The sequence below is a fragment of the Nicotiana sylvestris genome, chromosome 10 (genome assembly GCF_000393655.2).
Source record: "Nicotiana sylvestris chromosome 10, ASM39365v2, whole genome shotgun sequence".
In the NCBI taxonomy this organism is placed as follows: Eukaryota; Viridiplantae; Streptophyta; class Magnoliopsida; order Solanales; family Solanaceae; genus Nicotiana; species Nicotiana sylvestris.
Genome location: NC_091066.1, coordinates 72405620 through 72477708, shown reverse-complemented (window position 1 = coordinate 72477708; position 72089 = coordinate 72405620). Strand labels below are relative to the sequence as shown.

The 72089-nt window shown below is 39.1% G+C and overlaps 2 protein-coding genes across 10 annotated transcripts; both read right to left on the bottom strand.

The window, feature by feature from the left end:
• Window positions 1-7557: 7557 nt before the first annotated feature.
• Window positions 7558-8898, bottom strand: LOC104218141 (transcription factor HEC2-like). The gene has a single exon (XM_009768549.2). The coding sequence runs from the start codon at window positions 8669-8671 to the stop codon at window positions 7937-7939; it is 735 nt and encodes a 244-aa protein (XP_009766851.1). The 5' UTR covers window positions 8672-8898; the 3' UTR covers window positions 7558-7936.
• Window positions 8899-38737: 29839 nt separating this feature from the next.
• On the bottom strand, window positions 38738-60387 carry LOC104240121 (ABC transporter B family member 27-like). 9 transcript variants are annotated; one of them, XM_070160454.1, is made up of 16 exons: window positions 60328-60387; window positions 60068-60153; window positions 58988-59059; window positions 58862-58897; window positions 58716-58790; window positions 58315-58439; window positions 57555-57654; window positions 57208-57379; window positions 57012-57118; window positions 56810-56920; window positions 56668-56714; window positions 45752-45827; window positions 45380-45445; window positions 45178-45285; window positions 44566-44969; window positions 39037-39149 (listed from the first exon to the last, which is right to left on the bottom strand). In XM_070160454.1, the coding sequence occupies exons 2-16, from the start codon at window positions 60149-60151 to the stop codon at window positions 39131-39133; spliced, it is 1602 nt and encodes a 533-aa protein (XP_070016555.1). In that variant the 5' UTR covers window positions 60152-60153; window positions 60328-60387; the 3' UTR covers window positions 39037-39130. The 9 variants fall into 9 exon arrangements, with proteins under 9 accessions (XP_070016560.1, XP_070016555.1, XP_070016556.1 ...); XM_070160455.1 differs by having other exon boundaries at window positions 60348-60366; XM_070160457.1 differs by lacking the exon at window positions 60328-60387 and having other exon boundaries at window positions 44566-44762; window positions 44862-44969; window positions 60068-60321.
• Window positions 60388-72089: the final 11702 nt, after the last annotated feature.

Genomic DNA, 72089 nt, shown 5'->3' with positions numbered 1-72089 from the left:
ATGAATCACCATAGCATGCCTTTGACATCCGTCACATTTCGTACGAACTCTTTCGCATCCTTTTCAATGTCGACCTAGTGGTATCAAACTCTAATTATTTTTCGAACCAATGATTCGGGCCCGAATGATTTCCGTAGGTGCCTTCATGTACTTTCCTCAAAACATACTCGGTATCTCCTGGTCCTAGACATATTGCGAGTGGATCATCGAACATTCTCCAGAATAGGGTACCATCTTCGAACAAGCTGAACCGAGCTGCCTTCGTACGTAGAGTCCTCGATTTCGTAGGATCCGATGGCAATTTTTCGGTCTTCAGATACTCTATATACTTGTTTCTCCAGTCCCAAGTTAGGCTTGTTAAGTTTATCTCGGTGTGACCTTCTTCTACTACCGATCTCATGAGTTGTACGATCGCCACCGAGTTGAACTCATCCTCATCGTCCAATGATCCCAAGTTAGCGAGAGCATCGGCCTCATTGTTTTGATCCCGAGGCACATGTTGTAGGGTCCACTCCCTAAATCGATGTAACGTTACATGCACTTTATCCAAGTATCTCTACATTTGTTCCTCCCTGACTTCGAGCGTCCCATTAACTTGGTTCACCACAAGGAGGGAGTCGCACTTAGCTTCGATCACCTATGCCCCCAAGGTTTTGGCTAGTTTGAGACCTGCAATTATGGCCTCATACTCGTCCTCGTTGTTAGTCAATTTTACAGGCCTAACAGATTGTCTAACTACACTACCCATTGGTGGCTTCAATACTATGCCATGTCCGGACCCCTTTGCGTTTGAGGTACCATCCATAAAAAGGGTCCAGATTCCAGAGGAATTCCCCGAGTTCAATAAAAATTCTCTTTCGACCTCGGGTATTAGGGCCGGCGTAAAGTCGGCAATGAAGCCTACCAAAATTTGAGATTTGATGGTGGTCCGAGGTCGATATTCAATATCGTACCCGATGATTTCCACAGCCCATTTGGCCAGTTGTCCCGAGAGTTCAGGTTTTGCATTATGTTCCTCAATTGGTAAGTAGTTACAACACATATGGAGTGGTACTGAAAGTATGGTTTTAGCTTCCTAGAGGCACTTAGTAAAGTGAGCGCCAATTTTTCTTGGTGAGGATACCTAGTTTCGGCCTCGTCTAGAGTTCTGCTAACATAATAGATAGGAAATTACGTACCTTCTTCTTTCCGAACCAAGACTCCCCTTATCGCCACCTCGGATACTGCTAAGTACAAGCACAGTTGTTCGTCTGTCTTTGGAGTATGAAGCAGAGGTGGGCTCAAGAGATACCGCTTGAGTTCCTCCAAGGCTTGGTGGGGTTAATCTCAATCCCCGGTTGGATACCATGAATCCGAGAAATTTCCCAGACTCGACTCCGAACGCACATTTCTCCGGATTCAGCTTCATATTGTACTTCTCAATATGTCGAAGGTTTCCTACAAATGTTTTAAATGGTCCTCTGCTTGCAGGGACTTAACTAACATATCGTCAATGTAAACCTCCATTAATTTTCCTGTTTGTTCTTCGAACATCCAATTTACTAGGCGTTGGTAAATGGCACCGGCAGTTTTTAGTCCGAATGGCATTATGTTAAAGAAGTAGGCACCGTATTTAGTGATGGAGGACATTTTTTCCTGATCACTCGGGTCCATCCAAATTTGGTTGTACCTGGAATAAGTATCGAGAAAATTGAGGATTTCGTAGTTGGCCGTCGCATCGATCATGCGATCGATGTTGGGCAAAAGGAAAGAGTCCTTGAGGCATGCCTTATTCAAATATTTATAGTCCACACATATTCTTAATTTATTCCCTTTTTTAGGTACTACCACTACGTTTGCTAACCAATCCGGGTATTTAACCTCCCGAATCGACCCTATTTTAAGGAGTTCAGATACCTCGTCTTTGATGAATGCATGCTTGACTTCGGACTGAGGTCTCCTTTTCTGTTTGACCAGATGGAACTTCGGGTCCAGGCTGATCTTGTGAGTGGTTAATTTTGGGGGAATCTCTATCATATCAAGGTGGGACCAAGCGAAACATTCTATGTTAGCTATAAGGAATTTAACGAGTTTTTTCCTAAGCTTGGGACTTAACCTTGTGCTCAGGTATACCTTTCGATCAAGCGAATGCTCCATCAGTGTGACCTATTCCAGTTGTTCAATCGTCGATTTAGTGGCGTCGAAGACATCGGGGGCTATAAAGGATCTAGGAACCCCGTAGTCATCGTCTTTATCGGTCCCCTGCTTCTCCGGTTGGGTCGGGGCTAGCTTTTGTAATTGCTATTTGGCTTCTTTCTTGGCGATCGAATCCGGACATTTTATCATTTTAAGCGTGAATTCCGGGATCACCTCTTGGCGATCGACCGCGAACATTTCCTTTACAGCTGGTTGTCCTCCGTAAATTGTTTTAATCCCTCATGGAATTGGGAATTTCAACACTTGGTGCAGAGTCGAGGATACAACCCTTATGTTGCATTGTATCTCATATCTCCTTTGATTACATAGAACTTGGCTTCCTCGATGTTCTCGTCGGCATTCACCGGTAATGTTATTTCCCCTTTAGTGATCTCACATTCAATATTGAATCAGTTTAGAACTTGGACTGCAAACACGATTTGATCGTGTAAACCGAACTGTTCTACGACCTTTGATCTGATGATGTTGGCCGAGCTACCTGGATAAATTAACACATGCGTAACTCAAGATTTATTTATGAGCACAGATATTACCAATGCATTGTTGTGGGGTTTTATGATCCCTTGTACGTCCTCATCATTAAATACATGGTTCCTTCTGGCACATAATCCCGAGTCTATTTTTCCCTTGTGATGGATACTTTAGTGCGCTTTAACATCAGTCCTTGAGGAATGTCGACCCCACCGATGATCATGTTAATGGCGTGCTGAGGTATTTCCTGCTCGATTTGTTTATTAGCTTCTCTATTCCTGAAATGATTCTTGGCTCGATCGCTGAGGAACTCTCGGAGATATCCATTGTTGAATAGCTGGGCTACCTCATCTCTTAATTATTGCCAATCCTCTGTTCTATTGCTGTGAGTGCCATGATATTTTCACATTAGATTGGGATCCCTTTGGGCTGGATCGAACTGTAGAGGTCAAGGCTATTTGGTGTCTTTGATGAGTCCGATGGCAGATACGATGGAGACGACGGCGATGTTAAAGTTGTACTCCGATAATCTTGGTGCTTCCTTAGGCCCGATGGGTCTGTCGAAACTATTTTTGCTCATGATTCCCCAGTTTTTTTTACCTCAATAACTCCTCCTCTAACTTCTCATAGGGTTTCGCCCAGACTCATTACCTCTTCGGTCCTCGTTGTACGGTTGATATTATCCCTGCTTGATCTTGGTTCACGATTAATGTCTCTCTTGACTATGTTGATGGCTCCGACGGGATAAACGGTCCCGGAAGGGGTCCCAAGTTGATCATCTTCGACCCTAATTTTCGATTGATACCAGTTATGCAGGCCAGCCCAAGTAACAACCGGATATTCTACTAGATTTTATTTCAACTGCCGTGAATCCAACGAGCTTCGAACATTGAGTCCCTAGGTGAAGGCCTGAATGGCTCAATCGTCCACGATCTAAGGTAGGTCCATCCGTTCCATTTGAAACTGGGACACGAATTCTCTGAGCATCTCATTGTCCCTTTGTTTCACTTTGAAAAGGTCTGACTTTCTGGCCTCAACCTTGATAGCCCCGACATGTGCTTTCACGAAGGAATATGCATGCACAACAAACGAGTTAATAGAATTAGGAGGTAGGTTGTGATACCATATCATAGCTCCTTTTGACAGAGTTTCCCCGAACGTTTTCAGCAGGACAGAGTCGATCTCATCATCCTCCAAGTCGTTCCATTTGATGGTGCATGTATAGGAGGTCACGTGCTCATTTGGGTCGGCCATTCCGTTGTACTTAGGAATCTCGGGCATACCAAACTTTTTAGGGATCAGCTTCGGAGATGCGCTCAGAGGGAAAGGTTTCTGAACAAACTTTTTGAAATCCAGGCCTTTTAATATCGGCGGTGCTCCTGGCATTTGATCGACCCTGGAATTGTAGGTTTCTACTTTTTTGTCATTGGCTTCAATTTTCTTCTCTCCCGACTCTACCCGTTTTTTCAGTTCCTCGAGTATTTTTAAGATCTCAAGGTTGGTTCGCGATTCATTTTAATTCGGCCTCTCCGCGACCAATTCATTTATGCGGTGACTTCCCGGGACGGCTCGGACTCAATTCTGCTCGGGGCGCGACTTTGGTTCTAGAGCTGGGCTATTGTTGCCTATTGAGCCTGTAACATTTTGAAGATCACCCACAAGCTGATCCCATCATCTTCGCCTCCGTGCGTATTTTGTGCAACTGATCGGACTTCCCTGCGAATACTGTTCTCAGGATCGGTATTGAAATTTGCATTGATGGCCACATGCGAGCTAGCATCGATCTGGTCCGCAACTGAAACTCCGTTGTAGTCGACGGGGGGCACCTCGTTAACAGGCGCTACATTGTTGTTCCTTCCATGGTGGCCGGATTCAGCATCCACATTTAGAGGGGTAGACTGGGAGTTTGACATTTCAAACTTTAACCTGAAATCAAAGGCACTCCAAAGAACAAGTGTAAAATAGGGTGTGTTATAGAAGTTTGTATCAAATAACCACTATTATTCTTAGCCCCACGGCTGACGCCAAACTGTATACCCTTAAAATCAGATAACAATTGAATTTGTAAGTGATTTTAAGGATACGCGAATTAATTTGGCATAAAGTAATAAACTGAATTATATTGAACAAGTAAAGCTAAAATGAATTCAAACCACGCTAAAAGGATGGCTTTAGCCTTAGTGAAATATTCACTCTCGATCCGGGCTTGCAATGACTAGCAGTGATGAACAAGAAAAAAGAGCTAATAACAGAGAAAATTAATAATATATTGCCTTGGACTGCGTGTTACAACATGTATTATGAATCATCAGACCCCCTTTATATAGTAGGAGAGTCTCACTCTAGGTACAATTCTTATAAAAGGTAAAAATCTTCTAATTAACTGATTGCTGGCTCTCTATCAATACGTGCCGATCCCCACCGTGATATCCTGGTCACGGATATCACAACCTTCTATTGGTCGTGCTTGATTACCTGACAATGTTCTTCGAAGTTATTCAAGCCTAGGACCGATCCCGAACCAACCTCGATATTCTCGAGGGTGGGCGTCATGGTCCCCGACTCCGAATCGATGAGACCTTTGCCTCGGTTTCAACCTCTTGTTATCATGTCTCAAGCTTGGCTTATTATATCGGGGCACATCTCATAAGTTTACTTTTCAAGTTAAGTTGAAGATTTATTTTCTTAACATATGATTGCGTTCCAATTAATCTAACTAATTCACACCAACTACATGCTTTAGGATCCATAAAAAAAATGAAGAACCTAATAACTCATAACTGAACGTAAAAAATGGTTAAAAGTTATGATATATATTCGCGACACCTCTTCACATGAAAAAATAACCCTACCTTTTCCTTTTTACTTTATTTTAAATTTCCCAATACTTGCATCTTGATTTTTTTTATAGATATTTTCAAATTATAATTTGTTTTTACCCATTGATAATTTAAATAAATTTTACATTATTAATATGTTTTAACTTGAGCTAATAGGTATGACGTAGATATCCACGAAGGATCAAACATTGATTAAGTAAATTCTATTCACTTGGCAAGGCACTGATAAAACGACGACTTCCTTTCGTCATGATTCATAAACGCCTAAATACATTATCGTAAATAGACGCCAATTGTCAGTCATTCACGTGGACTTCTTGTGCATTTATATATGACAGTTCTTCACTTGGTTCTTAGCTAAATTTTCATTTGTCGAATATTGCAATTTAATTTCAAGGAAATAAAACATATAGTCGTGCCTTCTAATTATAATTCCTTAAAATAAAGATATTATCTTATATTCCCTCTTTTATGTATTACTGTCTCGCTATTATACATAAATTTGCAATGCATAATTAAAGGGAACATTTTCTTCTGAATGTTAATTTTTCTCACTGTACTTAAAGATTATATATGGGAATTTCCTTGGATTTATTCATCAAATAGCATTGGTGGTCTGTCCAATCATCCATACTAATATATGTTAAAATTTTCCAAGTTTCTTTTATTGTCACATGTTATGGACTACCTTTATAAGAATAATATCGAAGATGTTAGCTATCCATATACTAGATGGTGCAACTGTGAGTTTCCTCACATAAATGTGGGGCCATAATTAGCTAATGAAGTTTTTAGTTAATTGGATAAATTACATCACTTTGAGTTCCAGTAAACAAGTGGAAATTGTTAGTTGCGTTATAAGTGTCTATAGTCTCGATATATATATATCTGACAATGGTCCTAGAAGAACGGGGGTTTTCTTTTTTTAAAAATTCTAGCACTAATAATGGGCTATAACGAAACCCTACCTTTAATTTGTATCCAAAATGTAAAACATGAATTATGGGAACATATGACTATCTACCATAATATCTTGATAGAGAGTGAAAAAACCCACCCCTTTAATTCAGAGACTGCAGTGAAAAGTTATACAGTCAGACCTTTATATAACATCCTTATATAATAACCATTCACTATGAATCGAGTAATTTTTGGAATCGAATATTATATTATGTTATAATATATGCCCTCTATAATAGCACTTCACTATAACAACCAAAATATTTCGAAGCAGACAAGGTTGTTATAGAAATGTTTGACTGTTATCGTTTTTCTTCAATTCTTTTCTTTAATTACATCAGGAGAGGAAGCCGGGGAAGGGTAAGTAATGCTATACTATTGATGGGAAAAAATCTTCCACATCAACTATAGAAGGCAGTACATTCACCAAGTGAGCTAGAGGCAATCTTTTGAACTCAACTATGGAAAAAGTTTAGTTGCAGTAGTGTTTACGTAGATATTAAATTACACCATCTATTCTAATGCATGTGACAATATTTTGTTCCAAAAAGAATATCAGCCTTCTAAATTTAGAAAGAATTTAATTTAAATTCTCATTTTACCATTAATGATAAGTTTTTATACCACAAATTTAAAAAATTCTTTCTATTTTGTGTCAATTCAAACTTTGCCACGTTAAGTAAAAAGGAGGGAGTATAATTTAACTAAGTATAAGCTAATAAAAGTTTGTATAAACATAAAATGCAAGTAATCATTTTTCCTTTGAGTCAAAATTCAAAAGGAATAATCCTACTTCAACTTAAGGAAAGAGGATAAAACTCAAGCAGGGCCTGTGTATGTGTTAATTTTCCAATGTGCACGATTGGCGTTTGACCATGAGAAGCTGGTAATTTTCCCCGACCAATCCCTAAATGGTCCCTGTTCCGATCTTTTTATAGGCAAACCTAATTCGACCAAAACCTACAAATAGACAAAAAAAAGAAGACAATATATACACTATACTATATTAAATAGCCTCATCAACATCTTGCATTTAAGATATTTCTTAGAGTTGCTGCAAAGATAACTTGCACATGGTTTCCGATAACAACATGAAAACTGTAAGCTAATCAACTACCCACTTCATTTTGGTTGTCATTTACCATGAATTCTGCATAGGTCAGATAAGTTTCTGTTTGAATCATTACACTTACAGCATGACAGAAAGAAGAGCGAGAGAGAGAGAGAGAGAGAGAGGAGAGGAGAGAAAGAACTTTTAACACCTCGGTTCTTGTCTATATACCATGATTATGAACTTTTAGTCCTTTAATAGTACAACATGCATGGTAAACCTAATTAAGAGATCATAAGAAGTGACTAACTGATAGTTTTGTCCAATAATCTTCTTTCTAATTTACAACCCCACAATTTATATTAAAAAAGAAGAACTTGTTATTCCATATTTTTACTATGAGAATGAGTCAAACTAGCTAGGGTTGAACACTTTGATGATAAGGGTAATAAGTTTTAGAACCCATAGGTAAATAATTCCCACTTAAAGACGACATTGGCACAGGGAATCCTAGGCATCCTGAAGCAGCAGCAACTGGCCTAGTGGCTTCTACCTTTTCAAGGGATTGCACTTGCTTTTTCAAGAATTTCATGTAATGAATAGCTTCATCTAACATAGATGCAGTGTCCATTTTGGTTCCACCTGGTACTAATCTCTGAAGAATCCTTATCCTTTCACTTATCCTTTCTCTCCTATGGCGTGCCGCTACGCTTTGAGGATCGTTCGATATCTTCACGTTCTTTCTCTTTGGTGGTTTTACAGATTCTGGGTCGATTTGAATTGGCTGCATTGCTGCTATTTTAAATATCATCTCTCTCATCGCTGCCATAGAGTTTCGCTTCACTGTATGGGAAGGATATGCACCAACAGTGTTCCTCAAAGTTTCTTGATGTTGAATTACTGAGGGAGAGCCAGTGAATGAAATGGTAGAAGCTGGTACGTTCAAGAATGTGTGTGAATTATGGTAATCAATCATTTGAGATAAATTAGCATGAGTATTGTTGCTAATGTTGCTACTTCCTTGTGGACTACAATCCAACATTGGCATTTCATTCATATCAGAATAACCTTTGGAGAAATCCTGCATCTGCATTAGAAGCATCATTTCCATCTGATCTTCAGGAGCTGCAGATTTGAGCAAGTCAATATCCATGACTTTCTCTTTTATAGAGTAAAGAAAATAAAATAAAGAAAAAGATGATGATGTTATTGGGAAGAGAAGAGTGTGAAGAGATTGGTTTACAGAGGGATGGGTGAGGTGAAGGAAAGAGTGAGAAGACTGAGAGTTTGATCAGAATGTTGCAGTGGGAAGGCAAATTAAGCTCAACTACTATAGCTGAGTATTAGGTTTTGGAGAAGAAATGAAAGGGGAATACTATAAAATAGTGATATCGGGAACAGACTACCACATTGGGAAGGCTATATATAACAAGTGGTTACATTATTACATACTCCTACTACATAAATTTATATGCTGTTTCAATTATTATAATATATATATATATATATACACTCATATCTCTACTTTCATTATGTCACCAAAGTTGGTAAACCTTTTTCCTTGTCCTTTTTTCTTTTCCTTTCCTTCTTTAGTTTTCTTTTTCAATTTGATAAATATATTCCACCTGAAAGAGATACAGTCCTCTCTTGCAGGCTGCAGATATCTAGCTGGGCTTGGAAAAACTAATATTCCTATTTGACTGGGTGGAAATGAAATTTAAGAAAAGAGAGAAGGGCTTTTGAACTTGTGGGGTAAAATGAAGCACATATAATTTATGTAGCTATAAATTATTGCATAAAGGTAAATTATTTTCAAATATGAAAAGAGATCATTCTTTTTTGCATGAACTAAAAAGGAAATATATCCACATAAATTGAAACAGAGGTGAGTACTTAGTTCTTTTCTGATCATTGCTAACTTTTCATAATTTTCAATGACAGTGAAGTCACGAGAAGTTTTATTTTGTGTCTCATACAACTGACACTAGTTGTATGAGGCTTCTTTTTGTCTCACAAATTTATGGACTCCAATCTTACACTTCTGGATGCACAAAACTGTGAGACAAAAAAGTTGCCTCATACAACTAGTATCAGTTGTATGAGACACAAAATAAAATTTTCCGTGAAGTCACACTTTACGAATCGGAAACGAAGAATCACTGCATCGGCGTGTATTTACTTGGTATTTATACTAACGAGAGAGAGTAATATGTGTCCGATGGAATATTCGAGTTGGTTTTCTTTTTCTCTGTTTTTTTAGAGTCAATCCTTTATATAACAGCATTCCTATATAACAGTCATTCACTATAAAAGCCATATTTTTCTTAGAACTAATTTTTAAGCTATATTTTACCTCTCTAAATAGCTTTTTACCGATAACAACCACAACAACCATATTTATAGTAGAACACTCTTTGTAAAATTATCCCACTATAACAGCTATATAGAATCTTTAAGATTACTAACAACAATTCTAAAAATATGCACACAATCTTTTCCATTGAACAAAGTTTGTATTTTGCATAAGACATAAGATTTGAAGATCTGCACATGATATATTTTTCATTTGATAGCTTTTTGCGAAAATTTGGACACAAATCTTCGTCAATTCAAGTGTTATATCAGTAGTAATTATATAAGAGAATGAAATCTACGAAACAGCTACAATTATAAAGTTCTTCCATCAATCTTGAAAGAATATATTTTCCTAGTATCTTTAAAATGTGTGCCTTAAATCTTTATACGTTTAATTAGTTAATGAATTTATTAATGATGTATTATATATACTTAGTGAAATATGCATATCTTCTGAGATTTTAAATTTGAAGAATTTTTTTATTTTTATATGTAATATTAAAAAAGAAAAATAATTGAGCTTTGGATAAGTTTTATCTATAAAAGCCTAAAAATATTTAAACGTCAAATATTGTTATAGGTGTATAACAACCATTCACTATAAAATCAAAAAATCTCAAAATAAACGACGATGTTATAGAGAGGTTTGACGGTACATATATATATATATATATATATATATAAGTCATATCACACCTTTCTTATAACATGTATAGAGCATCTTTGACTAATAAAAAGTACTGTAATTATGATCTATTTTAAGAGTATTTCCCGAAAAGAAAAGTTAAGAATACCTAAATAGGGAAAGAGTAAAGATGAAAGGATTTTTTTTTCCTCATAAAAATGAACAAGTATGAGCCCACCATTTGGATGGTTCAGATCTACCAATTACTATTGGCAAGGGATGCCATAAGTGCTTTTGGTGGTGCATGAACGGTAGAAATACTATAAATACAAATTAATGTATATTGACTGGAACAATATATCAGTCTATATACTACTATTTTCTTTATATAAGTTTGCCCTTTAAGTTTTACTACTATTTTCTTTTAAAGAACCCTAGCTATAGCCCCACTCACATGACAGATGTCAGAGATCTCATGCTCACCCCATGAATTATACCCCCATTTAAATGAGTCAACTTGCCGGCGACGATATGTCGGCGATGATAGATCTGTTACCGGAGTTTCTTTCGTACACCTGTCAATCATCATGTGGGAATGAGGCCTAAGGGGTAAGTTCTAGCCTCTAGGGTTACTGGCAAACAAGCTGGTCGGATCGGATATGGGCAGACTGAAAACATACAATGCAAAAAAGAATATAATATCTAACTCGGCTCATATTTAATATCGCAAATGGATTAACCAGCGGATAATATGGATATCCCTATCATCCGTGACTTTTTGAATATGATGACTTTTGGGAGAATTTCTACTCTTCCAAACTTGAGGAACTCCCAATTAAATCTTGCAAATATAAAAGTTAAACTCATTGCTTGATTACCCATTGGTTATATATTTTTTAAGTGGATAATATGAATCTTATTCATATTTAACCCATTTTTAAAAAGTTTATTATTCAACTCAATTTTAAGTGGATAATATGGATAAATAACTATTTTTATTATTATTATTTTACCATCACCAATTAGTTCTATTATTTAATGTGTATTCAATTTTTATCATGATAGCTGCAGCTTATAGTTTTGTTAATTTTGACTTTTTGGAGCAGGGGTGGGTGGGTGGGGGAACGCATTTCGAGGTGGATCAAATTCTGCCATGTCTACTACATCTTCATGTGTTGTTTTATTAATAACCCACTAGCGGCGAAGGGATAAAATTCACAAATTAAAATAGTCATGTTGCAGCTAAAGTAAACTTCCATGACATTATTATGAAACTTCACCTATCGAATTTTAAAATTCATAATAATAATTAGTTTTAAATTACATGACCGAAAAATAGCTAAATACAGGTGAATGCACCCTAGGCCACGTTGCGTCAGTCATACCGAAAATTTCTACTTGAACATACATGCATAAACTCATAAGAAATAGACTTTGGGTCTAACTCAATATCAAAAGCTAGTTCATGATGTAAGAATATATTGTTCAAACAATATAAAGGGACCAAGTCACTCATTTCTTAGCCGGTATGGATGACTCAACATAAATATTATATGCAAAAATAAATAGTATATATAATTGCTATTTAAGTATAATCAGCGTTACCTACAAGTGTCATCGCAGTTGGCTTGTAGTTTGAAATAAAAAGTTGGGCGTTATATGTGGTTTGGTGAATGGACCATTTGGTAGGGGCTGCGGATAGAAGTCACCCTTATCTTTATCAGTTATTTACTTCTAATTTCTTTCAATGAAGTTTCTAAGATATACTACTACATATTGAAACCACAATGCTAATTTCTCGGAAAGGTGAGGGTAATTAGAAAAGAATTTAAGTTATATACGTTCTCAAGTAAATAATTTTCTACATTACTAGCTCATTCAAAGGATATTTATATATAAGCCTTCCTTAAATTCCGTATTACTTGGAATTTACAGTCTTAAAAATAAGTGCCACGCCCCAAACCTAGGGAGGCGTGGCAGGCACTTGATGTCTTACTCGGCCCAACAGTACCAAACTGTAACTGTAAACTCTGGAGGGGCAGCCCTCAACTTAGGCCGACGAGGCCTACCTGCAAGCTGACAATACCAATAAAACTTAGTCGATTTTGTCAAATCTTATGCACCTCACTTTCCATCTTGATTTTGAAACAACAACTTTCACTCATACTCATCCCGATAGGATTTCTTATGTCTAAAATATCTAACTAATACCCATTTAACACATCCACACCTAGTCCGAATGTACAGGGTGTTACAGTCATGGTAAAAGGGGATTATATGGACCCTTGAAAGGTTATTAGCCTAGTACGGTACGGTCAAAGGCCGACGAAGCCATATTCTGAATCATCTGAAAATAACGTCTATCTCATCTGAGGGGTAAACATACCCATAAACTCATATACATAGCTGTGAAGGCCGACGAGGCTACCATGAACGTCTACAACCAGCAATACTAAACTGCACATGTACACAGGGCTAACAAGGCCACAATTCTGACATACAAAATATATAGGACTCGTCTACAAGACTCTAGAGATAATAGAACTGTATCATGGTTAGACAGGGTCCCAACCTACCCATCAAGTATATATATACAAAATAAACTCCAACGTCTAGACCTGGTAACTCTAGGGGAGTAGAGCTTACCAATCAAGTTGATGTCTGGATCTGTCTACCGGGAAGGTTTATCCGGTTGTCTATAAGGCGTGAAATGCAGCGTCCTCGATAAAAGGGACGTCACTACGAAATAATGTAGCGAGTATATAAGGCAATATAATAATTAAAAGCTGAAGTTGAACTGATAATATAATAACTGAAAGTAATTGGGAGCCAAAGATGATTTGAAGATAAGCTTACCAACTAATACTGACTCAACTCTCTCAACATAGTAAGTGAAATAGCTATCCAACCATATAAGGCTCGGTAGGGGTAACTGCTCGGTCATAGTAGGCTCGTTGCGCTCAGCCATTCTAGACTCGATATCTAAATCACTACTCGGCCATTCTGGGTTCGCTCATTGGTGCTCGACAATAATAGGCTCGGTATATAACTTACCATTTAATCAGAAGCTGCCCAATAAGGACCTGCCCACTGATTATAGCTCGATGATGGTAAAAATAAGATAGGCTATCTGTTGCTATAGATAACTATGATTTGATGGTGTAAAAAGTCCTTACATTAACAGTGTATATCACTTAAATTCATTAGGAGAACTTGAAAGTACTTTCGGAAGAAGAAATATAGTTCGCAATGGAAAAAATCATCATTCAATACCGCCATAATTGAATTACATAATGCTGATAACCTACTACTATACTAGGTTCATAATGTAGGAGTTCTAAATTGTTCTTGGCTCATTGTTTTCCTTATCACTTCTCACGACCCTAAACCCAGATCCGGTCGTGATGACACCTCTCGTGAAGACAAGGTCAGCCGGCATAACACCCAATTCATTTTAAGCAATTAAAATAACACAATTTAAGGCTTTAACATGATTAAATCTCAAATAAACAGTGAAATAGTACAATTTGCGAAAAAACTAACACAGCCCGACATCGGAGTGTCACTAGTCATGAACATCTAACACAAGTCTAGGAATATGGGAAAGGGACTACACCATCTATTACAAAATCCAGTACAAGAGAGAGAAATAATGATAAAAGGGAGAGACACTGGCTGCGAACGCCGAGCAACTACCTAGTGGACTCCGAAAATCTACTGGAAGCTATCAACCCTCGTTAGCAGGACCTGAAGCGCCTGAATCTGCACACAGAGTGCAGGGAGTAAAGTGAGTACTCCAACTCCGTGAGTAATAACAGTAAATGAAGACTGAACAATAAGAAATCACGTAAAAAAAATACAACAACATCCTATACAGAGGTAGAGTAAAACCAGTAAAGTGCAAGAAAATAGTGACATCTCATAAAAACACCTTAGTTCAATTTAAGCTTCTTTAAAATGCCTTTTTAACAATTAAATAAGTAAATGGCAGGCAGCTAGAAGAGATAAACACATAAAAACCGCCTCTCGGGCACAATACCAACAGAATCAGCCCCTCGGGTAACAACATGGAACAACACCAGCCCCTCGGGAAACAACATGGAACAATACCAGCCCCTCGAGCTATATCTCATATCACAATGGGTACCCATACTCACTGGGGGTGTACAGACTCTGGGCGCGCAATATCAAGCCATCTCGTGGCATAATCAATATGCTCTCGGCCTTATATCAACAAGCCACCTCGTGGCGTACAATCTCAGGCCCTCGGCCTCATAATCATAAATCCGTGTATCACTGTTGCGGCGTGCAGCCTGACCCAAAAGTATCCTCAAAACACAAGCCCTCGGTCTTACTCAGTCAGAAATCTCTAAAAGCCACTCGGGCACAGTAAAATATGATGCTCAGCCCAAAATATCATTTAAAGTGTTTAAAACATAGTAAATGTGGCTGATTATGAAAACAGTATAATATAGCATGACTGAGTACGGATATAAAATCAAAACAGTGAGGAAATAGCAGTAAAAATCCCCTAAGGGTCCAAATAGTTGGCACGAGGCCCAAATATGGCGTTCAGCCTAAAACGTGATGATAACAAATAGTTTTCAATCAAATACGCGGTAAAACAGTCATTCGGGATGGACTAATTCACAATCCCCAACGGTGAACAACCCCACACTCGTCGTCTAGTATGTGCGTCACGTCAATATAGCACAACGATGTGAAATCCGGTCTTTCATACCCTCAGGACAGTATTTACAATCATTACTCACCTCAATCCGGTCCAAACTATAGCCTGAAACGCCTTTTGCCCCTCGAATCGACCTCCACTCGCGTCGAATCTATCCAAAATCAAAATCACGACGTCAAAATATGCTAAGGGTACGAAGCCCATGCGAAAACAATCAATTTACAACATTAATCCCGAAAACCAAAACCCGACCCCCGGGCCCACGTATCAGAATTCAATAAAATTTACATCAATAGATTCCTTATCTCCCCACGAGTTCATACATATCAAAAGTCCCAAAATTCGACCATAAATGGCCCCTCAAATCCTCAAGCCACGGTCTCCAATACCAAACCCTAGTTTCCCACTTTTTAACCCTTGATTTCCATAATTACAGCTCTAATCCATGAAATAATACCATAGAAACGATTTTTAGGTTCAACAATCTTACCTCAGTGAAGCTCCCTTGAATTCCCTCTTCAAAATCTCCCAAAAAGCTCCAAAACCGACTTAGAAATGGTGGAATAACCAAAAATTTGTGAAGGAAATAATTTATACCTTCTAGCCCAGGCTTTTCGCACCTACGGTCCCGCTTCTGCGGTCTAGACCACCGCACCTGTGGTTTCTACTTACTTGACCATTTCCGCATCTGCAGATGAAATATCGCACGTGTGCCACCGCAGGTGCGCCTCCTCGATCGCTTTTGCGGTTCCAGCTAACCTTCTACTTGGCCGCATTTGCGGCTCCCCCTACGCTTATGCGAGCCTGCACCTGTGGTCACCCAGCCGTAGGTGCGGTTATGAGGAACATCTTCAGCTGCCAAAACCAACTTCCAAACTTTCCGCCAACCATCCGAAATCACCCCGAGGCCCCCGAGACCTCAACCAAAAGCACAAACACATCATATACCACTACCCAAACTTGTACCAATCTTCAAAACACCTCAAACAATGAATCAACCAAATCACATCAAAATCAAGCCTAAGATTCCAAAATCTTCCGAATTCTGCTTTTGATAAAAAAGTCTACCAAACCACATCCGAATGACCTGAAATTTTACACACACATCCCAAATGACACATTGGACCTCCTGCAACCCCTAGAATTCCATTCCGACCCCTATATCAAAATCTCACCTATCAACCGGAAAACGCCGAAATTCCAATTTCGCCAATTCACGCCTAAATATACTCCGCACCTCTAAAACATATTCCGATCACGCTCCTAAGTCCCAAATCACCCCCTAAGCTATCCAAACCATCAGAATTCACATCCGAGCCCTCTAACACATAAGTCAACATCTGGTTGACTTTTCCAACTTAAGTTTCCTCAAAAGAGACTAAGTATCTCAAACCTTTCCGTACCCGAGCTAACCAACTCGATCACACATAGTACCGGTAAACAAAGCAATAAGAAGCAGAAATGGTGGAAATGGTGCGGTAACTAATGAGACGACTGGCCGGGTCATCACATCATCCCCCTCTTAAACAAACGTTCATCCTTGAACGAGTCAAGAAACATACCTGAAGCCTCAAACAGGTGAGGAATCTGCTCCGCATCTCCCGATCGGTCTCCCAGGTATCCTCCTCCATGGGCCGACCTCTCCACTGCACTTTCACTGAAGCTATATCCTTTGACCTCAACTTTCGAACCTGACGCTCTAAAATAGCTACTGGCTCCACATCATAAGTTAAGTCATCGTCTAACTGAACCGTACTGAAATCCAGAACATGAGATGGATCCCCAATAATCTGGCCTCACCCGGCTCAAACCATCCAACTAGAGATCTACACCACCTACCATACAAAGCCTCATATGGAGCCATCTGAATACTCGACATGTAGTTGTTGTTATAAGCAAACTCTGTGAGCGGTAGAAACTGATCCCATGACCCTCCAAAATCAATGACACAAGCACGCAACATGTCCTCCAATACCTGAATAGTGCACTCGGACTGTCCGTTTGTCTGAGGGTGAAAAGTTGTGTTCAACTCAACCTGAGTACCCAACTCTCACTGCATAGACCTCTAAAACTGCAAAAAAACTGAGTGCCCCTATCTGAAATGATGAAAACTGGGACACCATGCAAATGAACAATCTCCCGGATATATATCTCTGCCAACTGCTCTGAAGAATAGGTAGTACACACAGGAATAAAGTGCGCGGACTTGGTCAGCCGATCCACAATCACCCAATTAGCATCGAACTTCTTCAAAGTCCATGGGAGCCCAACTACAAAGTCCATGGTGATCCGCTCCCACTTCCACTCTGGAATATCCATCTGCTAAAGTAAGCCACCCGGTCTCTGATGCTCATACTTTACCAGTTGACAATTGAGACACCGAGCTACAAATCCCACAATGTCCTTCTTCATTCTCCTCCACCAATAATATTGTCTCAGATCCTGATACATCTTCGCGGCACCCGGATGAATGGAATACCGCGAGCTATGGGCCTCCTCCAGAATCAAATCCCGAAGCCCATCCATATTGGGCACACATATCCGGCCCTGCATCCTCAACACCCCATCATCACCAATGGTCACATCTCTGGCATCATCGTGCTGAACTCTGTCTTTAAGGACAAGTAAATGAGGATCATCATACTGGCGCTCTCTGATGCGATCATATAAGGAAGACCGAGAAATCACACAAGCCAATACTCGACTGGGCTCTGAAATATCCAACCTCACGAACCGATTGGCCAAGGCCTAAACATCAACTACAAGAGGTATCTCCCTAACTGGAATATATGCCAAACTCCCCATACTCACCGCCTTTCGGCTCAAAGCATCGGCCACCACATTTTCCTTCCCCGGATGGTATAATATAGTGATATCATAATCCTTTAGCAACTCCAACCATCTCCACTGCCTCAAATTGAGATCCTTCTGCTTGAACAAGTGCTGGAGGCTACAATGATCGGTAAACACCTCACAAGACACACCATACAAGTAATGCCTCAAAATCTTCAACGCGTGAACAATGGCAGCCAACTCCAAATCATGAACATGGTAGTTCTTCTCATGGGGCTTCAATAGGCAAAAAGCATAAGCAATAACTCTACCATCCTGCATCAACACACACCCAATACTAACTCTCGAAGCATCACAATACACGATATATGAACCTAAAGCTGATGGCAAAACTAACACTAGAGTTGTGGTCAAGGCTATCTTGAGCTTCTGAAAGTTATCCTCACACTCATCCGACCATATAAATAAAGCACCTTTCTGAGTCAATTGGTCAAGGGCGATGTGATAGACGAGAATCCCTGAACAAACCGGCGGTAATAACCTGCCAAACCAAGAAAGTTGCAAATCTCTGAGGCTGAGGACGGTCTGGGCCAACTCTGAACCGCCTCTATCTTCTTTGGATCAACCTGAATACCCTCACTGGACACCACATGCCCTAATAAAGCCATTGAACTAAGCCAAAACACACACTTGGAGAACTTTGAATAAAGTTTCTCCTCCCTCAATCTTTGCAACACAACTCTCAAATGTTCCGCGTGCTCCTCCTAACTACGTGAATACACCAGAATATCGTCAATGAAAACTATGACAAACAAGTCGAGATAAGGCCGAAACACGTTGTTCATCAAATGCATGAATGTTGTTGGGGCATTGGTCAGCCCAAAAGACATCACCAAGAACTCATAATGACCATATTGGGTCCTGAAAGCTATCTTAAGAATATTCGAGTCCCTGATCTTCAACTGGTGATAACCTGAACGGAGCTCAATCTTGGAGAACACTCTCGCTCCCTGAAGTTGGTTGAATAAATCATCAATGCGAGGCAAAGGATACTTGTTCTTAACTGTTACTTTGTTCAACTACATGTAATCAATGCACATCCTTATAGTGCCATCCTTCTTCTTCACAAATAGAACCGGCGCACCCCAAGGCAACACACTAGGCCGAATGAACCCCTTATCAAGGAGTTCCTGAAGCTGCTCCTTTAACTCCTTCAACTCTGCTGGTGCCATACGATACGGCGGAATAGAAATGGGCTGAGTTCCTGGCACCATATCAATACAAAAATCAATATCCCTATCTGACGGCATGCCCGACAGGTCTGCAGGAAACACATCAGAAAAATCCCTCACAACTGGAACAGAATCAATACTAGGAGTCTCTGCACCGACATCCCTCACAAATGCTAAATACGAAAGACAACCCTTCCCAACCATACGCTGGGTCTTCAAGAATGAAATTACCCTAATGGGAACATAATCAGTCAAACCTTGCCACTCAATCCGTGGCACACCCGGCATAGCCAATGTGACTATCTTAGCATGATATTCTAGAATAGCACGACACGGAGATTGCCAATTCATGCCCAAAATAACATCGAAATCCATCATACATAACAATAAAAGATCTACTAGGGTCTCCAGACCCCCAATAGTCACCACACATGACCGGTAAACACAGTTTACAACAACAGTATCGCCCACCAGAGTAGATATATGAACAGGTAAAACAAGATACTCACGGGGCGTATCTAAATAACGAGCAAAGTATGATGATACATAAGAATAAGTGGAACCGGGGTCAAATAGTACAGAAGCATCTTTGTGGAAGACTGAGACAATACCTGTAATAACAACATCGAAAGCAATAGCATCGTGTCTAGATGGAAGTGCATAGAAACGGGCCTGACTGCCGCCTGATCGACCTCCCCTTCTTGGGGACCCCTAGTTGACTGACCTCCACCCCTAGCTGGCTGGGTAGGTGGTGGTGAAGTAACTGGTGCTGAAGCCGATGGCTGACTCCTCTGCTGAGATGAACCCGCAAGACGACGAGGACACTACCTCTACATGTGACCCATCTCTCCACACTCATAGCAAATCCCGAGTGCTAGAGACGGGGACTGAAGGGAATCCCTAGCACCGGAATGACTAGCAGATGCACCTGGCATTGAAGAGCCCTAAACTGATGGAGCAAGGGACGAACTCTAAGCTGGAAGGGCACTGAGTGATGACTGGCCCTGATGAGAACTGTGTGAACCATGACCCGATGACGCCCCACGATAACATAGGTGAGCTGGCTGAGCATTCTTGAATGGACGGCCCCTGCCGTGCTGAAACTGACCTCTCGAAGGAGCACCACCATAACTACCAGATCCTCGAGGCCTCTTGGCTTCCCTCTCATCTCGCTCCTGGCGACGAACTGACTCAATCTCACAAGCAATGTCTACAACCTCCTCGAAAGTAGCACCAAACACCCTCTCCCTGATCATAAGAATACGAAGCTGATATGGGAGGCCATCAACAAACCTCCTAATCCTCTCTCTATCTATAGGAAGCAACCAAATAGCATGACGAGCTAACTCTGAGAACCTCATCTCATACTGCGTCATAGTCACCTTTCCCTGATGCAACCACTCAAACTACCTGCACAGCTCCTCGCGAGACTGCGGCACATACTTCTCGAAAAAGAGAATAGAGAACTGCTGCCAAGTAAAGGGTGCTGCACCAACAGGCCTACGCCTCTCATAAGCCTCCCACCAAGTGAAGGCAGCTCCAGAAAACTGAAAAGTAGTAAAAGCACCCCGCTGGTCTCCAGAATACCCGATATGCGAAGAATCCTCTGACACTTGTCCAAGAAACCCTGGGCATCCTCTCCCTCTACACTACTGAAAGTCGAAGGCTGAAGTCTACCAAACCTTTCCAACCTGCGTTGTTTGTCCTTTGACATGGCAGGAGCTACATAGTCCTGAGCAGTTGCAACCGGCTGGGCTGGATGTGCCCCCGGTGTCTGATGTCCCTACACGACCTACTCAGGTGTGCGAGCGGCGAGAGTCTGAGTGCCTCCCCTGGCCTGAGAAGTAGTTGCGACTATAGTAACTGAAACCGCCTGAGCTAGGCTAGTGGATACTGATAGAATCTGAGCCAAGGCTCCTGAAGACCCGGAATCATAATGGGTACAGATAGTGCCTGAGCTGGTGCTGCTGGAGTGTTCACAACTAGGACTTGATCCTGAACTGGGGCGGCTGGTAGATCTGCAGGTGCTGCCCTAGCTGTTGTGCGGGCCACACCCCTACCCCTACCGTGACCACGACCGCATCCTCAGCCTCTAGTGGCCACATCTGGTGGTATTGGTGGTCATCTATCCTGACCGGTAGAGCGTGTCCTCACCATCTGTGAGAGAATAGAATAACAAAAGTTTAGTACTCGGATCAATAGATTCGCCCGACAAGAATTTCAAGAATATGAAGTTTTTCCTAAAAGTTTTGCAGCCTCTCGAGGATAAATACAGACGTCTTCGTACCGATCCGCGAGACTTTACTAAACCTGCTCATGACTCGTGAGACCTATGTAACCTAGGCTCTGATACCAACTTGTCACGACCCTAACCCAGATTCGGTCATGATGACGCCTCTCGTGAAGACAAGGCTAGCCGACACAACACCCAATTCATTTTAAGTAACTAAAATAACACAATTTAAGGCTTTAACATGATTAAATCTCAAATAAACAGTGAAACAATACAATTTGCGGAAAAACTAACACAACCCGACATCGGGGTGTCACTAGTCATGAACATCTAACACAAGTCTAGGAATATGGGAAAGGGACTACACCATCTATTACAAAATCCAGTACAAGAGAGAGAAATAATGATAAGAGGGAGAGACACTGGGCTGCGAACCCGAGCAGCTACCTAGTGGACTCCAAAAATCTGCTGGAGGCTATCAACCCTCGCTAGCAGGACCTGAAGTGCCTGAATCTGTACACAGGGTGTAGGGAGTAAAGTGAGTACTCCAACTAAGTAAGTAATAACAGTAAATGAAGACTGAGCGATAAAAAATCACGTAAAAAAACAGAACAACATGCTATACAGAGGTAGATTAAAACTAGTAAAGTGCAAGAAAATAGTGAAATGTCATAAAAACACCTTAGTTCAGTTTAAGCTTCTTTAAAATACCTTTTTAACAGTTAAACAAGTAAATGGCAGGCAGCTAGAAGAGATAAACACATAAAAACCTCCCCTCAGGCACAATACCAACAGAATCAGCTCCTCGGGCAACAACATGGAGCAACACCAGCCCCTCGAGCTATATCTCATATCAAAATGGGTACCCGCGCTCACTAGAGGTGTATAGACTCCGGGTGGAGACCCTTACGACCCAAGCACAATATCAATGCATCTCGTGGCATAATCAATAGGCTCTCGGCCTCATATCAACAAGGCACCTCGTGGCGTACAATCTCAGGCCCTCGGCCTCATAATCATAAATCAGTGTATCACTGCTGCGGCGTGCAACCCAACCCAAAAGTATCCTCACAACACAGGCCCTCGGCCTTACTCGGTCAGAAATCTCTAAAACCCACTCGGGAACAGTAAAATATGATGCTCAGCCCAAAATATCATTTAAAGTGTTTAAAACGGAGTAAACATGACTGAGTTATAAAAACAGTATATTATAGCATGACTGAGTACGGATATAAATTCAAAACAGTGAGGAAATAGTAGTAAAAATCCCTAAGGGTCCAAATAGTTGGCACAAGGCCCAAATATGGCATTCATCCCAAAACATAATGATAGCAAACAGTTTTCAATCAAATACGTGGTAAAACAGTCATTCGGGATGGATTAAGTCACAATCCCTAATGGTGCACGACCCCACGCTTGTCGTCTAGCGTGTGCGTTACCTCAATATAGCACAACGATGTGAAGTCCAGGGTTTCATACCCTCAGGACAACATTTACAATCATTACTCACCTCAATCCGGTCCAAACTCTAGCCCGTGACGCCTTTTACCCCTCGAATCGGCCACCACTCGCGTTGAGTCTATCCAAAATCAGAATCACGATGTCAAAATATGCTAAGGAAATGAAACTCATGCAAAAATAATTAATTTACAACATAAATCCTTAAATTAACCAAAACCCGACCCCCGGGCCCACTTCTCGGAATTTGATAAAATTTACATTAATAGATTTCTTACCTCTCCACGAGTTCATATATATCAAAAGTCCCAAAATCCGACTACAAATGGCCCCTCAAATCCTCAAGCTAAGGTCTCCAATACCAAGCCCTAGTCTCCCAATTTTTAACCCTTGATTTCCGTAATTACAACTTTAATCCGTGAAATAATACCATAGAAACGAGTTTTAGGTTCAACAATCTTACCTCAACGAAGCTCCCTTGAATTCCCTCTTGAAAATCTCCCAAAAAGCTCCAAAATCGACTTAGAAATAGTGAATAACCAAAAATTTGCGAAGGAAATAATTTATACCTTCTGGCCCAGGCTTTTTGCACCTGCGGGCCAGATCACGCTCCTGCGGTCTAGACCACCGCACCTGCGATTTCCACTTACTTTACCATTTCCGCATCTGCGATTCGAGCTAACCTTCTACTTGGCCGCATCTACGGCTCCCCCAACACTTCTGCGAGCCCGCACCTGCGGTCACCTAGCCGCAGGTGCGGTTATGACAACAGTGGAACATCTTCAGCTGCCAAAACCAACTTCCAAACTTTCCACCAAGCATCCGAAATCACCCCGAGGCCCCCAGGACCTCAACCAAAAGCACAAACACATCATATACCACTACTCAAACTTGTACCAATCTTCAAAATACGTCAAACAACATCGAATCAACCAAATCACATCGAAATCAAGCCTAAGATTCCAAAATTTTCCGAATTCTGCTTTTGATCAAAAAGTCTACCAAACCACGTTCGAATGACCTAAAATTTTGCACACACATCCCAAATGACACAACGGACCTATTGCAACACCCAGAATTCCATTCCGACCCCTATATCAAAATCTCACCTTTCAACCGGAAAATGCCGAAATTCCAATTTCGCTAATTCACGCCTAAATCTACTCCGTACCTCCAAAACACATTGCGATCATGCTCCTAAATCCCAAATCACCTCCCAAAACTATCCGAACCATCGGAACTCACATCCGAGCCCTCTAACAACTAAGTTAACATTCGATTGACTTTTCCAACTTAAGCTTCCTCAAAAGAGACTTAGTGTCTCAAACCTTACCAAAACCTTTCAGCACCCGAGCCAACCAACCCGATCGGTAAACAAAGTAATAAGAAGCAAAAATGGGAGAAACGAAGCGGTAACTCATGAGACGACTGGCCGGATCGTCACATAACTACAGATTAAGACGGCGACATCTAACGGGAATATATGGAATGGGAGTGCGTATTTTTATAACCTAAGAAGGAAACCTATCAGAAAATGTCAAATGCTGATTAATTTATTATAGTAAACGACAAAACTCAATTCAATTCTCTCCCAACCAACATTTAATAACTATAGCTTGAAATAGAAATAAAAGTTATATTAACAAAGAGTTACAACTCTAGTCTATGAACTTTTGCCGTTGTACTTGAACATTCAATTTGGGTGTTTTTAAAGTTTTATATATTTATGCAACGAATTTCAGTTTTATATATACTAGTAATAGTGCAAAACATGCTTACACAACTAATGTAGTACTTTAATTGGTTGTAGTAGATTATATATCATAAATTTTTAAATTTATTTACATTAAAAATTTCTAGCATTATTTATATGTGGTTAACTTTTATATTGGTTGGAACACCCCCCCCCCCCAAATCCTCCTTGTAACCCGGGACCGGAACCAAAATATGGTTCTTTTGGACTCAAAGAATAAAAATATATGGAAAAGAACTTAGTGACCAATATATATTAGGGCTGGGCATATATCGGGTAAAACCGATAACCCGAACTGTTAATTATTTATTGGGTTATCGGTATCGGATTATTGGGTTAACGGTTCGGTAACGGTTTAGAATTTTTTTATTATTGGGTTATCAGTTCGGGCCTCGGTTTGCCAATTTATTTAATGGGTTAACCGATAACCCAATAAGAGTTAATAAAATTACGACTTTATCCTTAAGTATATACAAATTCTAGGGCTTCAGTTCATTCCCTCCTATTCCTTCTCAACCTCACTCTTCAGTTGCTTCATCTTCATTCTTCATAGACCTTACTAGTTACTCCGAGCGTAAGTCTTTAGTACTATATGCGAATTCTTCTCTTTTTTTGCTTAACTCCAGTGAATTGTCTTTTCTTTTTTGCTTAACTCTAGATTGAGTTATCTTATCGGGTAAACCGATAACCGAACCGATAATAATCGATAACCGATTAACCGATACCCGATAACCAATTAACCGATACCCGATAACCGATATCTTATCGGTTTGGTTATCGGTTTATCAAATTTGTAAACCGATAACCGATATGCTAAACTGATAATATTCATAACCGAATCGATCGATGCCCACCGATATATATATATATAGCGCTTTTAGGAACCACGATGTACTTTAACGGCCGTTTGGCCAGTTAAGTATAGCATTTTTTCAAAAGACGTTATATTTGAATTAATTTAAGTGGGAAAATATATCGTCTTTTATTAAGACGTTATATATGCAGCGTCTTAACAAAAGACGCTATATATATAATAAAAAACAATCTCCATCTTTCACAAAACAGAATCCCAAAAATTGACACCCCCCCCCCCCAAAAAAAAAAGAATTAAAAAAACCAGCGGTCCCCTCCCCCCATTTCTAATTCAAAAAAGCTTGAGTGGAGCCAAACCGTCCCACAAAAAGTAAAGATTCTCGGTCCCATATGCTAGCTAAGGCATTATCTCGGACATTGTTGCTTGTTTCGGCTCCAAATTACAAAATCTTCAACTTTCTAAAAACTTTAAATCGAGGTATTCCGACTTAGATTTTGTTAAAACTTGTATAAAAATACATAGTAGTTGTTTTTTATGTGCTCTATGTTATTTTGTGATTGTTTTGCGATTTAACTAATTTATTATTTTTTGTCCGGACTATAGTATTAGTGTGCTAAAAAAATAGAGAAATTGTTATTAGTTGTTAAAAAATGTCGATTAGTTACTTTTTACTGTGGTATATGTAATTTCGTGATTGTTTTGTGATTAAGTTCTATTCGGTTTAGATTATTAATTTGCTAAAAGACTAGTAAACTAGATAAATTTTTACTTTAGTTCCCTATAGTGGTATCGTGTGACCTAATGTAGTGATCGTATTTGTAATGTAATGACCTTTTAGCATAGTAAAACGTAGTTCCCTTTAGCGTAGTATCCTTGTAGTTACATAAATGAATCATTTAAGTATCTCTTATTCAAACACAAATTATCTCCAATTATCCCAAAAATACGTCAAAAACTGATATTCAAACACAAATTATCTCTAATTATAGTCAACAAACGTAAGAAAATAAGAATTCAGGATACATTGGTGCTAATGGGCCTCAAATATTGTGTCCGGAACCATATAAATATTTAATAATTAAATCTTGTATAGTTATAAAAATTAATTATTTAATTTTAGTATAGTAAAAAATAAGTCAATAGCAAACAAACAAACAAACAAACAAACATATTAAATAATAAAACTAACATATACAATTATAAACTAACATATAAAATAACAGACTTGTTGAGTGAAAAAACAAAAAAAAGTTTCTCATCATGAACATAAGAATTCAGGATATAATTGGTGTTACTGAGCCTCAAATATTGTGTCCGGAATCAAAATGTAAACATTTAATAATTAAATCATGTATAGTAAAAAATAGGTAAATAACTAACAAACATATAAAATAATAAAACTAACATATTAAAGTAACGTATAAAATATAAAATTATAATATTGAAAATGTATCAACTTAATTAACAATATAGTAAGAATATAGAAAAAAATTTAATATTCAAGGTATTGCAATATATTTAAGTAGTGGAAAAAAATAATGTAATTAATTTTGTTCAATTTACTGTAGTCGTCATGGATGTTCCGCTTGTATCTCAGATCTGCCTCCCTAGAGCTACTACTGCTACAGGTCAAGCATAGGTCTTTCTACATATGGGAGGGGGAGTTATTGGCCCAGACTTTACGTTCTAAGAGAATAGACTATGTGTGAGACTTTCTTAAGGACCACCAGCTCCATCCCCGTGTAGTCAGACGCCTGCAAGACACAGATTTTTATAGGATCATTGAGATCGGCCGGCTGCAGCTAGATTGGTCGTTGATCACAGCTTTGATATAGCGATGGCGACCAGAGACGCACACATTCCATTTGCCCATTGGCGAGGCCACTATCACACTGCAGGACGTGGAGGTCCTGTATGGGTTGTCGGTTGATGGACTTGTTGTTTCTTTGCCGCAAGGCATGAGAGATTATATGGGAGCTGAGTACCTGGACAGGTTGCAGCGGCTCACCGGTTTCTGGCCAGAGGATGAGGGTGTATTGGTTGGGGCTAGTCGTCTTGCATTGACGCCCATCCGGGTGCATTTGGAGGCCATGCATGATTATATTACTCATGATACACAGGAGCTTTATATTAACCGGTACACGAAGTCACTGATGCTGCTTATGTTTGGAGGCGTATTGTTCTCGAACACTTCGGGAAACCTAGTCAGCTTGAGATTTCTTCATCATCTTGAGCGGCTAGATTATTTGCATGAATATAGTTGGGGTGTTGTTGTTCTTAGTTACTTGTACCGACAGATGTGCCAGACATGCATGGGCATCCAGCGAGACGTTACAGGATTTATGCCGCTACTGAAGGTGAAAACATAGTCAAATACTCTCTTCATTATAACATACATCATTAAAATATACCTTAAATTTTACGTCCAAATTGTATGTTAGGTTTGGGCTTAGGAGCGGTTCATGCAGTTTCAGCCACCTCTACCACCTATAGCTCAGGATGCACCACCTCCACCATTTCTCCCTTTGGCTAGGAGGCAGGTTGAGAGGCCGGGATACGGGCGCGAGTACGAGGCTCGACATAATCTCCCTTATTACAGTGAGTTGTTGGATTTGCTGGAGGACGCGTAGGTAATTCTATACTTAAGTTTACTTGACATGCATTAGATATGTGTTTTTGTATACTCACAGTTCCTGTTTTTACATAATAGCTCATTTGGAGGCCATACAACGACGAGCTAGTAGTTGGTTTGCCCAATTATTGCTCGCCCGGGCGACTTATCTAGAGCTCTTCCGTCCTGTTGATATGTCTCGATATTGTCGAGCATCATACCACCGAGCGAGTCCTTCGTCAGTTTGGTCAACCACAAGTTGTACCTCTACCTCCCGCTTGGGTTAGGCCACATTACCAGCAGGATGATCGTTCGAGGGTTGACCAGGCATATGAGGCATGGCAAGAGGCGCAAATCGAGACTTGGGACCAGCGGCGTGACCAGATTCCACCACCCCCTCCACCAGAGCTTATGGCTGGTGTGCATGAGTATATCTACTGGTACTCCAGCATTACCCAACTTATCCTCGGAAATCATGTTCATCGCACTGGCGGTCGGTTCGTTCCATTCGCCAGGAGGCATGAGGCATTGGTATGTTATTTGGTATACTTAGTTATAACATTGACATTACTTCTTCGTAATTAATATTTATATGTTGTGCAGGTTATTGGACTACATATGTTCCACCAGTTGGGACTGCAGATGCAACATCATAACGGCGAGGGAGCGGCCGCTTAGCATGACTATGGCCGTCAGGTTACAGATTTGGCTGCCCAGACATTGCAGCAAGCTCGAGATGATGAGAGTTTGGAACACGAGGCTGATTATATGGCGCCGGAGTAGTGTCATCGTGGGCCAATAGTGTAGCCTGAACGTGGTCGACGTGGCAGGGGTATGCCACTAGGCGGGGGTGTGCCACGAGGTAGGGGTGTCCCACGAAGTCGTGGGGGTCAGCGAGGAGGTGGTCCCCAGCGAGGGGGTGTTGAGGAACCTATTGAGGATGTTGGAGTTGATCAGTCGGGTGACCACCCTAATCCTAGTGATGTGCCATCATTTAGCTCGAGGCTTACTCCTGGGACTTCGTAGGTGACCCCGTCAGCTCCATTGTCGATTGTGGGCGTGACCTTTACCTCACATGATTGAGATGCGTTATTTTTTTACCATCCAGAGGCATCGACGGTTGTTGATGCTCGTCCGGTACGAGATGTGAATAGTGGACGCCGACTTAGTTATGGTTCATCACCGAGGGATGCTGAGGATCTTCCAAAGGATTTGGTTAGTTTGTATTATTATTACTTAATTTTTGTGTTTATCTCATTGATTAGTCATAAATATCTAAGGCATATTTTTTTTAAAGCCATCATCCTTGCCCATCGCGGAGGTCACTAAGTGCGACACTCACATGCCTGAGATGGATGAGTATATCCAGGAGCCCGCTGCGACCATGGTAAGATATTTTAATTATTTTTATGCAATCAATACCTACATTACTATTACATATTTCATATACTACAATATGACATTATTTTGTAAGTTACTGTTGCACCGACGACCCCTTCTATCGAGCCTGCTAGCCTTACTGATGATCATATTGCAGCTCATCCTCCGATAAAGAGATGTCATAATGAGGATGACCCTGATAGTGTAGTCGGGCGGGATGGGATGCGCCTCAGGCCAACGGCTGCATTAAAGAATACAGGATACAGGACACATTGATTTTTTTTGTATTTTAAGTACATATGACATTCAGTAAATAATAAAAACTACATTTATTGTTTACATTATATGTGAATTATGTTTTTATCTCTCTGGTTCTTCATTATTTTAATACTACAACACAAACACAAATATAGAAACTTAACATAATTTAAATTCAGTACAATTAAAGAAAATACAAGACAAGGAAAACATAAAGATAAGATACTACACTCAACACATACATGTCATTGTGTAGTCACTACCGCCTAGTATTCTCTGCTCCAACCACTTAAATTTCTCTTCCATCTTATTTTTTTCTTCTTCTGCCTCTTTTAGTTTCTCCTACAATGCCACAATTTCTCGTTTCATTTCAGACTCACGACGTTGGTATTCACATTTCATATTTCAAATATACTGCAAAGATTCTTTGTAGCATTCATGCTCAATGGGTTCATCATACCATTCCTCAAAATTGCAATAATTTCTGTCATTGCCTCAAAACCTGTTTACACACATCCAGTATTTGCGCCCAACATGACCATCGGACCAATATGACTTCATGATACAGCATTTGCCACAATAGCACATTGGTTGGTCATTGCGTCCAGACATTTGTTAATGCAAAAAAGAAAACACCATGTTTTTATGGAAAGTTTTTCTATTTGTTTTGGTTAAGCACAGATAATAACTAAAATGCACTAGTTATTTATAGGAAAGGCAACACATATAACGTAGTATTTAACCGCGCTATGCTTCGCGTGCTAAAGATTCTTTCAGGTACGATACAGTTTTTCCAGGCGAGCAGCTTTTTATGTCGACAAGACAACCCACATAACGTAGTATTTAAGCGCTATGCTTCGCATGTTAAATATTCTTTCGGGTACAAAATAGATTTTGCAGGCGAGCAGCTTTTTACATCGACACGACAGCCCACATAACATAGAATTTAACTGCGATATGCTTCGCATGTTAAAAATTGTTTCGGGTACAATACAACTTTTCTTGAATTTATCTTTTGTAGGCGAGCCACTTTTTCATACTTGTTAGAAATAGTGTAAGGAGGTTGTATATAAAATTTGAAGTCTTATTCTGTAGATTCGTCTACAAACACTTGTGTCTTTTTTGAAATTTAACTCAAATCTTTCTCAAATCTACTCCAAATCACTTCAAATTTTAATTTTTAACTCATTTACTTCAGATTGTTGTACTGAAGTATTAATGTTAAATATTAATAAGATTTAATAGCAATGGAAACATAATTTTATTTCATACATTCTTCAAGATAAATAAATACATACACTTATTATAACTACATTACAAACAAGATAAATAAAATACTACGTGTATCCTTGATAGTTGGGCATATGAAATTCCACCGGGAGTTGGATTACCACCACCACCCAAACCAGCTGAAGGACATTTACGATGGTCGTGTCCTGCTTGCGAGCATATACCACATTTACACGCATAAATCGTATCACCAACATCCATTTGGTTCTGTATATGCGTTCTTTTTTGCACTTGTAGCTTACACAAATAGTCCTTGTTACACACCATCTTAAATGGTTCTAGCGGCCAATAATGCTCAGCACCCACTAGCTGCAACTGCCCACTATATGTGTTTAAGTATGCAGCAACACTGTATTGCTTATCAACATAGTTGGTTGGCCCTAAACCTGTATGTTGAAAGCGCTTGATAGCATGTGAGCACGTCATGTGGTAGATGGACCATTTCCCATAAGAACATAACCTGTTCTCTTCATTTACAGTGTGTATATTATTCCCCCGGTTTTGATGGATAGCGGTGCAAACTTCAAAAGTATTCCGTTCATTGCAATACTGTAAAAATGAATGCCAATGTGCTCGCCTCCTATATTTCTCAAATATTTTCATTAGGTTTGGCATAAATTCAACACCCTTCTCCATCAATTATGATGCACCTCTATGCTTTTCAACAAACCTCTCCGCCATCTGTTTGAATGACATCCGCACCATGGCAGTGACAGGCAATCCGTGTGCAGACTTCAATAACCCGTTGAAAGACTCTGACACATTTGTAGTCAGGGTTCCCATCGTCTGCCACCATCCGCATGCAACGTCCACTTGTCAAGCTCATGTCGCCATCAACCAATGATAGGCTCTTTCATCTTCCTACCTGATCGATTTCATGTGCCTCCTGAATTTGCACTCCTCGTCATCAGTTGCAGCCATCCACATTAAATCATGCAACTTTTTGTTGGGATATTTTTTCAGGAAATTGGCCTTCAGGTGCCTCACACAGTAACGGTGGTATGCATACGGTTCCTGCTATTCAGGCAAATACTCTACATAACTTAAAATACCGCCATGCCGATCAGATATTAGACAAATACCTGAATGTTGTTTGACAACATGTTCCTTCAAGTGGTTCAAAAATAGGGTCCACGTCTCTTGTCTTTATTGGCACAGATGGCAAAAGCTAGGGAAAATATTTGTCCATTAGCATCTACTGCAACAGCGATCAACAACTTAAAATCATAATTTTCATAGATATGAGTACCGTCTATGGATATTACCGGCTGGCAATACATAAAACCATCAATTTCTGGTTTAACTACCAAGATCAAGTATCTAATATATATTCTAGTATTCTCGCACTCCGCTCAAGCTTCCATTCAACAACAGTATCGGGGTTAAAATGTTGCAATGCGGCCATGTACCTGGGTAGAGATACAAATAACTTATCCAGTCACCATAAATAATTTCAAATGCACGTTTGCCCCCGAGATATGCATTTCTTTTGGTAATGGTACACCCATATTCTTCAATGTGTGGAATCAATAGAAGAGAAATCTAGTCAACATCCAAGTTGAATTGATTCCCGCTGAATGTCTCCATTTCACAATTGTGGGTGCTAATGTATTTACCCACTTTCCACATATTTGTTTTCTTCTTTATCGCGCGCAACATCCAATTGCAACCCGTAAACCATCTACAACAAACAACATTGTATACATCCGGAGATGACTCTCATACCATCATCTCACGATACTCTTTTACGCTGTACATTTTTACCCCTTCTTAGGCACGCCTTATCAGGAAAAAGCATGCCTTTTGACAGCATCGTTGTTCTAGATTCATCCCACATTGCTGTCCGAAGTTCGTCAATATCCCTTGTGAGGGCATCCACATCCGGCGTACTTGGCAAATGATCAATGAAGGGAATATGCCTTGAATGAAACGGCACGTGGGACTCGTACACTCTTGGTCTAACGGGAGGTAGAGCATGCTCCCTCGTTAAATTAGGTTCGGCATTCTCTTCCTCCTAATCATCACCCTCGTCAGGGAAGGGTGTTTCATCTCCAGACTTATCAGCATTGTCGTCATAATCACTATTCTCTTCCTGGCTCTTCGCATCTGTGAGATCCCGAGTAAATACGTCATCTTCGGGCAATTGAGTGAGGACAGGACCATCAAGTTGCTCGTTTTCACTACACAACCAAAGAAATAATGAGTTACTGAATCTGTCCAAACAATACATATAACTTTATATATTCACTTACAAATCATAATGTGTTGATATCACATGATGCACATTATAATGTTAATGTTGACTCCCGGATGGACCACCATGATCCAACACACCAAAACGAGGCATATTCCAACTGGCTGTTGGTTTATAACTTGTAAAATTCATATCTGGTCGGTACCCTCTGTGGAATATTTGAGTGTTAATACAAATACAATACACAAAAATATACATTGTAACACAAAGGAAAATTGAAGTTTACCACTCGGTTTGTGGATTATGTATACTAGGGAAAATATTATTTTCTCGCTCCTCATTCGCCCGTGGAGATAAGTTTAGATACGGCCAAATTCTTTCAGCCGGAACCTATTCGGCTAAAACTGTTCCAAAATAACCACCCGATGATTGAGGGATTTCCCTACTTTGCGCAAGCTCATTATTGCGAACATCTTCAGCCTTGACGTACATTTCCAACAGTTTTAGCACAATAAATTTCCTGTATTCATTCGGAGTCCCCAAAAAATCTCTCAGAGTTTCATCGTTTTCGATGTTAAACTTAGCATAACAAGCAACTCCTTGCGAAGTCACAGAATACGGATGTCTTCCGGTTATTTTAAGATTCACTGAACGATTGCTCACATCTTATTTTTTTTATATATATCAACAATACCAATTTATCGTACTCCATTGTAAGTGGCAACTTAACATGAGACTGTGGAGATAAACTATAGCTTACTGAGTTATTCGCCACCACAACCTCACCCCCCTCCTCACCCCTCTAATATAATGAAACCCTAATTTTTCGCTCTTCAGACATTATAACAAAATGCAAAACAACTTAACAAAGAAAAATTTCAGTACACTTGAAGATGTTTATGAATGGAGTTTTACAAAATCCTTCACCTCTTTAAATAAGGCAAAAATCAATTCGGGGGTTCAATTATTTGAGGTATAGCGTCTTTTAAAAAATGTTATACCCAGTTGAATTATTGTTATGTCAGTTAAGCACAGAAGAATTATTTGTGGGCCCACTTAATATGTATAGCGTTTTAGTAAAGAATGCTATATATATAGCGTTTTTTTGAAAAAATGTTATACCTAACTGGCCAAATGGCCGTTAAAGTATAGTGTGGTTCCTAAAAACGCTATATATATTTTGGTTACAGTTTTTTCTCATATATTTTCGTTCTTTAAGTTCAAAAAAATCACATTTTGGTTCCGGACTCCCTGTAACCCATCATATATATATCTCTATTTTGTTATCACTTTTCTCTCTCCAAGCACTAAAAATGTAAGTATAAAATATTAATACTATACTTTATCAAAAACGACATGAATAAAGAGACATGTTCTCTGCAAGAAACGGTTCGATTGGATAAAAAGAAGCCAAGATAGAGAGATTTTGTTGTTGGGTTGATTTCTTTAGAAAATTTACTTTGCATTATCACAGTTGCACCACCTTATCTTATCTCCCCGACAAACTTTTTTCTAGACTCCCTTATTCTATAAATTTATTTATTATACATTGCGTTCCAATATATAAGATATTTGAAATTGAAAAGAATTTCCACATTTCTACCACTTTCTTCACCCTTTTTTTTTCCTCGGGACTCTCTAGCAGAGCTCAGAAAGAGAAAAAATATTATTGGATTTAATTCATATACATTGACGTCTAAAACTTTTTTTACGCTATTGATATAATTTAATTTGCTGTAAAAAATTATTTGTCTTTCTTTTTAAGTTATTTATTCCATGTATTTAATTATTAGCTACCTGCAATTATCTTTTTGGATCATCTAACAGTGTAAATATGCTATCAAAAATCATAAGGGGTCGTACGGTCTCTCTTTTAGTTTCCACATGATTTTCATCGCTACAATTGATGAGCTGGGGATTGCATCATTGACAAATTGAGCAATCAAACAATCACAAGCATCATGCTAATTGTTTGCCTCCTAACCCTTTGTGCCCTTACTTTCACAAAGTACATTTTCTTGGAAAACTCTTGTTCTGTATGGAGCTAACTGCTGGAGTAGGTGTAAATGCGTAATGTGATCATAATTTTGACTTTCTTTGCATGGAAATTTTCGAAGCCCTAGCTTGTAGCTCGTGGTTTCCTTTTTTTTAGTCCATGCACCTACTTTTTCAATTCCCTCTCTTCTTGCCCATAAAATGTACTGTTGAGCTGAGCATGTTCAAATGTGAATATGTTTGATAATTGACATACTAGGTTCAATTATATAAAAGAACCAAGTTTTGTGGAATTGGTAAACAGATATAATATGAAAATAACAAGAGATAGAGAACCAGTCTTGCAGCTGAATGATGTCCAGGGCTCATCAAACACGTGAATATTGAATAAGTGTGCAAGTTGAATTCCGGAAAGAAGTCAGTTTGTGCGCAATAAGGAAATATCTTAGGGTTAGTCTCCATGGCTATAGAGATGTAACCTAAAATAATCACTCCTTGAAGTTAGTGAAGTTCGAAGGAAAATCTCACGAGGGTAGATCATAATTCTTGCTCCCTTGAGCATGGAGGTTTTCATGTAAAAATCCTTATGTTCTTTATAGTCCGCACTTTACTAGCTATTTGTATATGTTCTAGGTACATCAAAGAATCTGATTCTTTGGTTCGAAAAAATCGGCTAAGACATAATTTACCTCTTGTGTCCCTAAAATAACATGTACTAGAGGCTGTCACAAACTCTTTTTTTTTCCACATGGTTTTTAGTACCCCTGTATGAAGCTCCAACTAATTCGGAGTTGTGCCGCGCTTAAGGCTCGTGTAATAACCTGAAATAAGTTATATACTAATTAATCGTGAGGTTGAAGAAGTAATTTTATTGATAGTTATTGGGTCAAATACTAAGCTTGTATAGAAAATTATTATAATATATAAGGTAGTATACCATATAACAATTAGTGGACCTAATTTATAATTAGACATATACCAGGAGTAGTATAATAATCCTAGATAATAAAAGGGATTGAAAAAAAAATAATTTAGGCTCAAACCTTATACTGCTATAAGTTTAGGTATATACTTGGTTCTCTGAGGAAAGAAGATTAGAAGACAAAAACACTGTGTCTGCGTGAGTACATTAGAAGCCGTCACTACGGGGTCATTCTTCAAATTATAAGGCGTGAGGACCATTGTAGGGAAAAGACCAATTGTAAGGTATGTCTATTTTTAATATTTACATATAGTAGTATTCATGGAATTAGATAATCTTGACGACGATGGTTGGGACAATCATTATAACAGAGATGTGCTTAAGAATGAAATAGAAAATTAATCATGATGTCATGATTGCATATAATAAAGAGTCTACAATTAAAACCTTGCTATGGAAATTATATTAATTGTACTTTTCGGCTTCAAAATTTGGAGACTCAATATTAGCTAATGAGTGGATAACAAAAAAAGAAGAGGGAATCTATTCGAAGGAAATAGTTATAAATTTACAGAAAGTTTTTACCCAATTAGAATAATAATTATATAATGATGGGATTCAAGAATTAGAAATTTTTCCATCAATATACTGTTCCAGTTCTTTAATTTGGAGATAAAAGTATCATGCCATGATTACTATGTGTTTTTGAACTTCTGAGAAAAAGACAACATGATGGCTTCTGGAACCACCTCTATTTCGACATTTTAGTTCACTATATAGTGCCTCGCATGGTATTTATTTGTGTACAATTTTTTCTTAATTAGCCGAGGCTTTGACTTTGATTTTGATTTGTCCCGAGATTATGGAAATTAATTACCTAGACTAATTAGGACATGCCATTCAATATTTGGATAGATTGAGGACATTGGAAGCCGTTTGGTTGGTGTTTTAGGAGTTGCAAGGTTCGAGAACTCCGCTTTAGCGAGGTAAGTGAGACTTTAAGCTTTGATGCTTGCTTTTCCAAAACTCGTTTTGAAAGTATTTTTTTTGTCTGGTCCATGTGTTGGGACGAGCGTGCGCTTGGTAGATACGGTGGTCCTTGACCAGCCGCAAATATATATTATTTTGTAAAAAGCTAAAATAATTTAATTAGTGATTTGTGATGTAGCGTGATGTGGCGTAGCCTCGTGCTATGGCGTTGGAGTGTTAGAAATTATTTCTTCGCTGCCGTAATATATTTGGGGCATTGTGTATGCCGCCGTGATAGATTTGGGGCATTGTGTATGATGTCGTGGACTCGTTGGGGTGTTTGGTTAATTTCCTACACTGTCGTTAATGACAAGTCCTTAGTGTAGATTGTGTTGAGATATATGTAGTATTGTTATTAATAACTGTTTGGACCTTATAGAGTAATTATACGATAAAAGGAATTTCTGTGCATATTATTTGTGTGCTTGTTGTGCATTTGTATTTTCTAACACTTGTTCTAGAGGTATTTAGAGTGGCGGGTCGAGGATCTTACTGGATTATATTTACGTATAACTCACTCCTTACCTGCATGTCTATGCAGATACTGTTGGTGAAGACGAAGCTAGTAGCCGGCGAGTTCGCTAGACTTGATTCAGTTGTTGAGGTGAGCCGCCGCATTGTTTGTGGAGGCTGCCTAAAGAGCCTTTATCATTTATTCATATGAGGTCTTTTGTAATTCTCTTAGATGCTCCATGGTCTAGTGTGTGATTTGGTCTAGAGTTTTAATCTAAAAATTTTGAGATATTAATTGTTCGTAATAGTTACCAGATTATTTGGATACTCATTTAATTAATTAAATACTGCAAATCAATCGCTAAGGTAAGAAAGTAAGGTTCGCCCGGCAGGTGGTGTTAGCTGGGTGTCAGTCACGTCTAGGAGGTAGTTTGGGGACGTGACAGCCCGTTAATGGAGAAGTGCTCCCAATTAGAAAGTTTTTCATTCTCAAAGCTCAAACTCGAAATTTTTTGTAAAAGATGGACGGATTTTATCCATCACATTGCAGCCCTTAATGGTGGTTGTCACAAACTTTATAAGGACATGTACTATATAAAGAATACCATATCCTCATAGGCAGATTCAGAGATTTTAAGTTAAAATGTAAAAAATCAACTGCACTATCTAGATACTCCTCTTTTTTTACTTGAATGTCAATTTAGTGGACGTGTATTTTTCACTTATATATCTAGAGGTGGAGTTGAAGATAGTAAGATTTTCAATCCGTGATGTACCATTAAATCTATCTGATCTATCATTGACTTGAACTATCTTCAAAAGTTGCCACAAGTTCATTCTCCTAATATATTTATGTTAAGATTAATCAATGATCAGTTATGTATTTTAATTATCTTCTAGAGTTTCCACACTTCATTTTCCTAAGACGTGTTGAGATTAATCTACAAACAGTTTATAGAACTTACAAAATAAGTGTAATTTGATTGTTCGAATATGTCATTTCACTCTTTTCCAGGTTATTCACCCATACTATGAACAATTATATGTAATTAACTTTAAAATAACTTGGTTGTGTAAAGTACTTTTACATTGTAAAGGCTCTATATCGCATTCAATGATCTCTGGCATGAGAAAAGAATAAAAGGGTGACTGATTTTATTTGTTTAGATGTGTACTCATTCCAATAATTTTCAGGTATACTCTTATAGGCAATACAACATGAACACACAATAACAACAGCCTGTAGAATGTAGATCTTGAATTTGCCAGGCGAGTACACGATTTATTCATACGCTGTGTTGTCTCTGATCCCTATTAATGTAGTTCTACTGACGAGGCGATGTACACTTCAGCTTGTTGATGCTTGCAGTTGTCGTCGAACAAGAGCAGTGTAAATTCCATCCATGACCAGAAGCTCGTCATGGCTTCCACTTTCCACAATCTGACCATCAGAAACAACTGCTACAATGTCTGCACTTTTCACAGTAGAAAGCCTATGTGCTATTACAAGCACTGTCCTGCCTCTCATCAGAGAATCCATAGCATCCTGTTAGCATTGACACATCAAAATTAACAGAAAGCTTTTCTATGGATTGGAAAGTAAGAATTGTTGAAGTTTGGCAAAATGCCAAAGTCCCACATTGGTTGGGAGTTAAGTTTGGAGGGGATTTTTCCCCTATAAAAGAAGGCCTAATGTTTAGGATTGAAACACACCTCTCATTTGCCTTCTCATCTGTTTAAGGCATTTGTATCTTCTCTCTTTAGTATTATTTCACTTGTATTTTTGGAGTGGAATAAAATATTGGTTGTGTCCGAGGAGTAGGCAAAATTAGCCGAACCTCGTAAATTCTGGTGTTTCCTTTATTGTTGTTTTATTGTCTTATTTATTATTTGGTGGCTGTCATAATTTTTGGTATAGTAGTTGTGACTTATTCACACTATATACATTTGGCTTCCGCAACAATTGGTATCAGAGCCAAGGTACTGTCTAAGTATGCTCTGTGGTTGCAGCATAGTCTGATCTTCCACATCAGAAAAGATTTATCTTGGTAACTGAGTCAAGGTTCTGTCTGAGTATGCTCTGTGGTTGCAGCTTAGTCTGATCTTCCACACCAGAAAGGAAATAATCTTGATTTGTGTCGTCAGCTATTAAATAATATTTGTGTCAAAGATGGGAGACAATAAACAAGAAGAATCTACATCAAGTGTCAACAATACGTCATCATTGGCATCTTCGCTTATGACAAGAATTGTTTCAAATGCGAAATTTGCGGTCGAAATATTTGACGGGTCCGGACATTTTGGGATGTGGCAAGGCGAGGTTCTAGATGTCCTTTTTCAACAAGGGCTAGATCTGGCCATTGAAGAAAAGAAACCAGATGTTATTGGAGAAGAAGATTGGAGAATTATCAACCGTGTTGCTTGCGGTACCATTCGATCCTACCTTGCTAGAGAGCAGAAATATCCATACACAAAGGAAACTTCTGCAAGTAAATTATGGAAAGCACTGGAGGATAAATTTTTGAAGAAAAACAGTCAAAATAAATTGTACATGAAGAAGAGACTGTTTCACTTCACCTATGTTCCTGGTACCACGATGAATGAACATATCACCAGTTTCAATAAGTTGGTCACAGATTTGCAAAATATGGATACAACTTATGATGATGGTGACTTGGCCTTAATGTTGTTGGCGTCACTTCCTGATGAGTACGAGCACCTTGAAACTACTCTACTCCATGGAAATGACGAAATTTCTCTCAGAGAAGTTTGTTCAGCTTTGTACAGCTATGAACAAAGAAAGCGAGAAAAACAGAAGGGCGGAGAAGGAGAAGCACTGTTTGTGAGGGGTCGTCCTCAAAATCAAACGAGGACAAAGAAGGGAAGATCCAAGTCAAGATCCAGACCCAGCAAAGATGAATGTGCCTTTTGTCGAGAAAAAGGGCACTGGAAGAAAGACTGTCCGAAGTTGAAGAATAAGGCCAAACATAACAATGGAAAGGCCATTATGGATTCAAATGTAGCTGATTGTGATGATTCAGACTTCTCATTAGTTACAACAGAGTCATCAACATCATCAGACATATGGTTGATGGACTCGGCTTGTAGCTATCATATGTGTCCCAATAGGGACTGGTTCGTGGAATTTCAAGAAGGAGAATATGGAGTCATCCACACAGCGGATAACAGCCCTCTTACCTCATATGGCATTGGTTCAATACGATTAAGGAACCATGATGGAATGATCAGAACATTGATAGATGTTCGATATGTACCGGATTTGAAGAAGAATCTCATCTCTGTGGGAGCCCTAGAATCAAAAGGGTTCAAAATCATTGCAGAAAATGGAGTGATGAGAGTATGCTCCGGTGCACTAGTGGTAATGAAGGCTAATCGGAAGAATAATAATATGTACCGCTATCGTGGCAGTACAGTTATTGGGACAGCGACAGTAACATCCAGTGACGACAAAGAGGCAGAAGCAACCAAGCTATGGCACATGCGCTTGGGACATGCTGGAGGAAAATCCTTGAAAACTCTATCAGATCAAGGATTGTTAAAAGGAGTAAAGGCTTGCAACTTGGAGTTTTGTGAGCATTGTGTCAAAGGGAAACAGACAAGGGTTAAATTTGGTACAGCGATCCATAATACTAAAGGCATTTTGGATTATGTACACTCTGATGTTTGGGGTCCTTCCAAAACACCTTCATTGGGTGGGAAGCACTATTTTGTAACCTTTGTTGATGATTTTTCTCGAAGAGTGTGGGTGTATACAATGAAAAACAAAGATGAAGTGCTGGGAATTTTTCTCAAATGGAAGACGATGGTGGAGAATCAAACAGGCAGGAGGATCAAGTGTATTCGCACAGACAATGGAGGTGAATACAAAAATGATCATTTCAATAAGGTCTGTGAAAATGATGGCATCGTCCGACACTTCACTGTTAGACATACACCACAACAGAATGGAGTGGCAGAACGTATGAACCGGACCTTGCTGGAGAAGGTACGGTGTATGTTGTCCAATGCTGGCTTGGGCAAAGAATTTTGGGCTGAGGCAATTACATATGCATGCCACCTCATTAATCGTCTACCATCTGCTGCTATTGATGGCAAAACACCATTTGAAAAATGGTATGGAAAACCTGCTGTAGATTATAACTCTTTGCACGTGTTTGGCTCAACTGCATATTATCATGTGACAGAGTCAAAATTGGATCCAAGGGCAAAGAAGGCTATTTTTATGGGAATTACTTCTGGAGTCAAAGGATATCGCTTATGGTGTCCTATGACAAAGAAAGTAATATTCAGCAGAGATGTTACCTTTGATGAATTTGCTATGGTAAATAAGGTAACAGAAGATACCAAACAAAATGAAGGTGCTTCTAAGCAGGTGGAGTTTGAGGGAAAATTTATTTTTCCTACACAAGAAGCAGAGGAGGAAACAAATGAAGATTACCCTCTGGAAGGAGAGCCAGTAGAGGAGATTCCAACTCAGGAATCTCAACAACAACTTGAATCAATAGCAACCAGCAGGCCAAAAAGAACAATAACGAAACCTGTTCGTCTCATAGAGACGGTTGCTTGTGCAACCTCAATTGTAGCTGATGATGTTCCTACTACTTATAAAGACGTTGTCCAAAGTTCAGAAGAAGATAAGTGGAGGATTGCCATGAATGATGAAATACAGTCCCTTCATCAGAATCATACATGGAGATTGGCCAATCTCCCGAAGGGAAAGAAAGCAATTGGGTGCAAATGGGTATTTGCAAAGAAAGAAGGATTTCCTAACCAATTAGATGTTCGCTACAAAGCAAGATTGGTGGCCAAAGGATATGCTCAAAAGGAGGGAATTGATTACAATGAAGTGTTTTCTCCAGTTGTAAAACATTCCTCCATTAGAATTATGTTGGCTTTGGTAGCACAATTGGATTTGGAACTAGTTCAGATGGATGTAAAAACTGCGTTTTTACATGGAAACTTGGAGGAGGAAATCTACATGACTCAGCCAGAAGGATTCAAAGTTGCTGGAAAAGAAAATATGGTGTGCAAACTTGAAAAATCGTTGTACGGATTGAAACAATCTTCTAGACAATGGTACAAGCGATTTGACGAGTTTATGTTGCGGCAAGGGTACAAGAGAAGCAAATACGATCATTGTGTGTATTTGCACAAGCTTAAAGATGGTTCCTTTGTATATCTTCTCCTATATGTTGATGATATGTTGATAGCTTCCAAGAATTTGGAAGAAATTGATAAGTTGAAGATTCAACTGAAGAAGGAGTTCGAGATGAAGGATTTGGGTGAGGCAAAGAAAATTCTTGGCATGGAGATAATTAGAGATAGACGTTCAAAGAAACTCTGTTTATCTCAAAAGGAATATTTGAAGAGAGTACTTCAACGTTTTGGCATAGATGACAAGACTAAGCCAGTTAGTACTCCACTTGCTTCCCATTTTAAGCTAAGTACTACTATGTCGCCAATGGATGAAGCTGAACGAGAGTATATGTCAAAGGTACCATACGCAAATGTTGTTGGTAGCTTGATGTATGCAATGGTTTGCACAAGGCCTGACATTTCACAAGCTGTTGGAGTTATTAGCAGATATATGCACAATCCAGGGAAGGAGCATTGGCAAGCTGTGAAGTGGATTCTACGGTATATTCATAATACTGTAGATGTCGGGTTAGTTTTTGAGCAGGAAGACAATCAGTCTGTAGTTGGATATTGTGACTCAGATTTTGCGGGTGATATGGACAAACGAAGATCAACTACTGGTTATGTGTTTACTTTTGCAAAGGCACCAGTTAGTTGGAAGTCTACTTTGCAGTCAACAGTTGCTTTGTCTACAACAGAGGCAGAGTACATGGCTATTACAGATGCTGTGAAAGAGGCAATTTGGCTTCAAGGATTGCTAAAGGAGCTTGGTGTTGAACAAAAGGGTATCACAATTTTTTGTGATAGTCAAAGTGCTATTCAATTAGCGAAGAACCAAGTTTATCATGCAAGGACGAAGCACATTGATGTTCGGTATCATTTCGTACGAGAAATCATAGAAGAAGGTGGAGTCACGGTGAAGAAAATTCATACTACAGAGAATCCTGCTGATATGCTGACAAAGGTGGTGACTGCGGTCAAGTTTCAACATTGTTTGGATTTGATCAACATTGTTGAACACTGAAGATTGAAGATGAAGACACAACCAAAATTTGTTATTGAGAGAGAATTGAAAATGTGGAATTTTGCCAAGGTGGAGATTTGTTGAAGTTTGGCAAAATGCCAAAGTCCCACATTGGTTGGGAGTTAAGTTTGGAGGGGATTTTTCCCCTATAAAAGAAGGCCTAATGTTTAGGATTGAAACACACCTCTCATTTGCCTTCTCATCTGTTTAAGGCATTTGTATCTTCTCTCTTTAGTATTATTTCACTTGTATTTTTGGAGTGGAATAAAATATTGGTTGTGTCCGAGGAGTAGGCAAAATTAGCCGAACCTCGTAAATTCTGGTGTTTCCTTTATTGTTGTTTTATTGTCTTATTTATTATTTGGTGGCTGTCATAATTTTTGGTATAGTAGTTGTGACTTATTCACACTATATACATTTGGCTTCCGCAACAAGAATATCAATGAGAATACTTGGAAGCACTACAAATAAGTGTATTCCCTCTGTGTTTTAGTTTGACTAGCACGAAGTTTATGAAGGTAAAGTCTTGTGGTGTTAAACTAAAGGAATGTATAACATACCAAAAATACCATTTTAAATGCCATGTTGTTCCTATAAGGGAGTGTCATTAAAGGTAAAATGGGAATGCACGACTAGAAACTTACTAAATATAGAAAACTGTCACTCTTTTGTAAATAGAACTCTTTTGTAAATAGACTAAAAAGGAAAGTAAGACTCCATATATTGAAACGGAGGGATATAATATGGAAATATGAGCATATATAAGGTCGAAAGTTCATACTTGTACAAGGTATTCGCACTCAGCATCGAGAGCACTAGTGGCTTCATCAAGAAGTAGAACTCTAGGTCCATCAACAGGGCCCTGGCAATTGCAATTCTCTGCTTCTGCCCTCCTGATAAACTTAGTCCACGTTCTCCAACAACAGTTTGATATTTATCCGGAAAGGATTCTACAAAGTCATGAGCATTAGCCCTTTTCTGCACCATTATTAGTTGACAAAGACGAATCATGTTTTTGGGTGAAAACAGAGTGAAAGTGTAACAAGTCTTGAATTTTGGGACAGAAATTGAATTTACCGCTGCCTTTTCTATGTCAGCACTGCTTGCTTTGCCATCAAACCCGTATGCAATGTTCTCTTGTATTGAACAGTTGAAAAGAACAGGTTCGTGGCTCACTATACTAATCTAAATTAATGTAGAAGTTAAGATTTGGATATTTTAGAAATTTGAAGACCACTACTCAATGATAAGTTGATTAGTACTAATATTGTTGAAACAATAAAGCCTTTAGACAGACAGCTCAATATGGCATGCACAACACATTTGAATTATTAGAGGAGAGCCTTCTATAAGATATGGAGATACTTAATCGTAGATGATGAGATCATATTACCTTTTTGTGTAAATATTCATTTGGTATTTCAACCAAAGGAACCCCATTGAGCAGTATATTCCCCTTAAGTGGATCATAGAACCTCTCTATCAAGTTAGCAGTGGTTGTCTGTAATCCAACCACGAGCTTGTTAGGATAAAAGTTTATCATCACAAACCTCATAATATCACATTAGCAGGTATTGTGTATATATGAAGTTTACTTTTCCTCCACCACTCGGACCAACAAGGGCAACTTTTGATCCTGGTCTCAATCTTAGCGATATACCCTGTTAATCCAAAGAAAACAAAAATAATAGGTGCTCTGCATAAGAGTTGTTTTTTAAGTCTCCCGACCAACTTTTACAACTTCAAATGGCTTCCTTTTTTAATCCTCCAAACAGTAAACTAACTAACTTTACTGTGAACACACCACAAAGACTTCTAGGCGCATTTCAAAGTTTAAAAGAAAACACTAAGAGTATCAGGTTAGATACTATGACTTGGCTACATCAAATTATAATAGGACAAAATGTTTCTGATATCTTTACGTATGTCAATGTCACTGTTGATACGCGAAAAAACTAAAATTTTACCTTGAGTACCATATGACTTGGGCGAGATGGGTAAGCAAACCATACATCATCCAGTTCAATGCCTCCATCCGGGTCACTGCACTAAAAGTCAAAATGTTATTAGAAGTATTTTTATGGGTCTTAACTTTCACAAACAAGTAATTAATCACCAGTGGAATACAAGCTTCTAACTGTTGAAGTTTGGCAAAATGCCAAAGTCCCACATTGGTTGGGAGTTAAGTTTGGGGGGATTTTTCCCCTATAAAAGAAGGCCTAATGTTTAGGATTGAAACACACCTCTCATTTGCCTTCTCATCTGTTTAAGGCATTTGTATCTTCTCTCTTTAGTATTATTTCACTTGTATTTTTGGAGTGAAATAAAATATTGGTTGTGTCCGAGGAGTAGGCAAAATTAGCCGAACCTCGTAAATTCTGGTGTTCCCTTTATTGTTGTTTTATTGTCTTATTTATTATTTGGTGGCTGTCATAATTTTTGGTATAGTAGTTGTGACTTATTCACACTATATACATTTGGCTTCCGCAACAATTGGTATCAGAGCCAAGGTACTGTCTAAGTATGCTCTGTGGTTGCAGCATAGTCTGATCTTCCACATCAGAAAAGATTTATCTTGGTAACTGAGTCAAGGTTCTGTCTGAGTATGCTCTGTAGTTGCAGCTTAGTCTGATCTTCTACATCAGAAAGGAAATAATCTTGATTTGTGTCGTCAGCTATTAAATAATATTTGTGTCAAATATGGGGGACAATAAACAAGAAGAATCTACATCAAGTGTCAACAATACGTCATCATTGGCATCTTCGCTTATGACAAGAATTGTGTCAAATGCGAAATTTGCGGTAGAAATTTTTGACGGGTCCGGACATTTTGGGATGTGGCAAGGCGAGGTTCTAGATGTCCTTTTTCAACAAGGGCTAGATCTGGCCATTGAAGAAAAGAAACCAGATGTTATTGGAGAAGAAGATTGGAGAATTATCAACCGTGTTGCTTGCGGTACCATTCGATCCTACCTTGCTAGAGAGCAGAAATATCCATACACAAAGGAAACTTCTGCAAGTAAATTATGGAAAGCACTGGAGGATAAATTTTTGAAGAAAAACAGTCAAAATAAATTGTACATGAAGAAGAGACTGTTTCACTTCACCTATGTTCCTGGTACCACGATGAATGAACATATCACCAGTTTCAATAAGTTGGTCACAGATTTGCAAAATATGGATACAACTTATGATGATGGTGACTTGGCCTTAATGTTGTTGGCGTCACTTCCTGATGAGTACGAGCACCTTGAAACTACTCTACTCCATGGAAATGACGAAATTTCTCTCAGAGAAGTTTGTTCAGCTTTGTACAGCTATGAACAAAGAAAGCGAGAAAAACAGAAGGGCGGAGAAGGAGAAGCACTGTTTGTGAGGGGTCGTCCTCAAAATCAAACGAGGACAAAGAAGGGAAGATCCAAGTCAAGATCCAGACCCAGTAAAGATGAATGTGCCTTTTGTCGAGAAAAAGGGCACTGGAAGAAAGACTGTCCGAAGTTGAAGAATAAGGCCAAACATAACAATGGAAAGGCTATTATGGATTCAAATGTAGCTGATTGTGATGATTCAGACTTCTCATTAGTTACAACAGAGTCATCAACATCATCAGACATATGGTTGATGGACTCGGCTTGTAGCTATCATATGTGTCCCAACAGGGACTGGTTCATGGAATTTCAAGAAGGAGAATATGGAGTCATCCACACAGCGGATAACAGCCCTCTTACCTCATATGGCATTGGTTCAATACGATTAAGGAACCATGATGGAATGATCAGAACATTGATAGATGTTCGATATGTACCGGATTTGAAGAAGAATCTCATCTCTGTGGGAGCCCTAGAATCAAAAGGGTTCAAAATCATTGCAGAAAATGGAGTGATGAGAGTATGCTCCGGTGCACTAGTGGTAATGAAGGCTAATCAGAAGAATAATAATATGTACCGCTATCGTGGCAGTACAGTTATTGGGACAGCGACAGTAACATCCAGTGACGACAAAGAGGCAGAAGCAACCAAGCTATGGCACATGCGCTTGGGACATGCTGGAGGAAAATCCTTGAAAACTCTATCAGATCAAGGATTGTTAAAAGGAGTAAAGGCTTGCAACTTGGAGTTTTGTGAGCATTGTGTCAAAGGGAAACAGACAAGGGTTAAATTTGGTACAGCGATCCATAATACTAAAGGCATTTTGGATTATGTACACTCTGATGTTTGGGGTCCTTCCAAAACACCTTCATTGGGTGGGAAGCACTATTTTGTAACCTTTGTTGATGATTTTTCTCGAAGAGTGTGGGTGTATACAATGAAAAACAAGGATGAAGTGCTGGGAATTTTTCTCAAATGGAAGACGATGGTGGAGAATCAAACAGGCAGGAGGATCAAGTGTATTCGCACAGACAATGGAGGTGAATACAAAAATGATCATTTCAATAAGGTCTGTGAAAATGATGGCATCGTCCGACACTTCACTGTTAGACATACACCACAACAGAATGGAGTGGCAGAACGTATGAACCGGACCTTGCTGGAGAAGGTACGGTGTATGTTGTCCAATGCTGGCTTGGGCAAAGAATTTTGGGCTGAGGCAATTACATATGCATGTCACCTCATTAATCGTCTACCATCTGCTGCTATTGATGGCAAAACACCATTTGAAAAATGGTACGGAAAACCTGCTGTAGATTATAACTCTTTGCACGTGTTTGGCTCAACTGCATATTATCATGTGACGGAGTCAAAATTGGATCCAAGGGCAAAGAAGGCTATTTTTATGGGAATTACTTCTGGAGTCAAAGGATATCGCTTATGGTGTCCTATGACAAAGAAAGTAATATTCAGCAGAGATGTTACCTTTGATGAATCTGCTATGGTAAATAAGGTAACAGAAGACACCAAACAAAATAAAGGTGCTTCTAAGCAGGTGGAGTTTGAGGGAAAATTTATTTTTCCTACACAAGAAGCAGAGGAGGAAACAAATGAAGATTACCCTCTGGAAGGAGAGCCAGTAGAGGAGATTCCAACTCAGGAACCTCAACAACAACTTGAATCAATAGCAACCAGCAGGCCAAAAAGAACAATAACGAAACCTGTTCGTCTCATAGAGACGGTTGCTTGTGCAACCTCAATTGTAGTTGATGATGTTCCTACTACTTATAAAGACGCTGTCCAAAGTTCAGAAGAAGATAAGTGGAGGATTGCCATGAATGATGAAATACAGTCCCTTCATCAGAATCATACATGGAGATTGGCCAATCTCCCGAAGGGAAAGAAAGCAATTGGGTGCAAATGGGTATTTGCAAAGAAGGAAGGATTTCCTAACCAAGTAGATGTTCGCTACAAAGCAAGATTGGTGGCCAAAGGATATGCTCAAAAGGAGGGAATTGATTACAATGAAGTGTTTTCTCCAGTTGTAAAACATTCCTCCATTAGAATTATGTTGGCTTTGGTAGCACAATTGGATTTGGAACTAGTTCAGATGGATGTAAAAACTGCGTTTTTACATGGAAACTTGGAGGAGGAAATCTACATGACTCAGCCAGAAGGATTCAAAGTTGCTGGAAAAGAAAATATGGTGTGCAAACTTGAAAAATCGTTGTACGGATTGAAACAATCTTCTAGACAATGGTACAAGCGATTTGACGAGTTTATGTTGCGGCAAGGGTACAAGAGAAGCAAATACGATCATTGTGTGTATTTGCACAAGCTTAAAGATGGTTCCTTTGTATATCTTCTCCTATATGTTGATGATATGTTGATAGCTTCCAAGAATTCGGAAGAAATTGATAAGTTGAAGATTCAACTGAAGAAGGAGTTCGAGATGAAGGATTTGGGTGAGGCAAAGAAAATTCTTGGCATGGAGATAATTAGAGATAGACGTTCAAAGAAACTCTGTTTATCTCAAAAGGAATATTTGAAGAGAGTACTTCAACGTTTTGGCATAGATGACAAGACTAAGCCAGTTAGTACTCCACTTGCTTCCCATTTTAAGCTAAGTACTACTATGTCGCCAATGGATGAAGCTGAACGAGAGTATATGTCAAAGGTACCATACGCAAATGCTGTTGGTAGCTTGATGTATGCAATGGTTTGCACAAGGCCTGACATTTCACAAGCTGTTGGAGTTATTAGCAGATATATGCACAATCCAGGGAAGGAGCATTGACAAGCTGTGAAGTGGATTCTACGGTATATTCATAATACTGTAGATGTCGGGTTAGTTTTTGAGCAGGAAGACAATCAGTTTGTAGTTGGATATTGTGACTCAGATTTTGCGGGTGATATGGACAAACGAAGATCAACTACTGGTTATGTGTTTACTTTTGCAAAGGCACCAGTTAGTTGGAAGTCTACTTTGCAGTCAACAGTTGCTTTGTCTACAACAGAGGCAGAGTACATGGCTATTACAGATGCTGTGAAAGAGGCAATTTGGCTTCAAGGATTGCTAAAGGAGCTTGGTGTTGAACAAAAAGGTATCACAATTTTTTGTGATAGTCAAAGTGCTATTCAATTAGCGAAGAACCAAGTTTATCATGCAAGGACGAAGCACATTGATGTTCGGTATCATTTCGTACGAGAAATCATAGAAGAAGGTGGAGTCACGGTGAAGAAAATTCATACTACAGAGAATCCTGCTGATATGCTGACAAAGGTGGTGACTGCGGTCAAGTTTCAACATTGTTTGGATTTGATCAACATTGTTGAACACTGAAGATTGAAGATGAAGACACAACCAAAATTTGTTATTGAGAGAGAATTGAAAATGTGGAATTTTGCCAAGGTGGAGATTTGTTGAAGTTTGGCAAAATGCCAAAGTCCCACATTGGTTGGGAGTTAAGTTTGGGGGGATTTTTCCCCTATAAAAGAAGGCCTAATGTTTAGGATTGAAACACACCTCTCATTTGCCTTCTCATCTGTTTAAGGCATTTGTATCTTCTCTCTTTAGTATTATTTCACTTGTATTTTTGGAGTGAAATAAAATATTGGTTGTGTCCGAGGAGTAGGCAAAATTAGCCGAACCTCGTAAATTCTGGTGTTCCCTTTATTGTTGTTTTATTGTCTTATTTATTATTTGGTGGCTGTCATAATTTTTGGTATAGTAGTTGTGACTTATTCACACTATATACATTTGGCTTCCGCAACAATTGGTATCAGAGCCAAGGTACTGTCTAAGTATGCTCTGTGGTTGCAGCATAGTCTGATCTTCCACATCAGAAAAGATTTATCTTGGTAACTGAGTCAAGGTTCTGTCTGAGTATGCTCTGTGGTTGCAGCTTAGTCTGATCTTCCACACCAGAAAGGAAATAATCTTGATTTGTGTCGTCAGCTATTAAATAATATTTGTGTCAAAGATGGGAGACAATAAACAAGAAGAATCTACATCAAGTGTCAACAATACGTCATCATTGGCATCTTCGCTTATGACAAGAATTGTGTCAAATGCGAAATTTGCGGTCGAAATATTTGACGGGTCCGGACATTTTGGGATGTGGCAAGGACATCTAGAACCTCGCCTTGCCACATCCCAAAATGTCCGGACCCGTCAAAAATTTCTACCGCAAATTTCGCATTTGACACAATTCTTGTCATAAGCGAAGATGCCAATGATGACGTATTGTTGACACTTGATGTAGATTCTTCTTGTTTATTGTCTCCCATATTTGACACAAATATTATTTAATAGCTGACGACACAAATCAAGATTATTTCCTTTCTGATGTAGAAGATCAGACTAAGCTGCAACTACAGAGCATACTCAGACAGAACCTTGACTCAGTTACCAAGATAAATCTTTTCTGATGTGGAAGATCAGACTATGCTGCAACCACAGAGCATACTTAGACAGTACCTTGGCTCTGATACCAATTGTTGCGGAAGCCAAATGTATATAGTGTGAATAAGTCACAACTACTATACCAAAAATTATGACAGCCACCAAATAATAAATAAGACAATAAAGCAACAATAAAGGGAACACCAGAATTTACGAGGTTCGGCTAATTTTGCCTACTCCTCGGACACAACCAATATTTTATTTCACTCCAAAAATACAAGTGAAATAATACTAAAGAGAGAAGATACAAATGCCTTAAACAGATGAGAAGGCAAATGAGAGGTGTGTTTCAATCCTAAACATTAGGCCTTCTTTTATAGGGGAAAAATCCCCCCCAAACTTAACTCCCACCGATGTGGGACAAAAGGTTTTGCCAAACTTCAACAAATCTCCACCTTGGCAAAATTCCACATCTTCAATTTTCTCTCAATAACAAATTTTGATTATGTCTTCATCTTTAATCTTCAGTTTTCAACAATGTTGATCAAATCCAAACAATGTTGAAACTTGACCGCAGTCACCACCTTTGTCAGCATATCAGCAGGATTCTCCGTAGTATGAATTTTCTTCACTGTGACTCCACCTTCTTCTATGATTTCTCGTACGAAATGATACCAAACATCAATGTGCTTCGTCCTTGCATGATAAACTTGGTTCTTCGCTAATTGAATAGCACTTTGACTATCACAAAAAATTGTGATACCTTTTTGTTCAACACCAAGCTCCTTTAGCAATCCTTGAAGCCAAATTGCCTCTTTCACAGCCTCTGTAATAGCCATGTACTCTGCCTCTGTTGTAGACAAAGCAACTGTTGACTGCAAAGTAGACTTCCAACTAACTGGTGCCTTTGCAAAAGTAAACACATAACCAGTAGTTGATCTTCGTTTGTCCAGATCACCCGCAAAATCTGAGTCACAATATCCAACTACAGACTGATTGTCTTCCTGCTCAAAAACTAACCCGACATCTACAGTATTATGAATATACCGTAGAATCCACTTCACAGCTTGCCAATGCTCCTTCCCTGGATTGTGCATATATCTGCTAATAACTCCAACAGCTTGTGAAATGTCAGGCCTTGTGCAAACCATTGCATACATCAAGCTACCAACAACATTTGCGTATGGTACCTTTGACATATACTCTCGTTCAGCTTCATCCATTGGCGACATAGTAGTACTTAGCTTAAAATGGGAAGCAAGTGGAGTACTAACTGGCTTAGTCTTGTCATCTATGCCAAAACGTTGAAGTACTCTCTTCAAATATTCCTTTTGAGATAAACAGAGTTTCTTTGAACGTCTATCTCTAATTATCTCCATGCCAAGAATTTTCTTTGCCTCACCCAAATCCTTCATCTCGAACTCCTTCTTCAGTTGAATCTTCAACTTATCAATTTCTTCCGAATTCTTGGAAGCTATCAACATATCATCAACATATAGGAGAAGATATACAAAGGAACCATCTTTAAGCTTGTGCAAATACACACAATGATCGTATTTGCTTCTCTTGTACCCTTGCCGCAACATAAACTCGTCAAATCGCTTGTACCATTGTCTAGAAGATTGTTTCAATCCGTACAACGATTTTTCAAGTTTGCACACCATATTTTCTTTTCCAGCAACTTTGAATCCTTCTGGCTGAGTCATGTAGATTTCCTCCTCCAAGTTTCCATGTAAAAACGCAGTTTTTACATCCATCTGAACTAGTTCCAAATCCAATTGTGCTACCAAAGCCAACATAATTCTAATGGAGGAATGTTTTACAACTGGAGAAAACACTTCATTGTAATCAATTCCCTCCTTTTGAGCATATCCTTTGGCCACCAATCTTGCTTTGTAGCGAACATCTACTTGGTTAGGAAATCCTTCTTTCTTTGCAAATACCCATTTGCACCCAATTGCTTTCTTTCCCTTCGGGAGATTGGCCAATCTCCATGTATGATTCTGATGAAGGGACTGTATTTCATCATTCATGGCAATCCTCCACTTATCTTCTTCTGAACTTTGGACAGCGTCTTTATAAGTAGTAGGAACATCATCAGCTACAATTGAGGTTGCACAAGCAACCGTCTCTATGAGACGAACAGGTTTCGTTATTGTTCTTTTTGGCCTGCTGGTTGCTATTGATTCAAGTTGTTGTTGAGGTTCCTGAGTTGGAATCTCCTCTACTGGCTCTCCTTCCAGAGGGTAATCTTCATTTGTTTCCTCTTCTGCTTCTTGTGTAGGAAAAATAAATTTTCCCTCAAACTCCACCTGCTTAGAAGCACCTTCATTTTGTTTGGTATCTTCTGTTACCTTATTTACCATAGCAGATTCATCAAAGGTAACATCCCTGCTGAATATTACTTTCTTTGTCATAGGACACCATAAGCGATATCCTTTGACTCCAGAAGTAATTCCCATAAAAATAGCCTTCTTTGCCCTTGGATCCAATTTTGACTCTGTCACATGATAATATGCAGTTGAGCCAAACACGTGCAAAGAGTCATAATCTACAACAGACTTTCCATACCATTTTCAAATGGTGTCTTGCCATCAATAGCAGCAGATGGTAAGCGATTAATGAGGTGGCATGCATATGTAATTGCCTCAGCCCAAAATTCTTTGCCCAAGCCAGCATTGGACAACATACACCGTACCTTCTCCAGCAAGGTCCGGTTCATACGTTCTGCCACTCCATTCTGTTGTGGTGTATGTCTAACAGTGAAGTGTCGGACGATGCCATCATTTTCACAGACCTTATTGAAATGATCATTTTTGTATTCACCTCCATTGTCTGTGCGAATACACTTGATCCTCTTGCCTGTTTGATTCTCCACCATCGTCTTCCATTTGAGAAAAATTCCCAACACTTCATCTTTGCTCTTCATTGTATACACCCATACTCTTCGGGAAAAATCATCAACAAAGGTTACAAAATAGTGCTTCCCACCCAATGAAGGTGTTTTGGAAGGACCCCAAACATCAGAGTGTACATAATCCAAAATGCCTTTAGTATTATGGATCGTTGTACCAAATTTAACCCTTGTCTGTTTCCCTTTAACACAATGCTCACAAAACTCCAAGTTGCAAGTCTTTACTCCTTTTAACAATCCTTGATCTGATAGAGTTTTCAAGGATTTTCCTCCAGCATGTCCCAAGCGCATGTGCCATAGCTTGGTTGCTTCTGCCTCTTTGTCGTCACTGGATGTCACTGTCACTGTCCCAATAACTGTACTGCCACGATAGCGGTACATATTATTATTCTTCCGATTAGCCTTCATTACCACTAGTGCACCGGAGCATACTCTCATCACTCCATTTTCTGCAATGATTTTGAACCCTTTTGATTCAAGGGCTCCCACAGAGATGAGATTCTTCTTCAAGTCTGGTACATATCGAACATCTGTTAATGTTTTGATCATTCCATCATTGTTCCTTAATCGTATTGAACCAATGCCATATGAGGTAAGAGGGCTGTTATCCGCTGTGTGGATGACTCCATATTCTCCTTCTTGAAATTCCACAAACCAGTCCCTGTTGGGACACATATGATGGCTACAAGCCGAGTCCATCAACCATATGTCTGATGATGTTAATGACTCTGTTGTAACTAATGAGAAGTCTGAATCATCACAATCAGCTACATTTGAATCCATAATGGCCTTTCCATTGTTATGTTTGGCCTTATTCTTCAGCTTCGGACAGTCTTTCTTCCAGTGCCCTTTTTCTCGACAAAAGGCACATTCATCTTTGCTGGGTCTGGATCTTGACTTGGATCTTCCCTTCTTTGTCCTCGTTTGACTTTGAGGACGACCCCTCACAAATAGTGCTTCTCCTTCTCCGCCCTTCTGTTTTTCTCGCTTTCTTTGTTCATAGCTGTACAAAGCCGAACAAACTTCTCTGAGAGAAACTTCGTCATTTCCATGGAGTAGAGTAGTTTCAAGGTGCTCGTACTCATCAGGAAGTGACGCCAACAACATCAAGGCCAAGTCACCATCATCATAAGTTGTATCCATATTTTGCAAATCTGTGACCAACTTATTGAAACTGGTGATATGTTCATTCATCGTGGTACCAGGAACATAGGTGAAGTGAAACAGTCTCTTCTTCATGTACAATTTATTTTGACTGTTTTTCTTCAAAAATTTATCCTCTAGTGCTTTCCATAATTTACTTGCAGAAGTTTCCTTTGTGTATGGATATTTCTGCTCTCTAGCAAGGTAGGATCGAATGGTACCGCAAGCAACACGGTTGATAATTCTCCAATCTTCTTCTCCAATAACATCTGGTTTCTTTTCTTCAATGGCCAGATCTAGCCCTTGTTGAAAAAGGACATCTAGAACCTCGCCTTGCCACATCCCAAAATGTCCGGACCCGTCAAAAATTTCTACCGCAAATTTCGCATTTGACACAATTCTTGTCATAAGCGAAGATGCCAATGATGACGTATTGTTGACACTTGATGTAGATTCTTCTTGTTTATTGTCTCCCATATTTGACACAAATATTATTTAATAGCTGACGACACAAATCAAGATTATTTCCTTTCTGATGTAGAAGATCAGACTAAGCTGCAACCACAGAGCATACTCAGACAGAACCTTGACTCAGTTACCAAGATAAATCTTTTCTGATGTGGAAGATCAGACTATGCTGCAACCACAGAGCATACTTAGACAGTACCTTGGCTCTGATACCAATTGTTGCGGAAGCCAAATGTATATAGTGTGAATAAGTCACAACTACTATACCAAAAATTATGACAACCATAAAGGGAACACCATAATTTACGAGGTTCGGCTAATTTTGCCTACTCCTCGGACACAACCAATATTTTATTTCACTCCAAAAATACAAGTGAAATAATACTAAAGAGAAAAGATACAAATGCCTTAAACAGATGAGAAGGCAAATGAGAGGTGTGTTTAAATCCTAAACATTAAGCCTTCTTTTATAGGGGGAAAATCCCCCCAACCCTTCTTTTCCCACCGATGTGGGACAAAAGGTTTTGCCAAACTTCAACAGTTATAGCCAAATAAGCTCCATAAATCACCACAATAATAACTGACAAAGTTGATGCTGCGCTCAGCCCTCCAGAAAATAGACCAACCACTTTCTGTAACCGAAACATGGTAACAAACAAACCTCACTAATTAAGTTAATATCCATTATCTTGTAAGTAAAAGAGAATCAATTCACGAGTATGCTCACTGCTTGTCGAAGTCCTAGCTTTAGGGTCTCATCAACCTTCTCTGAGTAGCCTGATATTGCATATTTTTCTTTTGCAAATGATCTCACTGTTCTGATAGCCCCAAAAGATTCCTACATATTTACAAATTCAAGAGAAGCTGCATGGTCTCAAAAAGGCAATTACAGGCATGCGATTGTAAAATCGCACGAAGTAAATACCAACCTCAGCAATGGAGGCAGCTGCTTGAGTTTCATGTGACAGCTCCTTCATATAGCGCCCAAATTTACGAACACCAATGGAAATGATAGGCACAACAACCAGAGACAGCACTAACCAAGTGACAGATCACTAATGAGGAGTAGTAGTATGTAGGGGTAGTTAGTGGGGGCGTGGGAATCTTGATTATAGAGATACTCACATGTCAACTTCCAGGAAGATGAGAACATGAATCCAATCCCAATAAGTGCAGTTGTTAGGTTTCTTAAAGCTTCTGATAGGTTGGTGGTTGAAGCATTTTTGATGATTTGGGTGTCTTCTGATAGCCTGCTTAACAGTTCCCCTGTCCGAGTCACATCATAGAAGGCTATTTCCTATAAGAACTATAAATCATCAAGCAGAAACAAGTGGCTCAACTCTGAACCAAGACATTTTGCTGTGCTGTGGCCATAGTCAAGTAAAAAGTACTTCAAAAGAAAAGATTGTGTGCAAACATTGAGAAGAATAAAGAGAAACATGAAAAAGTGGGAGAAGAAAGGAGGAATTTACTTGCTGGATAAGGTGACTAAACAAATTCTTTCTCAGACGAGCAACAACCCACTCACTGACGGAAGAAAACAACCATGACCGTAATGCAGTGGACAGAGAGCTGAAAAGAATATTTCACGGCATGAAAACTTGGGAGAAAAAAAAAACAAGCTAAAGTATGCAAAATGCAGCAACCATGTTACAGTATCTTTTAATGAGAATCAAAGAGTTCACTACGACAAAATTTGGACAAGGCATATTACTTATTTATGGGTCTCCAGACCACACATCATATTTAAAATTTGCATATTTTGGTGGAACACTTTTCCATGTCTTATGTGTCCTACAACACTAATGCCTCAGAGGGTACTTCCACAAAACAGCAGCAAGTCTCATTGAGATGAGGAATTGATAAGGAACCATTGACAGGTCGCATGCAGGTCCTCCACAGCGTTGAATCTCAGAGCCTCATTTTATATTTTACTCTTATGAAATGAAAAAATTGGTGAACTTAAAACAGTAAAAATCTAGCCTAAGTGTGCGCCTATTTCTTCAAAAAACACTTCTGAAAATTGAGTTAGAACTTAGAAGGAACCTCTTCGTAAGTGCTATCAAGTCTAAAGTGATGGAGTTCAGTTCTAGGAAATGTATCATCTCTTCAAGATACCATATCCAGTAAGGAAAGAATAATAATCTCACAGAGCAAACGAAGCAAGGATTTTAATAGGTACTTGATAGATGTACAAGATAAATGACAGGAAAAGGGCAGAGATTCCCATACCCAGTAACAACTATTAAGATAATAGCCATTATCGTGTTTTTCACGGCTTCTAATGCTTCAGCTTGCTGTTGAGGGGTTTGTATGTCTCTTGATACAATGTCAATTACCATGCCACCAAATTTCGGCTGCAATGGGTAAAGTACAGCATCAATAGGAGATCCAAGAAGACTGGCAAAGGGCGGATGTCCACAACTGAGTTTTAGTGGAATCTTACTGTTGACGTTGAAATAGGTACTACATGCTTTATGTGATCTCTTATCTTTCCTTAATATTGGTTTAAGTTTCAGGTATAGTAATAAAAAAAAGTGTGAAACTCAATTACTAAACTCTCAGCATTTTCAAAACTCTAATGCGATGAGATGTTAAGAGAGAGTAACAAAAGTGGAATGAGAATGCTATACTATGAGAAGGTTTGTTGTTGATGCTATCAGCAATGCAATAGTAGCAAAAATTAGCTTTCCTGCATCTGACTTTGCCTGAAATCAAACACAGTTAGCAGTATTGATGAAAACTAGAATACCTGACATTCAAATTTTTGAGTACTCACCAGAAGAAATACTCTACAAAATCCAACATTGGCAGCCTGAATTCAAGCACAATAAGTCAAGATCTACACAAGGGAGCTGCTTTAAATGAGGGAAAAAGCGAACGAGCCAGCAGAAAAAGCAATCACCTCTGCTTCTCCATGCTCAAGATCAGTCCCAGGACCACTAGAAGTGCCTTCCTCATTTGTCTTCACCCGAGCCTAAAAGTGTTGCACTCAGCAAATGTCAGCAACTACTTCTACTCATTTTTTGACCAATTCGAACCTTAAAAAGTGTATATTTATGTTTGTGTATCTACATATATAAGAATTTTTACTGAGCTCAGCATTCGGTACACTTCATTATTCCTTCTCCATACAGAAAACCATTTACTAAGTGCTGCTCGGGTCAACAACATATATAAAGTAGCAGACGCTTTAAAAAAAAGTCCCTTTCTAAATTAAAAGAGAACACAAAAGGGGGAAACAAATATCATATGAACTATTGAATCCTACAGTAAAATTCCATACTTGTGATGTAGGAAGCAAGTCCTATACCTTAGAATTAAGATCACAACTTTGCGCTTAATGCTTCAGGTAACACATAGCACCCAGCTATCTAACGGCTGTTACTGCATCTAGTAAGGCAGCCAGAAATTATAACAAGGGGATTCAAAAAACGCGCAAGAATGTCATATCTGGGATTTGAACCTAATTAAATTTTGTCTCCGCTTTAATCCCGCAAAATTTTTCCCAAAAAGTCTCACACCATTAAGAGATCTTTACATCTTATACGTAGGCTCCCAATTTTTCAGTTACCAATGTGTGGTACTTTGTTCGCGCACCCAACATCACCTTCACCAGAAGCTTCCCTTATGTAATTCAATAACATATACTCATAGTACATAGGTGTGGCAAAATAGTTAAAAAGAAAACAGTTAACCACCTATATTATCCACTAAAAAATGGGTTAAATAATGAACTTTTTTAAAACGGGTCAAAAATGGATAAGAAGTATATATCCATTTAGAAAATGTATAACCAATATATTTGACATTTATCCTCAAGTTAGGGAAACTAAGAATTATTCATATGCAAAAAAATTCCAGCACCAAAGAGAAAACAAAAACAAGAAGAAAAAAGAAAAGAACAAAAATCATGAGAAAGCCTTCATTTTTGTTACTATACTATGCTTTATTTAATGAGTAAGGTAAAAAAGAGAAAGCTTACATCTTTTTTTAACAGGGACACTCTTTCGCTTCCCGTAGACATTATGGATCGTGCAGTCCAATCTAAAAGCTTTTTCTTGCCCATTTCTACCATCCAAAATAGTACTATTAACAAGAAAATCTATATCACTCTACTGCAAACGAAAAAGAAAAAGGTTGGTTGAAAGTTGGCTTAGAATGGACGCTACACTTTGAAGCAAACAATTAGAATGGACATTTATGTGTGTGTCTATGGAAGATTGAAAGTGGATACGTTGCAACCTGACTTATTAGTTACTCACGTATCAGTTAATGTCGACACCATTTAACAAATGTGAGTGTACTATGAATGTACCATTTGCAAAGCGGCTATAAAAAGGAACAAAAAGGTATGATTAGGATTTAGGACCGTAGGAGTGTAAAAACTTATCCGGAGGTTACGCTAAACTACATTACTTCAATTTATATTATAGTTAAGCGAGAATTAAAGATTTAAGGTGACATTGTGTAATAATTAGCTATTCTTTCTTTCTCACTTTGTGTGATGTACTTATTACTTTGGAGAATCAAAAGAACTTTTTCTTTGACCATAATTATTTCATATGTCTTTTAAATATTTTGAATTATTGCTTATAGTGACTTATAGTATTTTTTACTTAGTTTTTAAAATTTATACTTATTTTAAAAAGTTCCAAGATTTTGTATCTCAATCCACATAGAAAATTAGGCAGTTTGACAATCTTATCACATAAAGGGAGCATATGCAGTATGTTTTGGTGATAACTGTGTATGTGAAGACATGTGTCATGTATTCAATAGGTTGGCATAAATATTGGCATAAATATATATATAAATATTGGCGAAGCGTAATCCCCAAAGCACGGGGATAAGCCCCATGAGTATTTAATTTTTAATATTATATAAAATAATATAATAACAGTAAATATTTATAAACAGGTAAAATTACATAAAAATTTAAAAAAACTATATATATGTGTGTGTGTGTGTGGCGCGCGCGCACTCCATTACCACAAAAAAACTAGTCAAAATAATTTATTATACGCTTCTTACAAGCACAAGTAACTTGAGTCGAAAAGAATAAAGTTTTATACACGGAGGAACAGAAAGAATGACTAACCTGCAATTTGAAATTTGAACTTGTTGCTATGAAAGAGAAGGGAGTTCTCTTTGTATTTATAAAAAAAATTGAATATTCGTTGTTTTGGGAGATATTTGTGTCCGTAAAACTGTACAGTTGAATTTTTACGTGGTTTCTAGACAAGTGAATTAATTTGATCCTGAAAAAATAAAATAACTGAAGAAATATATAATACTTAGCCTTAAAATGTAGATGAAACGACAGAATTGACGGATCGGAGAACAAGGTTTCCGGGTACAACAATGATGAGATCAAAAGAAAGAAAGTAAAATTATAGTAAGCTTTGTATAGAACGTAGTATAAGTTAGCCAAAAAATTCGTGTCCCTTACAATGATAACTGAACTCTCTTTTTATAGCCATGTCTTGGGAATGAGGTCTTAGGATCGTGCCCTTCTTTAATGTCAATTATGAGGGTCATTGATGAAGATGTAACATTGGACATAAATGCCAAATTCCCTGTAACGGGCCGTTGCTCTTAATGCTGCAGAAGATTCCTCATTAAATGCTACCGGGCGCAGATCATTTAATACACCTTTCTATGAAAGTTATCCCTTCTGGTGACAAGCGGAACCTCTTAGTTTGATGGTCATCTCCATCTTGGGTTCCATGTGTCATTCCTTTATATGACCATGTGTCATATCGCATTTTACGCTATACAGATAGTCCTCCTGCTTTCCGGTGACATAACTTTGTGTTACTAGGAAGTTGGTAGAAACACTATTTTTGGCGGGAATTACTATAATTCCCGTCGCATGCTTCTGACGGTTGATTAGACACACGTATCTCCGCATTTAATGCTCCAAACACGCGTCATCCCACAATTCAGCACAACCTTTGCCGATTATCGAGGTAATCATGGCCATGAATTTAGCCGCCAAATTTTATTTATACGCATCATCCTCTTTTTTCTTTTCCTTTGTATTCCGTAATTTCTCGAACTTCTAATTTGCATCTTTGTTTTCTATTCTTTCTCTAATTCCCTTCGAACCAAAACCTTTTCTTTCCTCTTATTCAATAGCTTCTTCTTCCAAACGCATTGATTTTTCAAAGAACAAGAACAAGGCCGAGGACTCTGTTCCTCCAACGGTGAGTTCCATCATCCCTAGAAGTCTTAATACCACAAAAGACTTCAAAGAGAAATTTCCTACTGCTAACCCTCGTTCATGGGCTGTCAGCAGGTATCCTTCTTCAATTTACCCTTCTAGTATTCCTACTGTGAAGGAAGATTGCCGCTTCCATGAGTTGGATATTATTGCTCCTGATGTATTAGAGCGAGTGACCCTTCCCAAGAAGGGTTTTACATATTTTTACACGTATCTTTTTACCTTAGGTGCGTTTTCTTTAAGTGGAGAGTAGGATTCCGTGATTGCAGAATTTTTCCTCCGCTACCAAGTATGTTTGGCACAAATAAGTCCTTCTGTGTGGAGGACTGTCGCCTGCCTTCGATGCTTATGCCAGGACACTGCAGAAGAGCTAACATTAGCTCGTATGATGAACCTTTACTCCCCCAAGATTTTTTTTGGGGGGGGGGAGAGGGGGGAGGGGGTATGATAAACCTCTTTAAATGTGGACACCATGCTCTATTGACTAGCATGGATGATGATAACGATTGTGGGTGGACAAAACGGTTCGTTGCAATTGCCACTAATAATATCATTCTGTCAACAGTTTCATTCTTTCCAACCGTGCTCGTAAGACCTCTATTTAGTATATTTTCGTTCACTAAATATTCTTCCATGACCGTATTGATTCTTCATCCTTCATATGTTTCAGTAACTCGATGGACCCCACCGGTGGTGGAAGGCCTAGACCGGTGGATTCAGAAGATCTTGGAAGTTACAACGCCCGAAACTCATTTTTGGTAAGAACTGGCCCTTAAGTATGGGTGGAATGACAAAAATTATGGTAACTGAATCTCACTTTATTTCAATTTTTCATGTGAAGAACTCAACTAATTTCATCTATCTTTTTCTTGAAATCATGTCTACCTGCAGGCTCAATTGTTGTCCCCGAGGAGGACGTTCTGGTTGATCCTGCTGATGCGGCGAGTCTGCTTTAGGAGACGCTTACTTGGGCAGGTGTCTTCGGGCCTGCTTCCGGCACATGTGTTTCATTACGGAGTCCCCGGCCGGAGAACAAGTAACCAAAAAGAAGGCATTCCTCTACGTCCGAGGAAAAGAATAACAGGGCAAAAACTACTTCCCTTGTGTCATCTCTGGAAGTTGCGATCACTAGCCCTCCTCTCGGGCCAGTCATAGACACCATAATGATTGACGATGATGGAGAAGCCAATGATGATGGGGCTTCTCAACAAAGAAGGCGACGTTCATCATCAACTTAACAGAATGCTCCATCTGCTGAGTTAACTACTCTAACCGAGGACGATGTCTCGGTGCTCTGGGGGGAGTTTGATTTGGTAGAAAATGCCAACTCTTGCTATCGGGTCCCAACTGGTGTACCCGGTACTGCGGGGCCGAGTACCGAGTCCCTGTCGTCTTTGGTTGGCGAGCACCCAACCAGCACTACACTTGATGCAAGTGCTTCACATCCTTCAACTCCATCAGCTTCATTTCCATCTTTACCGCTACCAGTAATTGCTATATCATTTCCATATTCATCCACTCTTCCACCAATAATTGCTACATCATCTCCACCAGTTGCATCTGATCACGAAGGAGATGTTCTTCCTCCCTAGTCCCCAGTTCATGGGAATTTGGGGCAAAATTACGCTACCTCTTTTGAAGATCCACAAAGGAGGAGAAATGTTACTCTTTCGGTCTCTACTGGGTGCAACCTATTTTCCTGGACGATGGAGCTTGCTAACTATCTAAAGCCCTTGGCTTCAGAGAAAGATTAGGAAAAGGTTCGGGCACTCTCGGGAGAGTGTCTGTTGAACAATGCCATGCATAATGCCACGGCGGAACGTTCCTTTCTTCTTCTACTTTTGCATGAATATATTTTAAGTTTCCCTTCTCTTGCTTTGCAGGCTAACTTTCTTGCTTCCGAGGTCCTTCAAAAGTTTATTCGCGAGAAAGAGGAACTTACTTCTGAACGAAATCAGCTTTTGGCAGAACGGGACCAGACTGTCCTCCGCCTCTCGTAACTGGAAACCAAAGCCACTGAGGTCATTATTTTGGAGGCTCGTTTGCAGCAAAGTGAGCAAGTGGTGGTAACCCGAGCGCGAGACTTCCATTGCTAAAAAAGTGATTGAATTAGAAGTAGCCTTGGACTCCAAAATCAAAGAGCTCGTTGTTATGGAGGTGAAGTGTGCTCAGTTGGAAGAGAAGTACAGGAAAAACTATTGAGCATAATAGGCTCTTTAGTTAGCCTCCAACCATTAGGTCCGCCCGGAAAAGTCTCTCTGATAAGGTAACCCAACTCAAGGAAAAACTCAAACACCGAGCAGCTTCCCTTATTATTTTGAAAAAACTTACACCATGTACAACATGAGAAGAAAAACCTTGGAAGAGGCCAAAGTAGGCATCCTTGACTTTGATGCCAAAATTGCTAGGGCCCAAGAGCTTGAGTTGGCTGCTAAGAATGGACTCCCAGCGCAGTCTAATACTTCTGGTTCTTTTGGTTCTAGTTTTGAGTATTCGGGAACTGAAGAGGAATCGTAGGATGATAATGCTGAAGACCAAACCGAGGAAAATGTCGAGCCATCGGCGGATCCACCTACTTTTCTAGGGGTATGGACACTTCTCTTCCTCCTGGTTCCGGAGATGCTGCAGTTTAGCTTTTCTTTCTTTTTCCCATTCTTTTATATTTGCCATTTTGGCACGTTTTTGTAAATAAAGACACATTTTTGCTCAAATATTGTTTGAGTCTTATTTTCACTTGAATATCCATGCAGGTCCTTAATATTTGCATTTGCTTAAGAATTTTGCGCACGTTTTCATTTCATGCTTTGCGATGTGTAATATCGGTTTCACTTTATTTGAAGTACCTTGGTTCCGAGAATTATCCCTTTTACATGAGGGTTTCTATAAGTATTTGGGCAAGTTTACTTTTTTGCATCCTTTCGTATACATCTTCGGGTGCATATTTCCCCGAAGTTATTTTGATTACGGGCATAAACTCTTCCGAAACCAACCCTTTAACGTGAGGGTTTTCATAAGAGAGGGTCCTCTTATGTTTACGGTGCTCTTGAAGAGGACGTCTCCTGTTCATTACAGCACTAGCATTTGAAGTACTTGTTTAACTCTCAAATAACAAAGTTAGTTCATCGTTTAGACAAGAAAGAAGATAAAAAGGATTTCATTTCATTTAATTTCTTCTATTTTCAAAAGTACAAAAGCATCTGTTATACTAAAAAGAAATTGTCATTGCTTGTGGCTGTCTTGTACAACTTGTTTCTACGGGGCTGGTTGTGCAGTCTCGGTCCCGATGACACATCTCTGTTTTCGGATTTTCATTCCCGATCGATGCGGCAGTTATTGATGTCGTATCCTCATATCATCCCCCTCACTGGCCGAATGCGAATAATGCGAATTGAAACACTAGAAGTCTTGTGCCTTCAAAGATTCCACCAATGAATTACTAGATAATCCTTAACTCGGTAACACACCTTATTTTCCCTCAAGAATATATGCTATCAAGCGAAGGATTATCTAACAATCCTCTAGTGGTTTATGCTCGTGAATGGTCGGGTAACCTTTGCTCAATAGCAGACTTAACTTCCAGTAGGAATTTGATATAGAGCAAAAGACTATCTGACCATCCCGAGTGGAAACTTGCTTGTTTGCCTTGCTATCGAATGTCTTATTGTTGTTGTCTTCGTAGTATGCTTTCTATTGCTGCCACGTTAAAAACCTTGCCATAAAAACCCAATTGGGACAGAAACTGAACGAAGGGAAAAGGAGTGCGGCACATACTTTCGGACTGGATATTGTTGATCGCTAATATTATCTTTTGAGGTGCGCCATGTCCCAAGTGTTGTGCAATTTGTCTCTATTTTGGTTCTCCAACTCGTATGAACCTTTTCCAATGATAGCTAAAATACGTTAGGGACCTTTCCACATTAGCCCCAGCTTCCCCGCATCGAGTAACCGGATATTTTGGGTTACTTTACTCAAAACCAAGTCTCCCACTTTGAAATAACAAAAAATAGCTCTCCGATTATAATATCGCTGCATTCTCTTCTTTTGAGCTGCCATTCTTACGCGCGCCAAGTCCCTGCGTTCCTCGAGCATCTCCAAGTTGATTAGTATTACTTCGTTGTTCGATTCTTCATCTGCCTTGAAATATCTCAAGGTGGGTTCCCCCACTTCCACCGGGATTAGATCTTCTGTGCCATACACAAGGGAAAAAGGATTCTCTCATGTGCTCGACTTGGCCGTTGTTCGGTAGGCCCATAGAATTCCGGGTAATTCTTTGGGCAAGTTGCCTTTTGCTGCTTCCAACCTTTTCTTGAGGTTTTGAATAATCACTTTGTTTGTTGACTCTATTTGACCATTTGCGCTCAGATGATAAGGTGAAGAGGTGATCCTTTTTATCTTCAAATCTTCAAGAAATTTCGTAATTTTTGCATCGATAAACTGCGGCCCACTGTTCATGCTATCTCTTTTGGTATTCTGAACCTGTAAATTATATTTTCCCGTAGGAAGTCAACCATTTCACTTTCTTCGATCTTCTGACAAGGACCTGTTTCCACCTATTTAGACAAATAGTCAGTCAAAATTAAAAGAAACCTTACCTTTCTATGATCCGGTAGGAGTGGTTCGACGATGTACATCCCCCATTTCATGAACGGACACAGGGACAAAACCAAATGTAAGGGTTCTGTCGTTGATGTACTAGTGGTGCGTAACATTGGCACTTATCACATTTTTGCACGAAGTCTTTGGCGTCTTGTTCGATGTGGGGCCAGTTATATCCTGCGCGAACTAATTTTAGCGCCCAAGAATTCTGCGCCGGAGTGATTGTTGCATATCCCTTCATGGACTTCTCTTATGACATAATTAGATTTTGACGCTCCTAAGGACCGGGCCAACGGGCCTTGGAAGGATTTCTATACAATTGGCCTTTCTTAAAGCTATACTATGCAGCTTTGGCGCGTAACGCCCGTGACGCTTTGGGGTCTTCGGGCAACTTCCCGTGCTCGAGATAATCGATTATTTCATTTCTCCAGTCCCAGACCAAACTAGCCGAATTCATCTCATAGTAACCATCAGTATTCAGGACTGAATTTATTAGTTGTACTACCATTCCTAAGTCCGATCCTTGATTCTTGCCGATGAGCCCAAGTTTGCCAATGTGTCTTCTTCCGTGTTATCCTCCCTTGGGACTTGAGTAAATAACCACTCCCAAAATCGTGCCAACAAAACCTGGACCTTTACCACGTATTGTTGCATATGTTCCTCCTTAGTGTCAAAGATCCTGTAGATCTGATTTACTACCAGTTGGGAATCACACTTGATTACTATGACCTAGGAGTCCAGTCCCCGGGCCAATTCGAGCCCTGCGATTAAAGCTCCGTACTCTGCTTCATTGTTAGTTAAATGGATCGTTCTGATTGCTTGCCTTAGGTTTCCCCCGATGGCATGATTAAAGACTATTCCGAGCCGGACCCTTTTACGTTGGAAGCTCCGTCCTTAAATAAGGTCCAAGGCCCCGATATCAATTCTGACACCATTACTGCCTCCTTGGTTGCCAGAAGCAATTGTCCCGAACTGAAATAGACCACGAAATCAGCCAAGACTTGCGACTTAATTGTAGTCCTCGGTTTATATTCTATGTCAAACTCGCTCATTTCGACAACCCATTTTGCCAATCTACTCGAGTGCTCGGGTTTATGGAGGATGTTTCGCAAAGGGAAAGTAGTCACCACAGCTATCATGTGGAATTGGAAGTAGGTGTATTGGTGGTGAAAAAGCGCTACACGTGGAATATTGGAATGTTGATATGGCATGGCACGTGGGATAATGATACAACTACATGTGGCTTTCTTAATTGTTAGGGAAGAAAAAGAACCGGAAGAAATACCCACGAGATGGTATCGGGTCTAAAAATTGGCAAGAAATGAATGAGAATGGAATGAATAAATAATAAAAAAGAAGGAAAGATACATGAACCGGAAGGAAATAAGGAAGGGAAATCAGAACGGATTTGAGGCATTTATAGCAATAAATACATCGCTTATACATTTCCAACATTATGGGAAATTAATATTATTAATGCCCATAATTAACCCAAATTATATGGGAAAAGCCGTTACTCTTGTATATTCTTATATTAGGGCATAGAATTCTATTTGTGAAGACGGATTTGGGACAATATTGAAATATACTCTTTACTTTTCTACTTTCTCGAAATTCTCTATCTTGACTTTGCAATCAATTATTTCCTTAGCTATTCTTATTATTTTCCTTTGATATCATTGAGAAAGTGAGGTAAAACTTGGTTATCAGTAACCCGTTTTCTTTTAAAATTAGATTTTGATCAAAAGACATATTTTTAGTTAAACAAATTGGTTCCGTTACCGGGAATCTGATAATTATTTCACTTTCCAAATTCACTTTTCTAACAAACAATCATGTCAACTGCCAACAACAATAACCAATTGAACCAACAAGATGGCAGAACTCCACCAATCCCTTCACCATAAGAATCTCCTCGACAGTCACGAGAGGGAACACCTCAAAGATCAGCATCACATACGAATGATCAACGTGGGGACGAGCCGACTACTGAGGACGCATTGAAGTAATTAATTGCAGAACACATCAACAACGCTCTTCAAGATTTTGTTAGTGGATTGCCAGTTGCGCCACCTACTCTACCTCCAGACAATACCGCGACTATAGAAAACCTACAACCTGGACTTGCTAATTTAGGAAGCGGAGGAACTCCTAATGAATCTTGTGATGGAAGGTCAGGTACACCGAATAATTTTGATTTACAAAGTATGGTACTAACTTTGCAGAAGCAACTGAAAGAGCAGAATGATCGTATAGAACAAATACCTGGCGTGCTACCCCTGATTAAAGGAGTGGATATTGATAAATATTCACAACAGCCTTGGAAGCCAAGTACAACACCTTTGCCGACTCCTAAGAAGTTTAAAATGCCTGATATTCCATAGTATGATGGAACAACTGACCCTCGAGATCATGTAACCGCGTTTACAACTGGAGCGAAAGGCAATGATATAACCAAGAAAGAAATTGAGTCAGTGTTGGTCAAAAATTTGGTAAAACACTCACGAAAGGAACACTAACATAGTATTCTCTCTTACCAGAAAACTCTACTGATTCTTTTGCTGAGCTTGCAGATTCATTTATAAAAACACATTCGGGAGCTCAAAAAGTTGAGAAGAGGATGGAAGTATATTCAATAAAACAAGGAGATACGGAGCTACTCAGGGAATTTGTGGATATATTTCAACGTGAAAGGATGACGCTACCGCGAGTACCTGATAATTGGGGGGCCATGGCGTTTGCAAGTAACTTAAATGAAATAAGCTTAGAAGCCACGAGGAGATTCAAGGAAAGCTTACGAGAATTCCCTGCTACAACATGGAATGATGTGTACAATACATACATCACGAAGCTGTGGATAAAAGAAGACACAATCACTCGGGCAAACAGTGATGAAAGAACAAGTTCGAGATGACCAGAATCCGAAAAAGGGTCTGGTAAAAACAGGTATGAACCTTATATGGGACCAGCATGACGGGATTCACACTCTGAACAAGAAAAACCAAGGTATGGTTCTAGATCAAGGGATAAAGATTCGGGTTCATCATCCAAGTTTGGAAAAGAGCGAGATGCACGAGATAGTATGGCTAATACAAATTCAAAGATTGGTGATTACAATTTCAATATTAGCACTTCGGAGTTAGTGTCTGTTTTAAGAAGTATGGGAGATAAGGTGCGGTGGAAAAAAGGAATGAGATCGAACCCTAGCAGAAGAAATCCAGATTTCTGGTGCGAGTTTCATAATGACCATGACCATAAAACGGCAGATTGCAGATTGGTTACAAGGTGAAGTAGACCATTTGTTAAAACAAGGTTATTTAACTGACTTGTTCAGTGAGAAAGGTAAGCAATCATATATGAAGAATAGACAAGAGTCTCTAAAACCTCTATCACTAAAAAGAACGGTTAATGCGATAAGCAGGGGAGAAGAGGTCGATGGTGTGATGTATACGGCTGCAAAAAAGACATCAAAAGTCACGGTTACCCATGGGAAGTGAGTTCACCAAGTTTTGTAGGAAGACAGTATAACAATTGATGATGTGGATGCAGATGGCGTGATAATCCATCACAACAATGCACTATTAACATCTTTACTTGTACATGATACTAAAGTGAAACGAGTTTTGATTGATCCAGGTAGCTTCGTAAATATTATTCTTCTGAGGGTTGTAAATGAGATGCAAGCTGATGACAAGATGGTGCCCAAAGCACGTAGATTCGACAATTCAAGCGTTATCATAAAAGGGAAAATAGTGCTTACCACATTTGCAGAATGAGTCATCAAGGATACAAAATTCCAGGTTATAGATACAGTCATGGCTTATAATATGATTCTTGGCAGGCCATGGATTCATGATATGGATGTTGTACCATCTACTTTACATCAAGTTATTAAGTTTCCTTCACAATAGGGGATTCGATAAATCAGTGGAGATCAACAAGCTTCTAAAAGTATCAATTCAGTTGCGGATTCGAGCATAGCGAATGATGATGCAAATGAGAAATAACAACTACAGAATTCAGTTGAGGACATAAAAACACAAGCCTCAACTAAAATCGGATAGACAGATATAGATTTAAGACCTGAAGTCATTCAAAAGCTAGAAGAGAATGAAAATATCAAAACAAAAATTGAAGAACTCGAGGCTATCACACTTTCCGTGCAGTGGCCAGATAGAAAAGTTTATATTGGAATGATGCTAAGCCCGGGGATGAAAGGTAAACTTGTCAAATTTTTACAAGCTAACGCAGATTGCTTTGCTTGGTTGCATTCAGATATGACAGGTATACCACCAAAGGTGATAACCCACAAACTGAATAAAGATCCATCATACTCACCTGTCAAACAGAAGAAAAGGAAGTAAGGCTCCTTCAAGAATTAGGTAATCCAGGATGAGGTACAAAAACTTTTAAAAATTGGGTCAATATGAGAGGTAAAATATCCTAAATGACTAGCTAATACTTTAGTAGTATCAAAAAAGAATGGGAAATGGCGAGTCTATGTAGATTACACTGACTTAAATAAAGCTTGTACAAAAAATTCATTCCCTTTACCACACATAGATCAACTAATTAATTCTACTGTAGGACACGCGTTGTTAAGTTTTTTAGATGCCTATTCTGGATATAAAAGATGGACCATTTAGATGAAGAAAAAACTTCCTTTATTACAGACAGGGGGACTTACTGTTATAAAGTCATACCTTTCGGACTAAAAAATGCTAGAGCCACGTACCAAAGATTTGTAACAAAAATGTTTCAATAAGATCTGGGAAGACTATGGAAGTCTACATCGATGATATTCTAGTCAAGTCCGCACAGGCAGGAGATCATATCCAACATTTGTCAGACACTTTTCAGATTCTCCGCAAGTTTAATATGAAGTTAAATCCCGAAAAATGTGCCTTTGACGGGGCTTCAGGTAAATTTTTAGGTTTTCTTGTTTCTAACTGAGGTATTGAAGTAAACCATGCACAGATCAAAGCTATTGAGGAGATACCAGACACACTCACTAGCAAAAAAGAGGTGCAGAGGTTGACAGGTAGGACAACAGCTTTGGGAAGATTTATTTCCAAATCCTTGAAGAAACGTTTTAAGTTCTTTTCAATATTGAAAAAGCAAAACCAATTTGAGTGGACTGATGAATGTCAACAAGCTCTCCAAAATCTAAAAGTATACTCGTCAA

Excerpts from the sequence above, each read along its gene's own strand:
- LOC104218141 (XM_009768549.2), bottom strand. The coding sequence starts at position 8,671 with ATGGATATTGACTTGCTCAAATCTGCAGCTCCTGAAGATCAGATGGAA.
- LOC104240121 (XM_070160453.1), bottom strand. The coding sequence starts at position 60,160 with ATGGTAGAAATGGGCAAGAAAAAGCTTTTAGATTGGACTGCACGATCC. Across the intron at positions 45,828-56,667 it reads CTGAGCGCAGCATCAACTTT|TGACCCGGATGGAGGCATTG; the intron begins GTCAGTTATTAT and ends CTTTTAGTGCAG. Across the intron at positions 45,286-45,379 it reads GTCCGAGTGGTGGAGGAAAA|ACAACCACTGCTAACTTGAT; the intron begins GTAAACTTCATA and ends GTTGGATTACAG.